Source organism: Cannabis sativa, chromosome 5, assembly GCF_029168945.1.
Source record: "Cannabis sativa cultivar Pink pepper isolate KNU-18-1 chromosome 5, ASM2916894v1, whole genome shotgun sequence".
Taxonomy (NCBI): domain Eukaryota; kingdom Viridiplantae; phylum Streptophyta; class Magnoliopsida; order Rosales; family Cannabaceae; genus Cannabis; species Cannabis sativa.
The window spans coordinates 60,086,768-60,158,856 of NC_083605.1; the positions used below are offsets into that span (position 1 = coordinate 60,086,768).

At 34.6% G+C, this 72,089-nt stretch overlaps 2 protein-coding genes across 2 annotated transcripts; one reads left to right on the forward strand and one right to left on the reverse strand.

Moving 5' to 3' along the window:
- The first annotated feature begins 25,117 nt into the window (after nucleotides 1-25,117).
- Nucleotides 25,118-26,957, forward strand: LOC115717764 (uncharacterized). The gene is made up of 4 exons (XM_061116570.1): nucleotides 25,118-25,425; nucleotides 25,528-25,799; nucleotides 25,903-26,279; nucleotides 26,391-26,957. Exons 1-4 carry the CDS (start codon nucleotides 25,118-25,120, stop codon nucleotides 26,955-26,957), a joined length of 1,524 nt encoding a protein of 507 aa, XP_060972553.1.
- A 23,881-nt stretch (nucleotides 26,958-50,838) lies between these two features.
- LOC115717396 (uncharacterized) lies at nucleotides 50,839-54,068 on the reverse strand. Its single transcript, XM_030646362.2, has 4 exons — nucleotides 53,844-54,068; nucleotides 53,135-53,523; nucleotides 51,685-52,805; nucleotides 50,839-51,283 (listed from the first exon to the last, which is right to left on the reverse strand). Exons 2-4 carry the CDS (start codon nucleotides 53,475-53,477, stop codon nucleotides 51,209-51,211), a joined length of 1,539 nt encoding a protein of 512 aa, XP_030502222.2. The 5' UTR covers nucleotides 53,478-53,523; nucleotides 53,844-54,068; the 3' UTR covers nucleotides 50,839-51,208.
- Between the last annotated feature and the right edge of the window lie 18,021 nt (nucleotides 54,069-72,089).

Below are 72,089 nucleotides of genomic sequence, written 5' to 3' on the forward strand. Positions count from 1 at the left end.
AGAGGAAATACCTAGGTCCAGAGTCAGTTCAGCGGACCAATGAGGCAATAGAAAAGATTAAAGCTAGAATGCTTGCCTCACAGAGCGGACGGAAGAGTTACGCGGTCCGAAACGTAGGGATGTTGAGTTCCGAGTAGGGGACCATGTGTTTTTGCGAGTATCTCCGATGAAGGGGATTAAACGTTTCGGGAAAAGAGGCAAATTATGCCCTAGGTTTACAGGACCTTTTGAGATTCTCGAGAAGATAGGTCAAGTGGCATATCGGTTAGCATTGCCTCCAGCTTTATCAGCAGTGCACAACGTATTTCATGTCTCAATGTTGAGAAAATACGTTTCAGACCCCTCTCATATACTCAGTTATGAGAGCCTTCAGCTTCAGTCAGATATGTCTTATGAGGAACAGCCAGTGCAGATCCTGGATAGAAAGGATAAAGTCCTTCGGAATAAGACCATAGCGTTGGTCAAGGTTCTCTGGAGAAACAGTAAGGTGGAAGAAGCCACCTGGGAGCTTGAGTCAGATATGCGAGCTCAATATCCAGAGTTATTCAGGTTAGATTTCGGGGACGAAATCCTTTTAAGGGGGGGATAGTTGTAAAGCCCGCTTAGTTAATTTGGAAATTAGCAGTTGTTTATGTTTAATCATGAAATTATTTATAGCCATTTAAATAATTTATTATGGATATTTATGGAATTCAGATATGCATGAGTATGTTATCAGTAGCTTTTATATTTCGCATTTCCGGTGTCCGGTATTTTGGAACTCGGCGTTTGGCTCAGTAGAAATCACAACTTAGTATGTTAGTATTTTGGGGACGGGTTTTAGACATTGGGAATGTCGGGAATGGCCGGGAATTTAGAATTTCCCAAAAATACCCCTTTAGTTTGGTTTTCATGATTTTATGGTGGAGGGGCAAAATGGTCTTTTTGCCCCATTAGTGTTTTGTATTATATGAGTTTATTAAATGAAATAAATGTTTAATTTATGCATGTTATTTGGCTGAAGGAAATTAATGTTTAAAGATTCCTTTTTACTCATTTTCTCATTCAACTTAGAAAAATAGAAAAATTTCAAAAAAGGCTCTCTCTTTTCCTCTCTTCCTCTCTCGGCTGGTAGGGTGATTCTAGGGCTGGAATTTCTGAATTTTCAAGCTATTTCTATTGCATTCTAAGTGTTCTTCATCCTAGGTAAAGTCTCTAAACTCTTCCTTTTGTAATTCATGAAAATGTGTGAAAATGTGATGATGCATGTTGGATTTTTATGTGATTCTTGCTGCTGTGATTTGAGGTTAGTTGCAGAGGTTGAAGCTTGTTAGATTAGGGTGCTTTAATGTTGTTTTGATGCATGATTTTTAGGTTGAGCAAGCCATAACTTTTTATATGCAAATATGTGATTTTGAAGATGAATTGTGTAATCTGTTGCTGGGTTATTGTTAATGTTTTTGATTGTTTTCAGAGGCTTAGTTAAGCTTGTTTAAGTAAGTTTAGATGAATTTTATTGCATGCTAGCTAGGTTTGCTCAAGTTTGAGTTTAGAACTCAAAGCTTGAGCTCTAATGGTGATTTTTGAATTCGTGCAATCTGAGTGGTTTTGTTGCCTTAGAAATGTTCTAGGGGAGGTATAGAACATGTGTCCGGAAGGTTTCATGTGATTTGGGGTTGATTTGTGCAAGTTATGATTTTTGAGGTTCTTTGCGAGGAACCGGAATTCGATTGAGCATCCGAATTCCGGATGGGGGTCTGATTTTCCCGAACCGGAATTCGGTTGGGCAACCGATCTTCGGATGGGGGATTTTTCAGAACCCTAGTTTTCCTCGTTTTTGGGTTTTTAGGGGTATTGCCATGCTTTTTATCGATAGGGAAACTTTTAGTTTCGAGTTTTAGTCCCCGGGAAGTGATTTAGCGTGTCACTTATAGCGTTGTGATTTTTATGGTTTAGGAGCCAGTAATCCGCCGCTCAGCTTCGATTCGTCGGGTTGACCGCACACCCGAAATCGGAATCCAGGTAAGATTAGTATAACAGTATGCATATGTAGATTACATGTTTAGCGAGCATGTAGGAAGCCGAGTAGATTACATTAGTTGTATGTTGGATTCGAACCATCCAACCCTGTCACGTCGGTACAGCCGGAGTATGACCAAGAAATGAGTATGACCGGTTTGACCGATCAGCCGACACTTGGTTGGTGGTTCCGTGCTATTGACGTATCCCGTCTGCAGACAGCCGGAGTATGACCGCAGCCTCGAGTATGACCGGCTCGACCGATCGTGTTGTTACGTGTCAATAGTACCGTCCCTATGAACGTTCGTAACTCGGTACCATGTTGGACATGGCAGTAGTGGCTCAGTACCATGTTGGACATGGCAGTAGCGGGACTCAGTATCGTGTTGGACACGGCAGTTAGTATCATGTATGAGTATTATTATGCTTTTCTTACTGAGTCTGTCGACTCACAGTTTATGTTCATGTGTAGGTAAAAGCAAGGCTATAGCTGATGGACCGTGAGCGAGCTTATGAGATTGTACATGTCGGGGCGGTTAGGCCTGGAGCGTACGATCCTCGGGACAGCAAGGCTGAATTTTTGTAACTGGTCGTTAGACGACTTTTATTTTTATGTAATGGTTAAACAGTTAAACTTTTTGTAAATGATTTTATAATCGGGATCCCGAGTCTTTTGTAATATGGTTTATAAGTTTAATGAAAAAGCAAAATTTTAATTAATCACGTTTTTCCATAAACCTCGTTGATTAGCAACGAGCTGCACAGTACGTTTAAAAATCACGTAATACGCCTAAGTTAGTTAGGGTGTTACATGGGCCTTCACAATTGGAGTAGTTCATGTGAGGGGGAGTTGGGTTCAGTATGTCGCATCCACTTCTATTGGCCCCCAACTCTCACACAAGGCCCAAAAGAGAGGAATTTAACCTTTAAATAAACAATTGTTATTCATTGAATAAGCCCAAATCTAATTGGGCCTAAATAAAATTACTCATGTCAAATTTTATTTTAGCAACCTAGTCCATTTACTTAGTAAAACTTAAATGGGCTTCCTATATGCATCTAAGCCCAATAGCAAACATATAGGCGCACACATGTCAAATGATTTGGATGGGCCCTATCATGTTACTAGGTTTACACAGATGAAAGAAGTACAAAATTTACTTGTTACAAATTATTTATAAGATCTATTGACAATTGGACTATGATTAAAATCAGATCATTGGATCTGTCAACAAGTTAATCATAGCAATTTAGATCAAATAAATAATTGGTTTGTTAAAATTTTTTTTTCAATAAACAATATAAATTAAACAAACATTGTTCATGTAACAAATGTGAAATAAGATATTAATATAATTAAATTATTATTCTTAAACTAACCAAATAATTTTTTTTTTTTTGAAATTTTAGGGTTGTTAAAACAAACCTTAAAATCTCAAAAAAGAAACTTATTTTAAAATATCTAGGTTTATTTGAATCAAATCAAATTAAATATCAAATAAGATCAATGATTTGAAAGAAAGAATCTTCAATATCACTTTCAAATTTTATAATTTAATAAAATAAACCAATTTTAAAATAGATTTGGTTAGATAATTATTATTTTAGGAATAAAATAACAAATGAATAATAATTACCATAATTATATGTCAAAATATCTAAACTAAGCAATATTCAAATTTCTACAAAAATATCTAAGTTATTTAAATATTTAAGATATGACTTATAAATTTCCAATAAGAAAAAAAATGATATATATAGAAAAATATCATTTTTAAACTTATAATTTATAAATAATTAAATATTTAACAAAATAACAAATTTCGAATTTGAAAATATTATGGTAAGTGTATCTATAAAAATATCTATGTTAATTTCAAATTTATTAATTATTTAATTTGTCATATAAGATAATTTTAATATAATATTTTAAATAAAAAGACAAAATTATCTTTTAATTTAACATATGTTAAATATCAAAATATCTAATCTTATAATTAAATAATATATAAATATTAAAGAAGTTAACAAATTTTTAAATCTGACCATAATAGGAAATATTTAAAATTGGAAATATTCCAAATTGGAAAAATTCCAAATTGAAAATATTTTAAAATTGGAAATATTTCAAATTGAAAATATTTAAAATTGGAAAAATTGAATTTTGGAAAACAATCACATAAAAAAATTGGATTTTGGGGAAAAAACCCAAAAAATTGCAATTTTTGGGTTGGTTGCACGTGCAGCCCAGGAAGGTTGCATGCAGCCTTGGGCGCGCGCAGAGCTGGAGAGGATGCCGAGTAAACTTGGCGCGTGCAGCATGCCTGACCGAGAAAACTCGATCACCTACAGGGTGCGTCTGGGCGTGAGGCTCGTTACACGCGCGCGCAAGGAGGGTTTGGTGACCGAGGGTCTGGTGCGCATGAGCACCAACCTCGACACCATTGTTTCTCGATATTTCAAAATTCATAACTTTTTCGTTTTTCATCGGCATTAAGTTCCGTAAAAAAAAAAATTGCTTAATTTTTCACAAGAAATCCAAATAAAATATTTTCAAAAATAGAAAAAATATTTTTCATGGAAAAAATTCGTACAACATATATATTCATCACATAAGCACATAAACCAACATGAAACCATCCAAATCAACACAAAACATATAAAACATCGTTTTAGTTCATATTACATGAAAGTAAATCATTACCATGGCTCTGGTGGCAGTTGTTGGAAATATTTTACCAGGATCAAAATTTACTACCAAGTATGTTTCATTAACATGCTAATATGAATTCTAAAACAATGAAATAAACACATAAGAGTTTAAGAAAACCTTACATTGGGTGCAGCGGAATATAATGACTCATTCCATTCAGATCTCTAGCCCTTGATTCCTTTCTATAGCAGAGCATTATCAAGATCTGAATCTGGATCTCTTTCTCTCCTTCTTTGATGCTGATTTTCCACAGTCTTACATACTATGATTGAGGTACCACTTGATGTGTGTGGGCACTACTCTATCACTCGAGGGAATTTCGAAATTATGAAGAGAAGAAAAGAGAGAGGAAAGTGGCAGCTTAGGAATTCTCTCTGAAAAGAATGAGATGCAATTGTGTGTTGTTTCCTGAAGCCATTACTTTTTATTTATAGAATGCCCTCTAGGTTTAGGTTAGAAATTGTGTGGCACTAAAATAATGGAAAGATAAAATGGTAAAAGCCTATGCATAGTGGGCGACCCATATAAGGAAATTGGGCCTCACTTTGCAACTTTCCCATTTTGTTATTTTTCATTCCCATTTTCTCAAAAATGCCAATTTTTCCAATTTAACCATTTAAATGCCAATTCTAATTATTTAATAACTTAAAAATAATTATTAAATAATATTTTTATTTAATATATTTATTAATTTAGACATATAAAGTATCCTAATTAATAAATAAACCTAGAATCTCTTTTCTTTACAATTTCGCCCTTGCTTAGTGAAAATTCATAAAGTAGACATAGTCTAACTTTTAGAATTATAATTGATTAATTAAAATCAATTAACTGAGTCTTACAAGCAGTATGGTCTCAACTAGTATGGGGACCGTGGGTCTATATAATCGAGCTTCCAATAAGTCGAACCGAATTTACCAAGTAAATTCCCTAACTTATTAATTCCTTATTGAATCCACTCTTAGAACTTGGAATTGCACTCTCATTCATATAGAACGCTTTATATGTTCCACGATATAGATACGTCATTAGTTATCCATTGTTATAATCCTAATTTGATCAATGATCCTCTATATAGATGATTTACACAGTAAAGGGATTAAATTACCGTAACACCCTACAATGTATTTTATCCTTAAAACACTTAACCATGTATAAATGATATTTCAGCTAAGTGAAATGAGTACTCCACCATTTATTTTTCGTTTGGTTAAGCTCGAAGGAAATCATCCTTTACTTTCTATTCGCCAGATAGAAGCTATAGATTCCATATGTATGTTAGCGCTCCCACTCAATTGCACTACCGTGTTCCCAAAATGTACGTATCACCCTGACCCAAAAGTAGGCTTAACTAACAAATCAAAGAACACGAATAACACTCTTGAGATTGAACCTAATCATATCAGGATTAAGATCATATGATTTAGGATCAACATGTGATATTGAATTGAATAGATATTACGGTAAATTCTAATATATCTAATCAAAGTTCAATATCGGTCCCTTCCGATGTATACTCCATACATTTGATACTGGTAAACTTTGCCAATGTCCTGGAAAGGACATAACACTTTTCCAAGGTGTAAGAATACCTATCGCTGATTATACCATGTCAGTCTAAATCCAGTGTTCTGACAAATCAGGGAATAAACTTTCGAACATATAATTAAGATTATATTCCACTATGCTGACAACACTATAATCATTAACAAATTCATATGTTCTGGACTTAAATGGAATTCATACATTATATATATAATCATGAAATAAATCATGTGAACCATGCAACATAAAATGTTATTTCTGATCTTTATTAATAAGTAAATCTGATTATATTGAAATGGGTTTTATTTAGGGCTCAAAACCCAACAAGACAATGGAGCCTCAACAAACATTCTGTTCAAAACACCATATGAAAAGATGACGCTCCAACTCAAAGATGCGATCCCTTGTACCCAACCGGTGTATGGTTTCTCCGGCCAAAGTGTTGAACCTTTTGCACAAATTTGTCTACCCCTCACTATTGGACAAGCTCCGAGGAGCATAACTATGATGGCACAATTTCTGATAATTGATTTTCCTTCAGCTTTTAATGTTATGTTAGGCCGACCATCCTTATATGACCTAAAAGTTGTTACATCAATTTTCCATTTGTGCATCAAGTTCCCAACAAAGAATGGGGTAGTGTGCCTAAAGGAAATCAACAAGTTGCGCGAAAATGTTATAACCAAAAATACCACAGGTAGGGGAGCCAGCGATAACATTCACTGAAGCAGATGCCAGCCACAACCACTTCCCACACAATGACCCCTTGGCTGTGGAAGTGCAAATCGCAAATAAGACAGTGGCACAGACTATGATAGAAATGGAGCTTCCTCAAACATTCTTGTTCAATACAACTTATGAGAAAATGGGACTCCAACATAAAGACTTGATCCCCTGCACCCAGCTTTTTATATGGTTTCTCCGGCTAGAGCGTTGCACCTCTAGGACAAATCCGCCTACATCTCACTCTTAGACAAGCTCTGAGGAGCATAACTATAATGGAACAATTCTTGATAATTGATGTCCCTTCAGCCTTTAATGTGATGTTAGGCCGATAGGCCCTATATGACTTAAGAGTTGTTACATCAGTTTTCCATCTGTGCGTCAAGTTTCCAACAAAAAGCGGACCAATCACAGCTGTATGATTTTCAAATAATAACCGCATTTATTTTACGTGGGACGTAATCAAATCCCACAATTTCAAGATATTATTGTTGTAAGATATCAGTGTGATTGTAATTAACTGCCCTCCTATGTAACTATAAATAGGAACATGTTACACTGAAAAAGGGATGAAAAATTCATTAGGAAAAAGGCCCTTGAATTGTATAAAAAATCTAACAAGATTGACTCGTGGACTATGCAAAATTTTAATTACAAAACCACGTAAAAAAGCTTTTGTTCTTATTTTTTCCTTACTGCTTCTATTTTTTGTGCAAATCCATCACGATTTAGGCTTTAATATAGTTAACGAAAATCTGCGTTAACAAATAATAATAATTATAATATAATATAATATAAAAATGATAACTCTAATGTGTAAGTTTTTGGCTTTTTTTTTTTTAAAAAAAAATATTAAGATATAATAATAATAATAATAATAATAATAATAATAATAATAATAATGATAATAATAATAATAATAATAATAATAATAATAATAATAATAATAATAATAATAAAAGAATCAGTTGTACGTGATAATTGAAATAATATATCAATTGCTTCTTACCACGTTTAAATTTTTTATTAAAAAGTATTAATTAATTTTAACAAAAGTCTACTTTACGTCTTTTTTTGAAATGATAACTTTAATGTCAAGTATCACATAATTATAACTAAAGAGTATTACTATTGGGTACCAGTGGTGTCCAACACCTTTCATAGGTGACACCCTACGATTGGTTAGCGATATTCCCTAAATCTTTTTTTTTTAAGTTATACAATAGTGGTACGATATGTTAGAATTTAGGAATAAGATGAATGGGATTCCATCTCAAAACTAATTGACTATGGGAGGAGTAGCCCGTTCCTCTTATATATTACATTATCTTTCCACACATTAGCAATGTAGGACTCTCTAACATGATACCAGCAAGGAGGGTTGCCTTTTAGCATTTCTCATAACTAAATATCACATTTTTTATTTTTTTTCTTCTGTTTTTTTTTAATTAAGATATTTAAAAAATAATAATCACTTTTTCAAAACATATTAATTAATAATAAAAGAACAAACTAATGAATTTTCTTTAATGTACATCTTAAAAATATAAAAAAATATTTAAAACTCGAGATGAAATTTAAGATTAAGATATAAATTTGGGAAATACAACAGTGACGACTACAAGTGAACTACGGTAATGACAAGGAATACGATACAGTGATGACAACGGCTGAGATACGGTGATGAAAAAGTGAGATACAATAAGACAACAAGTGAGATACAATAATAACAATAGTTTTGAATGATCAAGATATGAAAATAATACTTTATGGAAAATACCGAAATTTTTTCTATACCACTTTATTTATTTATTTTTATAAAAATAATTTCTTTCAACAAAGCAATTTAAAATACTACATATAATAAATTTTAAATTTCTTAATAAATAATTATAAATAATAATTAATAAAATTGTATATTTATTTTTTAATAAATAAATTATTTATAATAATATAAAATAAGATAATATATTTATAATTAACTATACATTAGAATCATACTAATCATATTTTTAAGTAATTATTTATTATAATACTAAAAAAAATTACATTAGTCACGCGAAGAGCAGCTATATTGTCTAGTTTATATATAAACAACCATACTCAAATCATAGCACGTTCCCTAGTTTAAATAGGTTAGGAAAAATTTCAAAGTGACACATCACCACCTCAATTTCGTTTATCTAATTGTTCTTCTGTACTTAAATTTTTCATAATTTAAAATTATTTCATGTTTAATTTTTAATTGTGTGAATATTTAATTTTTATTGTAGTATCCTCTGATACGTTTTTTTGTCTCTCTTTTTTGAGAGTTTGCTGTGTTTCTGTTTGTGAGTGTTTCTATGACATCAAATAGTAGTGTAGAGAGGGATATGGAGGTCAGAGGAGGACTCGTTAGGCTGGATGAAGAAGAGGAAGAAGTGTTAAGGGTACCGGTGAGCAGGGTAGAAGAGGTGGTGATTGAAACACGATGGTGTTTGGTGGGTAAACTTCTGACTGGGCGGGTCTCAGATTTTAACGTTTTTCAGAACATGATGGCATTTCTTTGGCAGCCGGGGATGGGAACGTATGTGAAGGAACTCAATCCGAATCTATTCCTTTTCCAATTTTATCATGAGATTGATATACAAAGAGTTATAGACGGGAGCCCTTGGACCTATGATCGCAAACCTTTTATTTTTACTAGATTGAAGAAGGGTGATAACCCACGGCTTGTCGAAATTAATCATATGGACATGTGGATTCAACTTCATGATCTACAATCGGGCAACATGACTCTTAGCGTAGTGACGGCTCTCGGGAATTTTATTGGTACGTTCATTGAATCGGATCCTAACAATTTTGTGGGTGTTTGGAGAGATTTCCTCCGAGTTTGAGTTCGGGTTAATGTCGACAAACCAATAAAACGAAGAATGAAAGTCAGCACAGATGATTCCTCTTGGTATCGGGTGAATTTCAAATACGAAAAACTTCCAACTTTCTGTTTTATCTGTGGAATAATAGGGCACTCAGAGAGGTTTTGCCCCAGGCTTTTCTTGAAGCCACTACATCTACAAGAGAAGCCTTATAGCCTGGAACTGCGGGCTTCAATGTATAGAAGACATTCGACGTTTGGGGCACAGTGGCTCCGGTCAGGAGCGGTGGCGCGGGACGAAACGAGGCAAGCCTCCCACGGTAGCAGCAGTGAGCAGGGAGCTATCTTGATTCCTATGAATCAGGAGCAATCAAGGGGATCGGCTGGCAAGAATCTTGGCTATGACATTAATAGTAATTTGTTGAATGAGAGGCATGCGTACAGGGAAAATGTCATGGGGGTCAATGAAGAAGATTTGACTCTAAATGTCAATAATAATGGGAATTTCTTTGATTCCACAATTACTATGATTGTTGACTCAAAAAGGAGAAGACCTGATTGTAGTGTGGGTGTTTCCATGGGCCCACATGATAAGGAGTTTTCTGGCATTTTAGATGAAATGGAGTAAGACATTGTGGGGTTTCTAAAAAATGGGCCTTTGGCGGGTTCTGGTTTCCAGAACCCCCCCAGATATATGAGTTGCTTAAGTTGGAATTGTCGTGGGCTTGGGAACCCGTGGGCCAAGCAATTCTTATCGGAGCTTGTGTTCCAAAAGAAGCCCAATTTTCTATTTCTTTATGAAACTTTATGTAATAAGATTAGTATGGAAAACATTAGAACCCACTTGGGTTTCGAAGGTTGTTTTGTAGTTGAAGCTCGTGGACACAGTGGCGGTTGGCCTTGTTATGGAAAGAAGAAAGAGAGGTGGTGATTCAGGGTTTCTCTTCCAACCATATTGATGCTACGGTCCAGAAGACGGGGTCTCCTCCCTGGCGATTCAGAGGATTCTACGGGGAGCCAAAACGCGAGCTGAGATTTCAAACTTGGAATCTCTTTCGTTCTCTTGAAGATGATAGTAACCTTCCTTGGTGCCTTATGGGAGATATGAACAACTTGGGATCGCAAACGGAAAAGAAGGGTGGGAGAAACTACCCTGATCGATTGATTGAAGGATTCAACAATGCTTTGAGGGATTGCAATTTGATAGATTTGCCTCTGGTTGGATACCCGTATACCTGGGAAAAAGGAAGGAATAGTAGCGGTTGGATTGAAGAATGGTTGGACAAAACGTTGGTGACTAATGGATGGCTGTCGTTATTTCCATAGTCGATTTTGTACAACCTGGAGCTTTCTACTTCAGACCATTGCCCTTTATTCTTAATCTTTAAAGTTAACTTTCCAACGGCTACTCATCATTCTTTCCGTTTTGAGAATGCTTGGATCCGTGAACCTTTATGTAAGCAGATTATTGAGGGTTGTTGGTTGGGTTTGGGTAGCACTAATATTCAAGATAAAATTACCAAATGTGGGGAGGTGCTTGGGAAGTGGGGGCAGGGATATCACTGGGAATTTCCGTCAACAAATTAACCAATGCAAAAGTGAAATTAGAAATTCAAATTGGGGCAGAGATCCTATTCAGTACAACAACACAAGGAAGGGAAGGAGAAGTTATTTGAAGTGTTGGCCCAACGAGAAACATTTTAGAAGCAAAGATAGAAACAATTTTGGCTTAATTCGGGTGACAGAAATAGTAAATACTTCCATTCTGTTGCAAGTTCAAGGAAGAGGAATAATAGTATCAGTCAGCTTATGGACAATAACGGTGTTTGGGTTGACTGGGAGACGGGTCTTCAAAATGTTATTACAGGCTATTTTCATGACTTGTTCCAAACCTCTAGTATCAATTTGGGTTCAATATTGAATGGAATTCGTCCCTCCATATCTTGTGATCTGAATAATGAGCTTTTGGTGCCTGTTTCGGAGGATGAAGTTAGGAGTGCACTCTTCCAAATGCATCCGGATAAGTCTCCTGGGCCCTACGGTATGACTTCGGCCTTTTAGCATAAGCATTGGAGTATTGTCGGGGTTGATGTAGTTCAATTTGTTCGGGATTTCTTTGACTCGGGTATGTTTCTGGATTCAATAAACGATACTCATATTATCTTAATTCCCAAGAAGAAAAATCCTACCCAAATGAGTGATATGAGGCCGATCTCTCTTTGCAATGTGCTTTATAAAATCGCCTCAAAGGTGGTGGCAAATAGAATGAAAGGTGTCTTGAACCAGACTATCTCTGAAACTCAGAGTGCGTTTGTGTTCGGTAGACTAATATCGGATAATGTTATGGTGGCTTTCGAAGCGATGCACTACTTGAAGCGGAAGACCAATGGAAAAAAGATTATATGCCACTCAAGCTTGATATGAGTAAAGCTTACGACCGTGTTGAGTGGGGCTTCTTAGAATCTATCCTTCGAGTGATGGGTTTCAGTGATCGGTGGATCGGTTTAACTCTAAGTTGTGTGAATTCTGTTCGCTACCATATTATCAACAATGGTCAGAAGCTGGGGCCAATTATTCTTACTAGAGGCATCCGCCAAGGCTATCCGTTATCACCATATTTATTCATTGTTTGTGCGAAAGGTTTCTTATCCTTGATTAGACATTATGAGGCTACAAGACTCATAACGGGTTGTAAAGTTGCTAGGAGTGCACCTACTATCTCCCACTTACTCTTCGCAGATGATAGCTATGTCTACTGTCAAGCTTTGGAAGAAGAAGCTAGCCATGTTCTTCTACTCCTCTAGACTTTTGAAGGCGCTTCGAGTCAAAAAGTCAATCTCCACTCGTCTGCTTTCTTCAGTTCTGTTGACCGAGATTTTCGGCAACTATTAAAATATGATTATAGTAGTGAGCTGTAAGAAAGCGAGATGAGGATTTTTACGTGGTTGGGGCGTTAATGAGCCTTAGTCCACGAGTCTTTGTTATTAATGGATGTATTTAATACAGATTACACACTTGAGGGAATGTAGTCCTCATAAATACAGAGAATGTTCTTGGTGAGTATTTACTCTTCTTGCTCATATGCAACCCAAGATTCTCGACCCCATTAAATGAGCTTTGAGGGGGTATTTATAGTGTTTTGGTGGGGTAATCCCTAGAATTGTTCTTACAAACGTATCTGTAAGTATCCATAAAGTTGGGTATTCCCAATGAATATACCATGGGTGATGCATGGTCAAATCCCTAGGTGCTGTAGGGTTTTTATGAGGAATGTCCTTTTTGCCTTGTGATTGACGCGACTCTTCGCAGAGTAGCCGTCGCTAGACTTAAATGATCATTACTGTGGCGCTGCTGTTTGGGGGTTGTGCCGTCAGACTTTATTGCGTGTTACAGTCCCAACACGCTTCCTCCCATGCGGCATTAAATGCGACTTGATTGCTCAGGAGAGGCCTGACACATCCCGGAGAGGCTTCATGCTATGCGAGCTTCCGGGAGTACCTTGTACTCCGGGTGCCTCCTCCGGGACCTATGCCCAGGGTGCTTCCTTGTGGCGTACAAAGACTTATCAAATATTTACAAGTTATCTGATCCACGTGTCCCTATTCGACTGGTCCACGTATTTTGAGCGAATTTAGGGGCAACATTTACCCCCCAAGCCTTGTTTACTTGGAAAAATAAACCAAGGCTTGCTTAGGTGCCTCCGGTTGACTCCTCGGTTCCCTGGCTCAAGCCCAGAGCGCGTGAGGGCACATTTAATGATGACATTTAATGCAGCGATTCGCTTTTTGCAGAGATGTCTCCGGCCGCCTCCTCGGTTTCTTGACACGAGCTTGGGGCGCGTGAGGGTGTGTCTAATGATGGCATTAAATGCAGCGATTCGCTTTCTAGCAGAGGTCGATTCGTTTCATGCCCTTTGATTGATGCGGCGCATTAATGGTGTCAGACGGATACTCAAACGTTTCCACCGCCTTTATGGCAGCTCGATCTGATCCGTTGATCTTTGGGTATTCGAATCGTGCATCTCCCCCACCGTACGATTGGTAGGTGGTGACGCCTGTTCCTCATGCACTTTTGCCTATAAAAGCCACCATCTTTCCTTCATTTTGGTTACTTTCCATTCCTTGCCATTTTTGCTCGAATTTCCCAGAGAGAAAATTCTTCAAAACAGCACGAACCGTCTTAACACTTCGCCATTTCTTCCATTTTTCCGTGTTTGCTATCATCAGTTCTCCTCAACTTTACTCGGCCACACTCAGGACCTCCAGTTCAACAATTTACTGTAAGTTTCTTGCATCCTTTGATAGTGGCATGCTTTTACTTGCTTTGTTTGTTTTTCTGGGTTTGTACTTTGAGATTTCTGGGCATGCAAGTGTTTAGGTTCTTCAGGTGTTCTGTTTTGTGTCTATTGCTTTAGTTGTAGGACCGCCATTATCATGCCTCTGTTATAATCGTGCATTTTTGTTGAAGAGAGCCATAGGTTCTTCGTTCGACGGTTGCTTAGGGCATAGAATGGGGTCTTTTCCCTTCTATTTCTTTTACTCTGTAAAACCATTTTCTGCGATTTTACTGCACCCGACACTTGTTCAGGGAATCTTTCTAGGGTTTTCCATGTGACACGTGTCCGGAGGGGGCCTCTTTCCAGCGGTTAGGGGACCCCCACTCCCTTTTTCTTGACTTAGGGTTTGGTATGGGACCTAACTGCTGGAATTTTCTCTTTCTCTCTTTTTTTTTTTTGTTTTTCACAGAATACAAAATGTCTGCTTCTGGTTTGAAATCTTCGAAGAAGAGCGGGAAAGGCATGGCCACTCTGGAGGAGGTTTCCCTGGGACTCGTTGCCCAGGAGGGGTACAAATCCCGAGCGACCGGGTGGGAAGCGGCTGAGCTTCGTTCCACCCTAACTTGTCCTCACCAGCTGGAGAATATTATAGACGTTGCTGGGATCAAACCTTCCACTTCAGGGACCTATCACCAGCCACCTCGCGACTCGGAGACGCCTAATCACAATTACGACGGCTTCGGGGCTTGGAGTCAGACTCATCTGATGGCCGGTGCCATGCTCCCGCTTCAAGATTATTTTGTTAATTTCCTTGTATTTGTCGGCCTTGTGCCATATCAACTCATTCCTCAAGCTTATCGCCTGCTTTCAGGCTTGTTTATTATTTTTTATACCGCCCGCGGATGGGGATCTCCCAGCCTGGCGGAAATTTTGTATTTTTATGAACTTGTATCCGTCCCCAAGAAAGGGGACAAACTTAAGGACGATTTCTATGGGTTTCGGATCCATCCCGCTAACGAGGGGGTGGTTCCGTACAATAGGCAGACTCACGTTAAGGAGTATCGCCATCGCTTTTTCTTTTCCTCCGGGTTCAGGGCCGTGGACCACCCGGAGCTCCTTACTGAGTGGGTGCGGATCCCACCCTATCAGCGGACGCCCCCTACTCAGACCTTCCTCCGGAGGGCCCAAGCCTTTGCCTCCTACGACCGCGCCGATCTCCATGTCGGGGGTTTGGCCACCACGGAGAATTGCAGGAAGGCCAAACTTATCCTTCCTCATCAGTCCGTGGAGGACTCCAACCTCTTACGGGTCATCTGTCCCAACGTAAGGGCGCCAGTCGCGGAGAAGGCCTTCCGGGATGAGCTTATTGCCACGGCGGAAAAAATACCAAGATTATCTCTACCGGAAGGCCCAGGAGAAGGCATACTCTCAGGCCCAGGCTGCCTCTGGGAGGGGACTTCGCGTGGGGAGCCCGGTGGTGCGGAGGAGTCAGGCGATTGCCGGGAAGTCCGAAGCTAAATTTTTTGACAAGATTCTTCAAGAAGAGATTGGGGATCGTCCTGCCAGGAGGCCCCTTCGTATTGAGGATTCTTCTGAGAAGCAAACTCCCCGGCCACAGCCTTCGGTCCCAGAGCCAAACTCGGGGGCTCCTGGTGCTAGCACCTCCGGTGCCGGCGGTAAGTCTCCTTTGATAATTCGTTATGTTCCTTCCGTTGGTGAATACGCCAGTCATAGGCCCGTAGGGTTCGACGAGCGTCTTCGTAGGTTTAGGATGCCATCGACCCGGTGGGGGATCGTTTGAAGGAATTTTATTTTTCGAACTTAGGAGATTACCTAGGTCGGTCCCGGATGGGCTCCGGCCCTCCGGAACCTATTCCCTTAGGTCCTTCAGCTTACATAACGTCCAGCTGGTTCCGGCCCTCGGACAGTTATCTCGGAGATGACGCTGCCAGCCTTAAAGTTCAGGACTTTGCTAGGGCCGAATTAGGAAGTTCGGGTAGGAGTAGCTTATTTGTTGTATCTTGTATAAGTGGTTCCTCACGGACATCTAACACTTGCTTATTTTGTGAAACAGGTGTCTCCATGGATGCCATTTTGGAACAGCTTGCCGGAGTTCATACTCCCGTGGCTCCTCCGGCCTTTACCTCTTCCCCCCCGGCCCCTTCCCTGAAGGTTTCTTCCAGCGCTCCCCCCGACACTATTGACTTAGTGGATGACGAGGAGGTGCTTCTGGGAGAAGGCCAAGGGAAGCAGTGGGACTTCTCGGAGGAAGTTGCTGATGGTACGGGAGAGCCCCGAGCCCTTCCGGAGGAAGCTGAGGAGGGCGAAGAGGAGCCTGAGGTGGCTCTGATTCGTAAGCGCAAGGGCAAAATGATTGCCCAGGATGAGCCCAAGAAGCCTCGGAGAGCCGACACTCCTGCTCATGGTCTTGACGGCGGGGTTTCCCCCATGGACGAAAATCCTGCTCCTCCCAACATCGTGCTTACCCCGGTTCCGGGGGACGAGGTGAGGCAAGAGCTTCGGATAGCCAAGCATAACTATGCTATGGACGAGTACTCCCGGGGGTACGCCGAAGTGGAAGCCCTTAGGAGGATTTTGCGGGCGGAGGTTGAGGCGAGCATCAACCACCCGGAGTACCAGGATCCGTGGGACCTTAATCTGGACCCCTTATCGGACTGGTTCCGTCGCTTCCTAGGGCCCACCTTGGCTCCTTTTGCCGCGGAGATGACCGGCGAGTTCGCTTCTCAGCTCACTCGATGCGCGCCTAAGCGGTTCGCCACTTGTGCTTCCCTGAACTCCATCTTCCAGGTCCAGGACCTCAGTCATTCTCTCACGGTGGTAAGTACTTCGCAATTTTTGCCTTTCCTTTTATTTTTTTCTCCTTGAGAAACTTCTCCTTCTTACCCTTGCATTATGGTTCAGCTTGCTGCTGAGGTTGGCCGCCTCTCCAAGAACATCATAAATCATGGCTTCGTTCTGTCCGACTTTGGGGACATGAACGATGTCAGGAAGGTCCTTCAGGACCTCACAGCGGAGAGGCAGATCTACCAGGAAGCTGCCGAGCGTCAGGAGGCGGCTGCCAAGGCCAAGGAAGAGGAGGCCAAACGAAGGGAGGCTCAGGCGGAAGCCATGATCCGGGACGAGGCCCAGCGGAGGGACAGGATGGAGGCCCAGCACCAGGAGGGACTGAGGGCTCAAAGCGAGGCTGCTGATAAGGCCAGGCGAGACCTCCGGGAGGCCAGGGAGGCTTTGGATGAAATGGTCGCCAAGGTGAGATCTTTAGAGGAAACTCACCAGGCGAACATAGAGTCCAAGGCCGCTCTAGCTGCGGAGCTGAAGGAGCTTAGGGACTTCAAAGAACAATCCATCAAGAAGGCCAAAAGAGCCGAGCTCCTCTCTCCTGTTTCCTGCGCCCGGTGTCCGAAGCGCTTTGACGATGGAGTCTACATGGCTTGGTCCACCAACGACCAAAATATCAAGCTTACTTTTTATCCCAAACCCGAGGAAATGATTGCCAAATTTCGGGAAAAGAAGAAGAAGCTTGATGCCGTGTTAGAGGCACGTATCGGACCTCGCCTTCCTCCGCGGGCTGACTGAGCTGCTGTACAACCGACCCAGTATAACCAAGATTCCACCCGGTTCTTTTATTATTCTCTTTTCTTCTTTTTTTTTTTTTGTACATACTTGCTGCTGCCTTAGAACAATATATATATAGGTAGCAGTTTTTATTCGAAGGGGAGACAATTATATTTTAAGGCCTGTCCCCGGGCCATTTATATGTATATGACCTGCCCTTTGGGCCAGGATATTTTTTATGTGATCTTTCTTTTGTCACACTTATGTTTTTTAACCTGTCCTTTGGATCAGGATTTTTATGCTTATGCTTTTTATTTTTGTGCATACTTTCTGACCTGCCCTTTGGGTCAGGATATTTTACTTAGTTTGTTTTTCTGTTTGTCCGTGTGGTATACCCTAGTACCCCCCTGAGTGGCATAGAAACTTTGTTTTTAAGGCACTCAGTTTTATTTAATATAGAGGAGGTACACATTTGGACGGTACAAACCCTTTGAACAAAGTCTAAGTTTTATTTCGCTACTGGTAATATTTTCTGAGGTGATCGGCATTCCAGGCTCTTGGGACGGTGGTTCCGTCCATTCTTTTTAGTTTGTAAGTGCCGGAACCGATCTCGTCCTGGATCTCATATGGTCCTTCCCAATTTGGTCCAAGTACCCCCACTCCGGGTTCTTGGGTGGCTGGGAAAACCCTTCTTAGGACCATATCCCCAATAGCGAATTTTCTGTTTTTAACTTTAGAGTTAAAATACTTGGTCACCTTCTTTTGATAAGCAGCCATCCGTATTTGAGACTCATCCCGGAGTTCTTCGACTTGATCCAAAGCTTCTTGGAGCAGTGCCTGATTAGTGGCAGGATCGTAAGTCGTCCTCCTGTGGGATGGGAATAATGTTCCTACCGGGACCATTGCTTCGCAACCGTACGCCATTGAGAAAGGCGAGTGGCCGGTTGTGGTTCTGGGGGTCGTCCGGTAGGCCCATAATACCCTTGGCAATTCTTCAGGCCAGTTATTTTTGCGGACGGCGGCTTCTTTTTCAAGGTGACCTTTAGGATTTTATTGACTGCTTCCGCCTGGCCGTTTGTTTGAGGCCTGGCTACCGCGGAGAAGCTTTTCACTCTCCGTGTTGGTTGCAGAAGTCAGTAAATTCCTCGCAATCAAATTGCTTTCCATTGTCTGAGACTATTTTGTGAGGCAAGCCGTATCGACACACTATGTTTTTGATAACAAAGTCCAATGCCTTCTTGGCAGTTATTGTCTTCATAGGCTCAGCCTCTGTCCATTTGGTGAAGTAGTCTACTGCTACTATTGCATACTTTACCCCTCCTTTCCCTGTAGGTAGAGACCCGATGAGATCTATTCCCCAGACCGCGAAGGGCCAGGGACTGGTCATCAGGGTGATCTCGTTTGGAGGAGCTCTCGGTATGTTCGCGTACCTTTGGCACGAGTCACACTTTTGGACATAGTCTATACAATCTTTTTTCATTGTTGGCCAGAAGTACCCTTGCCTCAATATTTTCTTTGAGAGGCTGGGTCCTCCCGTATGATCTCCACAGAACCCTTCATGGACCTCTAGCATGATTTGTCTAGCTTCAGGGTCTGATACACACCTTAAATAAGGCATGCTGAGTCCTCTCCGGTAGAGAATTTGGTCCATCATTACGTAACGATGAGCCTGATACTGAATCTTTCGAGACAGTGCCCTCTCTTGGGGCAACTCACCTGTGGTTATGTATTTTATGATGGGGACCATCCAGCTGGGTTCTTGCCCAACCGTTAGTGTGGTCTCTTTTATTTTGATGCTTGGCTCTGCCAAGCGTTCCACTGGTACTACCCCCAGCTCTTCGATTTCGCTATCCGAGGCTAACTTAGCCAGACAGTCCGCGTGAGCGTTCTTTTCTCGGGGGATCCTTTCTATTTTATAGTCCGCGAACTCGTGGAGCAGTTCTCGGACTATTGTTACGTACGCGGCCATCCGTTCGCCACGAGTTTGGTATTCTCCGGAAACCTGGTTTACGACCAGTTGAGAGTCACTGTAGACTTCTACTCTTTTGGCTCCTACAGCTTTTGCCAATTTCAGTCCTGCTATCAAGGCTTCATATTCGGCTTCATTGTTTGAAGCTGTAAAATCAAATCGGAGTGCTGCCTGGAGCCGCAGTCCAGTTGGTGATATCATAGCCACTCCGGCTCCTGAACCGTTCTCATTAGAAGCTCCGTCTACAAATACCCTCCAGGTGGGGATTGGTGGTGCCGGCGTATTTACTGTTGCCTCGGCTTCATTGCATTCGGTAATGAAGTCTGCCAAGGCTTGGCCTTTTATGGAAATCCGGGGGACGTAGTGTAAGTCGAATTGACTTAGCTCCATCGCCCACTTGAGGAGTCTTCCGGATGCTTCAGGCTTCTGGAGAACTTGTCGGAGCGGATGATTGGTTAGGATTTTGATTGGATGGGCTTGGAAGTATGGCCTCAGCTTCCTTGACGCCATCAGGAGGCAGAATACTAATTTTTCAATGACCGGGTACCTTGTCTCAGCCCCTATCATGCGCTTACTGACATAATACACGGGATGCTGAATTTTCTCTTCCTCCCGGACCAGGGCAGCGCTGACCGCGTGCTCGGAGACGGCCAAGTAAAGAAACAAGTCTTCTCCAAGGACGGGTTTCGATAGGATAGGGGGTTTGGCCATGTGGTCTTTTAACCTCTTGAATGCCTCCTCGCATTCATCCGACCATTCGCACTTCTGGCATTTCTTTAGCACGTTGAAGAAGGGTATGCATTTGTCCGTGGATCGTGAGATAAAGCGACTCAGTGCGGCTACCTTTCCGGTCAAGCTCTGCACGTCTTTATGCTTCTTGGGGGATGGCATGTCCAGGAGAGCTTGGATTTTCTCCGGGTTTGCCTCGATCCCCCTTTGGCTGACTATGAAGCCCAGAAATTTTCCTGACTTGACCCCAAAGGTGCACTTTTTTGGGTTGAGCTTCATACCGTATCTCCGGACGACTTCGAAGCATTCTTCTAAGTCGCTTGCATGGCTGTTGCATGCTTTGGATTTGACGAGCATGTCGTCCACATACACCTCCATGTTTCGCCCCAGGAGGCCTTTAAACATCCGGTTAACCATTCTTTGATAGGTTGCTCCGGCGTTTTTCAGTCCGAAAGGCATGACTAGATAGCAGTATACCCCCTTATCGGTCCTGAAGCTAGTGCACTCCTGGTCTGCCGTATGCATTTTTATTTGGTTGTAACCAGCATAGGCATCCATGAAAGACAACAGTTTAAATCCGGACGTGGCGTCTACCATCTGGTCGATCCTGGGTAGCGGGAAGCAGTCCTTTGGACAAGCTTTGTTTAGATCTGTGAAGTCTATACAAACTCGCCAAGTCCCGTTCGGCTTGGGCACCAGGACCGGATTGGCCAGCCATTCCGGATAGTATACGTCGCGGATCATGCCGCTGGACAAAAGTTTGTCCACCTCTTTCTCTAAGGCCTCGGCTTTCACCGAGTCGAGCGGGCGTCTCTTTTGCTGTACAGGGGGCATGTCCGGGTTGACATTGAGTACATATGTGATGATATGAGGGCCTATGCCGGTCATGTCTTCTTGGCGCCATGCAAAGATGTCGATGGCGCCCTTCAGTGTTTTTATTATTTTGTGCTTTTCCTCCGGATCCAGGCTCTTCCCTATCCGGAGTACTTTGGTGGAGTCGTCGTCGCACACTGGTATTTCTTCGACGTCCTCCATCGGTTCCACGATCCTTTCGGATCCTATGCGAGGATCCAACTCATCCTCTTTAGCCTTCTCTATCTCAGGGGACTCCCGGACCATGAGTACGGGTAGGTGGGTGGCAACATTGTAACATTGCCTGGCTTCTCCTTGATTTCCCCTTACAGTTCCGACCCCGGCTTCCTGGGTAGGGAATTTTAGGCACAAGTGTTGGATTGAAGTAATTGGACCAAAGTCCACTAGAGCTGGTTGGCCGAGGATCGCGTTGTAGGCTGTCGGACAGTCTACTACCACGAAGGTGCAATATTTGAATGTGCTCTGGGGGGTATCCAGGCACAGGGTAATCGGGAGCCTTATTTTTCCCATCGGCATAAGCGTCGTCCCGTTAAACCCTGTGAGCTGTGACCCACTAGGCGAGAGGTCCCGGTCGGTCAACCCTATCGCAGTGAAGGCTTCTTTGAAGAGCAGGTTCACGGAACTCCCATTGTCAATTAAGACCCTAGCCACCACTTTATTTGCGATGGGGGTCTCTATGACCAGTGGGTCGTGATGAGGAAAACGCACCGTCTTGGCGTCTTCTTCCGTGAACATGATGGGTTGGTCCATCAGCCGAGGCCTTTGAGCTGGGAGTTGAGTAACTTCCCATACCTCATTGTGCTTCGCGGCCTCGGCGTATCGTTTTCGCTCCTTGCGAGCGTTCCCTCCGATATGGGGACCTCCGGAGATCATAGCTACCCGCCCATTAGGCCGGGGCGGCAGCCCGGGAATATGCTGGGCGTCACCTGCGGGAGCAGCCGGAGCCAATACTCCTGCTGTACCCCCTGGTGTTCCCGGAGGCATACCCCCAGCCACCTGCCCCGGATTAAGGTGGGGCAACCTATTTTTGATCCACTCATAGAGGTGGCCCAAACGGATTAGGTTTTCAATCTCGTCTTTGAGATTTTTACACTCATTGGTGCTATGACCAATGTCGTTGTGGTACTCGCATCTTTTACTCGAATCTCTCCGGGAGCTGTCTTTGTACAATGGCTGTGGTCTCCGGTAGTGCGTATTTTGCCTAGTGGCAAAGTACACCCGTTCCTGGGAGTCCGATAGCTCCGTGTACTGAGTATATTGGGGTGTGTACCCCTTCTTCTGGCGCTTTTCTCCCGTTCGGGTGCTGCCTTTGGAGGACCTTTTGCTCCTCGACCCCTGGGTAGGGCCTGTTAAGCTAGCAGTCAGGGCAGCCTGTGAAGGAGCTTGTCCATTCACTCCGGACGGGTTGCCATAATGGGAAGATGCTGGCGCCAAAGCTTGGCCCTGGCTGTACCCGGGGGTAGCAGAGAACTGTATGCCACTCACCTGTGAAGTTGCGGCCGGGGTAGTACCCGAGGGCGATACTCCGGGCATGTACCCTGCTATCCCGGTGGGATAATAGCCTCCATACGCCACGATCTGGGCTTCCTCGAGGTTGATATACTTTTGGACTCTTTTCTGGAAGTCCTGGAGGCTAGCAGCCCCCTCTTGTTGCAATTCATTCCAGAAGGGAGTCCCAGTGCGGATTCCTGCCTGGAGAAGGGCAAGCTGTTGTCCGTCATCAACCTTCTTGGTCTTCGAGGCTTCCTCCCGGAACCTCTTGATGTAATTCTTCAAGGTCTCGGTGGGCAGTTGCTTGATATTGGTCAAGGCACTAACCTCCAAGTTAACCTTTCTGGCGGCGACAAACTGTCTCCGGAAGTTGGTCTGGAGCTTGTTCCAACAGCCCACGGATCCTGGTTCCAGCTTTTTGAACCATTCCTCCGCTGACCCGTTCAGAGTGAGGGGGAAGCACAGGCATTTGGCATCATTGCTGACCCGCATGACTGTCATGACACGGTTGAACCGCGACAGGTGGTCACTGGGATCGGAGTTCCCGGTATATGCCGCCATTTCGGGCATCTTGAAGTTTTTAGGGAGCTCCGCCTCCAGGATGTGCTTGGCACATGGCTCCCGATCCTCGCTGTCCGAGTCGGCGTCGTCTCCCTTCTGCCTCCGGGAGACTCGAGCAATGTCTTTTCGAAGTATGGCGAGTTCCGCCATAATCCCTTCGTTTAACGTACCCGAGGAAACCACAGGCCCGTATCTTTTTTGGTCAAGGTGATCCCGGAGGTAACCTTGATTCCCATTGATTTGATTTCTCAGATCAATGGGAGGACCTCTCTGTCCTCTTCTCCCTCTACCCCCTGGTTCCTGGTGCACAGAAACGCTTTTTCGGTCCCCTCGATCCTGAGGGCCAAGACTCCCTTTTTGGGGCTTGCCCCTCTGCGGACCTTTCCCTTTAGGGAAATCCGAGCGGACCCTTCGCGGATCCTGCACCTTTTTCTTTCGCCCAGGGGTAGAAGTAGGGTTTTTTGTTTGATTTTCCTCAGCAGGGTACCTTATAGGGCTAGGTTCCCTAGATTTTTGCTGCTGGGAATTAGGCAAAGACGTCGATGGCTCTCTGTTGAGCCCAGCGGTCATTGCCTTGGGGTGCACGTGAATACCAGCTGCCTCCATGGCTTTCTGCATGGCTAGCATCACTTCCTGCATTTTCTGGTTTTGCGCTTTCTGAGCTTCGATCTCAGCTTCATGATCGATAGCTTTTTGTCTGAGAAGCACCAGTTCTGAGTAACTTCCCTCGTCATAGGCATACTCGTCGAGGTTCCCCTCGTAGTCCTCGTCGGGGACTATTTCTTCTTCTTCCCCGGACTCCTCTGCCGCTCTTGAGGCCACATCTTCCTCATTTGGATCTTGAGCATCTTCCAGAGGGCGAGGCTGACGTGTACTTCTTGTCTCCACCATTCTTGTGAAGTCAAATGCTTGTTATGTAGCAGCTTTCCTCAGCTCTCAATGAAAGCACCAAAATGTTGACCGAGATTTTCGGCAACTATTAAAATATGATTATAGTAGTGAGCTGTAAGAAAGCGAGATGAGGATTTTTACGTGGTTGGGGCGTTAATGAGCCTTAGTCCACGAGTCTTTGTTATTAATGGATGTATTTAATACAGATTACACACTTGAGGGAATGTAGTCCTCATAAATACAGAGAATGTTCTTGGTGAGTATTTACTCTTCTTGCTCATATGCAACCCAAGATTCTCGACCCCATTAAATGAGCTTTGAGGGGGTATTTATAGTGTTTTGGTGGGGTAATCCCTAGAATTGTTCTTACAAACGTATCTGTAAGTATCCATAAAGTTGGGTATTCCCAATGAATATACCATGGGTGATGCATGGTCAAATCCCTAGGTGTTCTAGGGTTTTTATGAGGAATGTCCTTTTTGCCTTGTGATTGACGCGACTCTTCGCAGAGTAGCCGTCGCTAGACTTAAATGATCATTACTGTGGCGCTGCTGCTTGGGGGTTGTGCCGTCAGACTTTATTGCGTGTTACAGTCCCAACACGCTTCCTCCCATGCGGCATTAAATGCGACTTGATTGCTTAGGAGAGGCCTGACACATCCCGGAGAGGCTTCATGCTATGCGAGCTTCCGGGAGTACCTTGTACTCCGGGTGCCTCCTCCGGGACCTATGCCCAGGGTGCTTCCTTGTGGCGTACAAAGACTTATCAAATATTTACAAGTTATCTGATCCACGTGTCCCTATTCGACTGGTCCACGTATTTTGGGCGAATTTAGGGGCAACAAGTTCCAATACCATAGTGAACACCAGGAATCGTATTTGTAATTTGATGCACATTTAGGAAGCGGGGGAGGATAGCATGTATCTGAGGCTTCCAAGTATTGTTGGCCGCAAAAAGAACGCTGTTTTAGGATTCCTTAAAGAGAGAATGAGGAAGAGGATCAATGGATGGGAGGGTAGATTCTTATCTCGAGCTGGGAAAGAGATTCTCATTAAGACCGTGGTTCAATCTCTTCCTTCGTATGATATGAACGTCTTCCTTTTTCCAATTGGCACTTGCAATGAACTAGAGCGGATGATTGCAAGCTTTTGGTGGAAATCGAACAACTCTACAAGCAATGGCAGCGGTATCACTTGGATGAGTTGGGACAAAATGACAAAGTGCAAGTTTGATGGTGGTATGGGCTTTCGAAGTTTGAGGGACTTTAATCTAGCCATGCTTGGTAAACAAGGTTGAAGGCTCTTATTTAACATCGATTCCCTGGCTAGCAAAGTTTTCAAAGCCAGATACTATCCTCAAGGTGATTATCTTTCGACGGAGCTTGGGTGGAACCCAAGCTTTATATGGAGTAGTATCTTTGCTGCAAGAGATACAGTAAAACTTGGTCTGAGGAAAAGAATTGGCTCTGGTACTACAATGCAAATTACTACAGACCCTTGGCTTCCTGTTATTGATCACTCAGTACACGTTCCTAAGGTTCATGGTCTTGAGAATTTTACTGTCAACAGCCTCTTCCAAGTCAATAATCGTTGCTGGGATAGTGATGTTGTGAAAGACTTTTTCTCCCCCCGAAGATGCGACTATCATTCTCGGCATTCCCATAAATCAAAAAGGTGGAGTTGACTCTTGGTATTGGGTTGTAGAGAAGAGCGGGTTCTACTCAGTTCGAAGTGCATACAATTTGCTTCAAGACCTTAAACACCATTCGGACAACTCAGAGATAAATGTGTTTTGGAAGAATCTCTGGACCCTCAAAGTGCCTCCTAAGGCCAAGGATCTTGTATGGAGGGCGGCTTCAAATTGTCTTGCAACTAAAAGGAACTTGTGTATTAAGAAGGTATTGGTTGATAGTACTTGTCCTATGTGTGGCGTCTTTGCTGAAACAGAATGGCACATTCTGGTGTCTTGTGATTTCGCCTGGTCTTGCCTGGGATATGCTGGTTTAGCTGCTGTGGGGAGAGATTCTTTTACTTCTCTGCTGTCTTGGCTAGATGCTACTGCTAGGCGTGTGAGCAGTGAGGTTCTGGGCAGAGTAGTGATGTTATGCTGGGCTATTTGGGCAGCAAGAAATGATCTTGTTTGGAAGCAGCTGGTGAGAAGTGTGAATGATGTGGTAGCTTTTGCTAATTAGACTCTTGATCAATGGGTAAATGCTCAAGGAAAGGGTAACATTCCCTTGTTGTCTCCTCTCAAAGATGGAGATGGTGCTGAGCAGTGGATAAAACCGTCTTCAGGTATCAAACTCAATGTCGACGGTGCCATTTTTGCTTCTCTTCTCAAGCATGGCTTCGGGTGTGTGGTTAGGAACACAGATGGTGGACTGGTCTCTGCTTTTGCAGGGGTTAAAAATGGCTCTGTGACTCCCGAATTGGCTGAAATCATTAGCATTAGGGAAGCTTTAAGTTGGCTCAAAAATCATGCTTTCTCACGGGCTACTCTTGAGACGGATAGTCTTGTTTGTGTTAAGGCTATTCGGAGTGAAGAAACTTTTTCTTCTACATTCGGATTGGTGGTTGATGATTGCAAAAATATCCTTAAAAATTTGTTCAATGTTTCGATTTTGTTTGTTAAGCGTTCTGCGAATCGTGCTGTGCACTTTGTTGCCCAGCACTCTGTTTCTTTAGCTGAACGTATGTTTTCCATTAACAGTGTTTCTTTGAATCTTATGTCTATCCTTGCGAGTGATTGCTCAATCTAATGAAGAACACTTATTCAAAAAAAAAAAAGTATAACAAAGAATACAATTAAGGTAGTCTAACTGGTAATTTATATTTTAGATATTTAAGGGCTCGTTTGTAACGTTATATTAGGTCGTATTGTATTATATTGAATTTGATTATATATCATATTTTTATATAATACTATATTAAATTTTAATTTATACTAAAACTAAGGAATGATACCACGCTTCGCGCGATTTCTGTAACATTTGAGAATGGTAAATATTAAAATTATTTTATATTCTTATAGTAAGCTATATATAGTTTTTAAAATTTTTCTCAATCTCTCATTACTATTATTTAAACTGATTACTCTGTTTAAATTCATAGTTTTGATGTAATTTAAATTATTATAAAAATAAATAAGTATTTTTTTTCCTTGAATTATTACAATAAAAACAATAATAAAAAGTCATGCCTTTAAACTATTCTTGATTTTAAATATTCTAATAGATTATTCTCGAGTTGAGATTTTTTTTAGTTGTTTATAATATTAATTAAAAAGTAATTAGAATTTATTTATTTTATTCTCTCTTTTAATTACTCATAATAAATATTGAATAAAAAATTAGAAAAAAAATCAAATAATTAGATAATTACAACTCTTTCTAAATAGAATGTGCATTGTCACACCTTCTTTATATGAGACAACTGTATATTAATAGATTATTGAGTTGTCACCCTTCCTTTTTCCTTGTTTATAATATTTTTTAGTTACTAATACTAATATCAATATGAAGTAATTATAATCTATTTTGTTATTCTCTTTTAATTAATAATAATAAATATTAATTAACAAACCGCAAAATTAGAAAATTACAATTAATTCAATAATCATAATAATAAAATGGTGTGACAATAATATAAAATAAATTAAATAAATAATTGGATAAATAAATTTGTACGTATCTTCTCATCAATAAAAATCATGTCCACACTAATAAATTCATCATCCTTTTTACTTACTGTTAGTAGACTCCACATCCTACAAAGTCTAATCCTTAAGATCCAACTTTTATTGTCATTCTTTAAGTCTTCAAGAAAATAATACTCCATGATATAAACTTCAAAGAATGCTTAAGAAATAACACAATATAAGAAGAAAATGTTGAGTGAAAATAATGAAACAAAATATTCTTTAAATATACAAACTCATCTAGTGGTATTAAATTGCTAGTTCTAATATTAAATTAATTCTCCTAGAGGAAAAAAAAACTGATAAACACACATTAAATAAATGATAAAGTAAAGTTATTATTAATTGCATAAAGTAATACATTTATTTTCTTTATTTTAATAAATAATAATAATATTTATTTTCTTATTTTTTTTGTAACAAATAATATTTATTTTCTTAATGCAATTATTTTATTAGTTATTTTTTTTCCCGAAAGGCTTCCTAATCACCAAAGAAAAGAGACTCTCTCTCATATCAAAGTGATGCACTGGTCTTCCATGTCTTTTTCTCCTAACTGCACTTATACTCTTTCGACCAAAAATTGGACTACTCTTCTCATCTTATTATTATTTTATTTTTTAATTACTGAAAAAGTGAATTGTTATTAGTTTATTAACAGATAAAAAAAATACACATTAAAGTTTAAAACAATACTTTTTTCAAATTTGATTAAGAAAAAAAACAGTAAAATCTATTTTGCCGGTTGAAGTGAAAAGTGGGAAAATCCACTATAGTGTTGGGTTGGAGATGTTTTTAGTATAAAAATATATATTACACCAAATCTATTTTTATTAATTTTTAATATATAAATAATATATTAGAGATTTATATGGATTATAACAATCATACTAATATTAGTGAATCAGATTTGGGAATAGAAATTTATATAGATTATCAATTTTGTGCAAGATACAAAACTGAAGAAGATGAAAATGGGGAAAGAAGCAGAGACAATATTACGAAGTAAAATATACATAGCCTTGTCATCTTCTCACTCCCACACTCTCTTTCTATTCTATTTTGGCAATTGTCATCCATCCATGTGTCAGATTAGAAATTATCAAATCCAAAACAAAAAATCTATGATTTATGTTGCATGCTCAAAATCTAAAACTTGCTATTGAAAATAAATCTAAGAATAAATCAAAAAATTAATTAAGAGAAGAGAGATTAGGTTATACATTTTGATTTGAAAAATAGTAAAAATCTCCTTAAACTAAAATACACACACCACAGAAATCTCACCGAAGGATGTAATTTTTCCAAGAACAATTTCGTCAAAGTGTAGCAGAAGAGGCCATGAAAAATGGTGTTTTTTTTTTTTTTAAATTGAATGGAGAGGGATAAAACTCTAAAAGAAAATGATGGAAAAGAAAATACGGTATATTACTCTAAAATAAAATTGCAAAAACACATTTAAGATTATTAAATCTATTAATGAGTTTAAATAAATAACTTAGAAAAAAATAAGAATAAATCAAAAAATTAGAAGATGAGAGATTAGAAAAGAATCACAACACATCAACTCTTAAAAACACTCCTCTATATATATATTTATATATATATATATAGAGGGTAATACTATGGTAGGACCTAGAAAAAGTTCCCTACCGTAGGGAACTTTTTTTTTTAACCGTTGATTTTAGATCTTATGGCTATTATTGTAAGGTATATACTATTATTATAAGACTGCTTGTATATAATTAAAACTTTATACATATTATAATAATATATTTATTTAAAAAAATAAATAATATTAATAATTAAAAAATTTATTAATTTTAATTTTTTTTAATTATTATTATTATTTTCTAAAATTAATTTAAATTATTTTTATATAGATATTTATTTTCAAAAGTTCCTCTGATGTAGGCTCGCTTGAATGATTTTAGATACTCTTTAATTGGAATCGTACCAATTTGCTTCTCCTAAACTCAATTTTTTCGGTAGAAAAAATAATATCTAACTAAATTAATTATTTTTTTTTATAAGTGGCGTCTCAAAAGAGCAGCCAAACAACAAGATAAAAACTATTTAAAAAACAGTTAATAACACGCACAGCCTAAAAGCAAAACAAATAAAAAAACTTGGTGTAAACATAAAAAAAAAAAAAAAAAAAATAAAAAAAAACCAGCAGTAAATTATGAAAAGCCAAAAAATAAGAAGCAAAAAAAATGAGTTTAGAAAAAATAATTATTTTTTGAAAATAAATACCAATATAAAAATAATTCAAAATAACTTTAAAAAAAATAATTCAAAAAAAAAATTAATAAATTTTTAATTATTAATATTATTTTTTTTAAAAAAAAATGAATATCATTTAATATTATTATAATATGTATAAAGTTTTAATTGTATACAAGCAATCCTATTGTAAGAGTATACACCTTACATCATAATAACCACATGATCTAAAATCAATGGTTAAAAAAAGTTCCCTACCGGTAGGAAACTTTTGCTAGGTCCTACCATAGTCTTGCCCTATATATATATACTAGGTGAATGTACGTGCCGAGCCACATATTGCTAATTTCATTTAAGATTTTAGTCTTTTTAAGATTTTAAATATATTTTATTTTTAAAGATTACAAATTTTTTTCTTGAAAAAATTAAATATTTATACTTGAAATATTATTTAATAATGTATTAAAAATAATATTAGTATAATTATAAAATTGTAAATAAATTTATTATTGGAGTAGTAGATTATTCTATTTAGTTCTTTTTTTAACATAGCATTGTAATGTAAGTTTATATCTATAAATATTCTGTAAAGTGTTAATATTATATGAACATCTATATTTATAAAGCTAAAAAGTGGGTCAATGACAGAAGTGATATATCTGCAATCACACAAAGATAGAAGTGGTATTTCTGCTAAACCATGACACTTGAATCATCGGGGCGAATTAACACCAACCAATAAGAAAAAAAAAAAACAGAGAACGGTTTCAAGGTGGAGTATTGTGTTTAATATATGAGTTTGCACGATCAGATTTAGAACAATTACAAATAATGAGAAAGTAGATACAAAATTAAATATAATCAAATTTAAATTTAAATGGTATATGATTTAGATATTTTTAATTAATCTATTTAATATTTAATAATTATTTAGTCAAAAAAATATCTACAAACATCATAGTGAAAAAAATAATAACAATAAAAAAAATAGTTATCCTTATATGATAGAAAAATAGAAAAATTAAATTTTATCATCAATTAAAATTAATAATTATACCTGTATAATTAATAGGTTAAAAAAAAGAGTAATGACCTATATTATAGATGGATATATAGATTATGGAGTGCAAACACTTGGACTAATTTGATGACTCTCTGTTGCCAAAAATTTCTTCACATTAGAATAGAAAAGAAATTAATAAAACAATTAAAAAGAATAACATCACATTATGCATCGGAATCAAAAAAAAAAAGATTTTTTTAAAAAATAAATGAAAAAAAATTATTAATATTCTCCCAATATAAGTTTGTTAGAGAGATATGTGGCTAAGATGATTTTTTTAATTTAAAAAGAGATTATTAATATTTAAAAGATTGTTTAATTTTTTAGTTTAATTATTGAGTTTATTTGTTAACGGGAGATCAAACCTAATCGTTAAATTTAACAGAATATTCTTTTATTTTTAAGTATATTCTGTTAAACCAAAAAATGCCATTAGATAGGCACTTTTAATATATAAAGATATATATACTAGATTAAAGTTACGTACAATGTACGTATATTTAATTATAATTTAGTTAACTTTTAATTATTATACCATACAATATTATTATAGTTTAATTAAATAAATAATCTTATTTTAAAGTAATTATTTATCATAAAATAAAAAACATAATGATATATATATTGGAAAAAAAATAATGTGTAAAATTTCAAAACTAAACTCTTATTTCTTGTTCATAATTTAAGATAATTAATATATTAGCTTTGATAAATAAATCAACAATCACTAAGAGTATCTACAATAGAGATGCAAATAAGTGGTGAAAAACTAAAATGTAATTCATTTAACAAAAAGTATACTCTAAATCTAATGATGTGCTAAAAAGTATGTAAATTTAACACGTAAGACTATCTTCCATTAGTAATAAAATTGATAATAAAGTTATTAATTTTTATTTTATTCTTAATAAAAATATTAATTAGATATTAAATTTTATATTTTCGTAATTGTGCATTAGAGCATAATATTAAAATTTAATTTAAATCTACCACAAATTTATTTTTTGTGCCAATAAAATAATAATCAATAAATAATAGTAAATAGTCGATAAATTTCATTCAAAAGACGACACATGAATCTCCACATAGTCTTCTATAATGCAATAATGATGAGCCTATAACACATTTTGTACACATAAATGAACACAATCCTAAGGAATATTTGTTAGACATTTATATGTATAAACTGAAATATATATGTTTATGTATAAAATGCGGAATTAAATCAAACATATATGCACTATATAACTTAAGGATCGAAATACCTCCAGCCATTGAATCTTTGAGCTTTAATCCCACATAAGCTTGATCTGCAAAAGAAACCGATTGATGTGGGTAATCGGGCTTCCTCGCTCTCTCAACTCTCTTTAGATGGATTTTGTTGTTATGAACAGAATGAGTGAGGAGCTCGGGGACCGAGACCCTATATTTATAGGTGAGATACTCCATCAGTATCTGTGCCACATTAATTGTCAGAATATTTTGACAATTAATTCAGGAAATCAAATCAGGTAATGAATATAGAAATCTGACCATATATAGAATATTACATAATTGATTATGTCCAGTCTCAATGAATATAAAATATTCATTTATTAGAAAATCAATTATTTATTTATTTCCTTAAATAGAAATTTATTTCTTTAAATAGAAATATATTTCTTTAAATAAAAATATTCTTATATTCTCCCACTTGGTCAGCATTTAGACTAAAACATTCAAACCCAAACGTTCCTCATTATATAATAAACATACGAATCATAGCGACATGTCCTCATTATAAGTCGAGTATTATCTTCCATGTATTACGATATATTTATTATATAACAATGTACTTTATATGGCAATGTACTTAAGCGAATAAACCCTAACCCTTATATTTATTCAGGTCCTCTTACGATAATTTTCTCAGATGAAATTGAGGTGCACATAAATATGAGAAAATATCGAAATTAGAGTTTCATTAAATAATTTTTGGTTGTATAAATAAAAAACTGCATATGGGTTAACTGAATCCCATATTTACTTTATGATCCTTGAATTTGTGTTGCGGCATGCCTTTAGTCAAGGATCTATGCGATCACCCAATTCAGTTTGCGTGATTAATGACCACTTATCACGCCTTTTTATGGCTAAATACTTAATGTCGATATGCTAGCTTCGACCAGTACTCTTAGAGTTATTAGCCATAAATATTGTAGCTGAATTTATCGCAAAATTTTCTTAATGGCCTAATGAAACTGTAATTCTGAACTCTAGGCCTACTATGAAACTCTATAATACATCATACGAGATGTATCCTCAAAACAATAAATGAATCTGACTTTTATAGTGGAAATAACAATATGGTCAATTCATCTTAAAATATGTATAAATATAATTTTTAGTATCTTAAAGATACCTCATGTAACGCCCTAATGCTAAGGCACGCTACAGTGCTTTTTCAATTATTGTGCAATCTTTGCTAATCAAAGAAGTTTCTCGAAAAACGTATCAAATTAAAACTTTTGCATTAAATATTAAACTTTGTAATATAATAAAATATTTACAAGTGCCGGGATCCCGATTTTAAACTTTGTAAAATTAACTTTTCAAAATATACATTTATTACGAATTCGCACAGCGCTGCAAAATAAAAATCCCCGGATGTCCCGAGACCAAACACTCCGTGTCGCTGGCTTTGACATGTACAATCTCACCGAGCTCGGGTTCACTCGCTCGGCCTTCGCCTTTCCTTTACCTACACATGAAAGTAGAAGCGCGAGTCGACAGACTCAGTAAGAAATGCATATAATATATCACATAAATTCCGACCTGTAAATAGGCGCCCATACACCTATCTACGGGGCTTAACGAATGAGCAAGAACGTTCGCGCTTGTGCTACTGATCATGATATCACTCCTACTAACACTATAATCGTGCTGTAGGACCGGCACTATGTTCGTGCCGCTATGATAGCGTCAATAACATCCAAAAGTATGATTGGCCATGATATCACTCTTAACCAGTACGATGCCTGTACTGCTGAACCGACACGATGGTTGTGTCGCTATGATAGTACCAAAACATACTTTCCAGGGTGAATAACACTCTTAACCAGTACGATGCCTGTACTGCTGAACCGACACAATGGTTGTGTCGCTATGATATCACCCAAACACATACAAGGATACACATAGCATGCATATATATATCATACATATACATACACCCAGATATTTATATCACACGTTATATTAAGTTCTTACCTGTTTTCCGAATTCAAACGTGCTGGCCGACCTGAACGGAATTCTCGTGCTAGATGGATGCCCTAATCACATTTTGAAATCGGGTAAGTTACATGATTCAAAACCCTAATCCCGGGAAATCCAAAACCAAAACCCTAGGTTCTGCTATGCTCTTAATGGGTTATTCTAACTCTGGAAATGGGGAAACATCCAACCGAGGCACCGAAATGGCAAAAATTGAGAAAATGAAAGGCCGGAACCACCTGCCAAGCAGCTTGGCCAGGTTTTGTAACACTGGCAAAGCTAGCCGGTTTGCACCAGTATTCCCCAAACTCTTCATTTGTTGCTCAATTCTTCACCAATTGCCATGAAACCTTCCAGAGCTCCTATTCAATGCATAAACAATAAAACCCAGCCAGTATTTCGCAGAACAAACCATCCAAAATTAATTTGCCATTAATGAACAAAGCTTTGCATTCAAAACTTAAAGTTGCATAAAACCTATACCAATCATCAAAACCAGCTACAAGAAGCTAATACCAACTCAATTGAACCCTATAAATCGAACCCTAAGCCCACCTAAACCTAACAGCCACCAATTCTCAAATTCACTATTTCAAGCTAACTCAAAACTTGAAAATACACATACTCAAGGGTTTTAGGGTTTACCTTAGTTTGATTCTCCTTGAAATCTTGATAGAAACCACAAATTCAGCAAGAATTCCCCTGGTTCCTAGCTGGTTCGAAGAGAGAGAGGTGAAGAAAAGAGAGCTTCCTTTGAATTTTTGATATTTCCTTTTATTTTTTTCCTTTTTCTTCAAATGAGAGAAATGCATTTCCTATGCATTGATTCAGCCCACAAAGAGGGCAGCTGTCACACTCTCACACAGCCACATAAACCTCAAAAGAAAAAGACTAAAATGCCCATAATGCAAAATTCTAGGTTATTTTCAACTTAGGGGTAAAATTGTCAAATTTTATAACCCCGCTCAAACCCGATAATTTATTTTCTCTAAAATATTTCCCCCTATGAAATAAGGTTCTAAACTTACCCATGTGATCAATCTAGCCATCCATCGCATTTTCCATTGTCGCCGAGCAAAAATTACAAAAATATTATATTCTACATATAAATTAAATAATACCCCTAGAGTTTAATAAAATCTCCGGAATTGAGAAATTATAACTCTAATATTTATTTCTAAATATTGGGGTCCACAATTAAATAAATTCACAAATAATAATAAAATAATAAAAATTAGTGCTAATTGCCTTTACTAATCCAAATTAATAGAGCGGTCATTACAATTATCCCCCCGTTAATAGGATTTCGCCCTCGAAATCTAATCTGAATAGCTCTGGATGTTGAGTCCTCATATCCGACTCCAATTCCCAGGTGGCTTCTTCCACCTTGCGTTCCTCCGAGCACCTTAACCGAGTTCAATAGTCTTGTTTCGAAGAACTTTTTCCTTTTTATCCAAAATGCGTACGGAGTTGTTCCTCATGGAATAAATCGTTACGGTTGAGGGCCTCATAACTCGAAGACATGAGTCGGGTCGATACGTATTTCCTCAACATAGATATGTGAAATACGTCATGAACGACAATAACGTGTTGGAGCATGCTACTGCGAGCCTCGAGTATACGAAATGGCCCAATGAACCTAGGGTTTAACTTACCCTTCTTCCCGAAGCGCCTAATACCACTTCATTGGTGAAATCCGCAGGAGAACATGTTCCCCACGAAATGTAACATCTACGTAGCTTCGGATCGGCATAACTTTTACACTGCTTTGAAAGCGACAAGCATCCGAGCCTTGATCTTATCAATAGCTTCATTGGTCCTCTGCACTAACTCTGGACCCAAGTACTTCCTTTCTCCTGTCTCGTCCCAATGAATAGGAGAACAACATTTTCTACCATATAACATCCCATAGGGAGCCATCCCTATTATTTTTTGGTAGCTGTTATTGTAGGAGAATTCAATTAAAGGCAAGTACTTATTCCATGAACCCTCAAAGTCCATGACACAGGCTCGTAGTAAGTTTTCCAAAATCTGGATAGTTCTTCCTGACTGACCATCAGTCTGAGGGTGAAAGGTTGTACTAAACTTTAACTTGGTACCCATAGCCTTCTGAAGACTCACCCAAAATTTCCATGTGAACTTTGGATCCCTATCTGAAACAATAGATTTAGGGGCTCCATGGAGACGAACTATCTCCTTCACATACAATTCAGCATGCGATCCCTTTGAATAGGTGACTTTCCTTTGGTAGAAAGTGAGCGAGCTTTGTGAATGTTCACGATAACCCGAACGAATCATACATTCCGTAGTTACGGGCAAACCGGTTACAAAGTCCATTGCGATGTCCTCCCACTTCCATTCGGAAGGACTAAAGATTACAATAACCACTGGCCTCGATGTTCGGCCTTAATCAACATGTGGCGAGTTAAACACTTGGACACGTAGTCCACCACATCTCTTTTCATCCCATACCACCAGAAGTAGGGTTTTAAATCTTGATACATCTTGGTGGTTCCCGGATGTAACGAATAAGGCGTGGTGTGAGCTTCATCCAGTATCTCTTTCTTAAGCTCATCAACACTAGCAACACAAACTCGAGCTTTATATAACAACATTCCACTGCTCGAGGGCGAAAGCCTCTGGCGAGCCCGACCAACTTCGTCTCGAACTTTAACTAGCTCGGGATCTTCCAGTTGTGCCTTTCTGATTCTCTCCAACAGATCAGATTGGAGTGTTAAATTATGTAACTTCCCGACCACGAACTCAATTCCTGCACTAACCATTTCCGAGGCTAGTTGAGGGGCTATCATAACCATAGTACAAATTCACCGGGACCTTTTTCTGCTTAGAGCATCGGCTACAACATTGGCTTTCCCGGGGTGACACAAAATTTCACAATCGTAGTCCTTAACCAGTTCCAACCACCTTCTCTGCCTCATATTCAAATCTTTCTGGGTGAAAAAGTATTTGAGACTTTTATGATCAGTATAAATCTCACACTTTTCACCGTAAAGATAATGTCCCCATATCTTTAAAGCAAAAACCCCAGCAGCAAGCTTTAAGTCATGAATTGGATAGCGCTGCTCATAATCTTTCAGTTGACGAGAGGCATAGGCTATAACTCTGTCAGCTTGCATCAGAACACATCACAGACCCTGTCTGGATGCATCACAATAACCATGAATTTCTCTTGATCTGATGGCAAAGCTAACACCGGAGCTGTTATCAAACGTTGCTTCAACTCCTAAAAACTTGTTTCACACTTATCTGACCACACAAATCTCTGATTTTTCTTAGTCAATTCGGTTAGGGGAATAGAAAGTTTAGAAAATCCTTCGACGAAACATCGATAATACCCTGCTAACCCGAGAAAACTTCGAATTTCCATCACAGACTTGGGCCTCGGCCAATTCTTCACTGATTCCACCTTGTTTGGATCGACCATAATTCCATTCTTCCCAACAATATGTCCCAGAAAGGACACTTCAGACAACCAGAATTCGCACTTTTTGAACTTGGCATACAGCTTGTGATCCCTAAGTCGCTGCAACACCATTTGAAGATGATGCTCGTGCTCCTCTTCTGACTGAAAGTATACAAGAATGTCACTGATAAACACTATAACGCAGTTATCGAGGAAATCCTTGAACACCCTATTCATGAGATCCATAAAGGCCGCAGGAACATTAGTCAACCCGAATGACATTACCAGAAACTCATAGTGCCCATACCTGGTTCTAAAAGCAGTCTTCGATATGTCCTTCTCTCGAATTCTAATTTGTTGATAACCAGATCGTAAATCAATCCTTGAAAACTCTGTCTTTCCCTGAAGCTGATCAAACAGATCATCGATTCAGGGCAACGGGTACTTGTTCTTAATCGTCAGCTTGTTTAGTTCTCGATAATCAATACACATTCTGAGGGAACCATCTTTCTTTTTCACAAAAAGAACCGGAGCTCCCCAGGGCGACACACTGGGTCGAATAAACCCAATATCAAGCATCCCCTGAAGTTGTAACTTAAGCTCCTTGAGTTCCGCTGGAGCCATCCTATATGGAGCTTTAGAAACAAGTTCGACTCCAGGTGCCAAATCAATTACAAAGTCAATCTCTCGCTGTGGCGGCAATCCCGGCAACTCCTCGGGAAACACATCAAGAAAATCTTTCACTACCCGGACTACCTCAGGCCCAAATGTTTCAGGTCTGCTGGAGTCAAATACCACCGCTAGAAATCCTACACAACCATTGCATAGTAAATTCCTAGCTCTCAGCACAGAAATAACCGGGATCCGAGACCCCTGAACTGACCCAACATAAACAAATGGATCTTCACCTATTGGCTGAAAAATCACCATTTTACGCCTACAATCTATACTGGCCGAATACTTGGATAAGAAATCCATTCCCAGTATAATGTCAAACTCAATTAATTCCAGTTCTATACGATCAACGCTCAACTCCCTATCTTCGATCCTAATTGGCATAGACCTAATACGCCTATTAGAGACCACCAACTCCCCACTAGGCACTAGGGTTCCAAACCCTCTTTTTAAAATATCTCAAGGCCTACCCAAAAATGAATTATTCTCATAGCTACATATGAATGTGCAGCTCCCGAATCAAACAACACGATATAAAAGAAGTCATTTACAGGGAGCTAACACCTCCTACTACGGAGGGGCTTGCGCATCATCGGCAGGCATTAGCATTCACCGTGGTAGGAACAAATACCACTTTCTGCTATTGTTCTTCTTTCTCCACCTGTGGGCAATCTTTCTTAAAATGCCCAACCTTGCCACATTGAAAACATACTTTTCGGTTGCATTCTCCGGGATGGTGTTTCATGCAACGTGGGCATTCAGGGTAAGAATAACCCTGGCGTCCTCCCTTGCCTTGAAACCTTCGGAACCGCTTGTTCTGTCTTAAACCCACCACTGATGACGTAGGTTTCCTCTTTTGCTCCATCGTGGAGCTCCTGCCACTTCCACCATAATTTGAATTCAGGCAAGTAATATTCTGACCCTCTACCATAATCTCCTGAGGTCTCATAATAATTTCCTCAGGGCTTTCAGCCCAAGAAGCATTCTTCATATTTGAATCTCCCTGAAAGTCTGAAGGTTCTTGGATCCAAATCTTCCCATGTAATGGTTCCACTTGATTACCAGCCATTCCATGCTTTGCTGGTAATACCGAATCAAAAATGATTGGCATATGTGGTAAAGATACTACAGGAGACCTTTGCTGTTTCAACCTCTGAATCTCTTCTTCATGTCGTTGAATCACAGCTTCAATTTTTGCAAACCTTTGCTCCAAATCCAACGGAGCCTGTGACGGATAACCATCACTCCCGTCGGAAGCCCTCCAAGGGATTTCACCTTGGTTACGGGGACAACTTGAACTCCATTCTCTCCAACCGTTACTAGCTCTGGCCACTTTATTTTGACTCTCCCTAATGCACCAGGTGTCCATTCTATAAGACTAACCTGTCAGTTAGTAAGTCACCTTGGTCAGGCAACGGCCTATTTACATACTTACTATCGCACTTATGGATTTTAAGGCAATGCACTTAACATAAACAGTTATAATCTAATATGCATCCTAACATGCTTTCACATTCGTAATTTTTAAAAGAAAATACTAAACAAGTACGGGCTTACTGAACCGTGAACCGAGCTTTCTCTGATGAAGATTGTACATATCTTAGCAAGCTTCGGTAGACAAACTGACGCTACGATACCAAAATTGTAACGCCCTAATGCTAAGGCACGCTACAGTGCTTTTTCAATTATTGTGCAATCTTTGCTAATCAAAGAAGTTTCTCGAAAAACGTGTCAAATTAAAACTTTTGCATTAAATATTAAACTTTGTAATATAATAAAATATTTACAAGTGCCGGGATCCCGATTTTAAACTTTGTAAAATTAACTTTTCAAAATATACATTTATTACAGGTCGCACAGCGACTACCAAAATAAAAATCCCCAGATGTCCCGAGACCAAACACTCCAGGTCGCGCTGCTTTGACATGTACAATCTCACCCGAGCTCAGGTTCACTCCTGCTCAGCCTTCGCCTTTCCTTTACCTACACATGAAAGTAGAAGCGGAGTCGACGGACTCGGTAAGAAATGCATATAACATATCACATAAATTCCGAGCACAGTAAATAGGCGCCCATACACCTATCTACGGGGCTTAACGAATGAGCAAGAACGTTCTAGCGCATTGTGCTACGATCATGATATCACTCCTACTAACACTATAATCGTCTTTGTAGGGGCCAGCACTATGTTCGTGCCGCTATGATAGCATCAATAACATCCAAAAGTATGATTGGCCATGATATCACTCTTAACCAGTACGATGCCCGTATGCTGAGGCACACGATGGTTGTGTCGCTATGATAGTACGAAACATACTTTCCGGGGTGAATAACACTCTTAACCGATCTGATACTGTACCGCCGAACCGACACAATGGTTGTGTCGCTATGATATCACCCAAACACATACAAGGATACACATAGCATGCATATATATATCATACATATACATACACCCAGATATTTATATCACACGTTATATTCAGTTCTTACCTGTTTTTCCAATTCAAACGTGCTGGCCGACCTGAACGGAATTCTCGTGCTAGATGGATGCCCTAATCACATTTGAAATCGGGTAAGTTACATGATTCAAAACCCTAATCCCGGGAAATCCAAAACCAAAACCCTAGGTTCTGCTATGCTCTTAATGGGTTATTCTAACTCTGGAAATGGGGAAACATCCAACCGAGGCACCGAAATGGCAAAAATTGAGGAAATGAAAGGCAGGGAACCACCGCTTCAAACCGGCTAGCCGGTTTGTGGCACTGCAAACCGGCTAGCCGGTTTGCACCAGTATTCCCCAAACTCTTCATTTGTTGCTTAATTCTTCACCAATTGCCATGAAACCTTCCAGAGCTCCTATTCAATGCATAAACAATAAAACCCAGCCAGTATTTCGCAGAACAAACCATCCAAAATTAATTTGCCATTAATGAACAAAGCTTTGCATTCAAAACTTAAAGTTGCATAAAACCTATACCAATCATCAAAACCAACTACAAGAAGCTAATACCAACTCAATTGAACCCTATAAATCGAACCCTAAGCCCACCTAAACCTAACAGCCACCAATTCTCAAATTCACTATTTCAAGCTAACTCAAAACTTGAAAATACACATACTCAAGGGTTTTAGGGTTTACCTTAGTTTGATTCTCCTTGAAATCTTGATAGAAACCACAAATTCAGCAAGAATTCCCCTGGTTCCTAGCTGGTTCGAAGAGAGAGAGGTGAAGAAAAGAGAGCTTCCTTTGAATTTTTTGATATTTCCTTTTATTTTTTTTCCTTTTTCTTCAAATGAGAGAAATGCATTTCCTATGCATTGATTCAGCCCACAAAGAGGGCAGCTGTCACACTCTCACACAGCCACATAAACCTCAAAAGAAAAAGACTAAAATGCCCCTAATGCAAAATTCTAGGTTATTTTCAACTTAGGGGTAAAATTGTCAAATTTTATAACCCGCTCAAACAGATAATTTATTTTCTCTAAAATATTTCCCCCTATGAAATAAGGTTCTAAACTTACCCATGTGATCAATCTAGCCATCCATCGCATTTTCCATTGTCGCCGAGCAAAAATTACAAAAATATTATATTCTACATATAAATTAAATAATACCCCTAGAGTTTAATAAAATCTCCGGAATTGAGAAATTATAACTCTAATATTTATTTCTAAATATTGGGGTCCACAATTAAATAAATTCACAAATAATAATAAAATAATAAAAATTAGTGCTAATTGCCTTTACTAATCCAAATTAATAGAGCGGTCATTACACCTCATCACTTTGTATGAAAAATAAAGTGGTCTTAACTTTAGTTATTCTGATACTACTTAACGATCCTGAAACAAATGTAATGCAAAGTCTTATTCAGACTCTTAGGCATACATTAGGCTTCTAAAATAGAAGCAAATGAATGTTCTTAATTTATTCTCACTCCAGATCATTTTTCGAATCTTTGGTTCGAGTTGAATTTATCACACTTAAAGATAAAAGTTATATCAGATGAATAATACATAATTTTATTTAATCAGAGATGCTGTGGCTACTCTCTAATCAATTAAAATTATATATATTATTTATTTTCTTTATCTCAAAATAATAATTTGAGATATGAATTATTTCAACTTATATAGAAAACTTTTATCATCATTTGCAAGTAACATATTGTCTACGTATAAAACAAATATTACTCCCACTAACCTTCTGGTATATAATTATTTCCATAATTCTCTTTTCAAACCTAAAGGAAAAGATGATATAATACCAATTTGTGAGATGTTTGTTTTAATCTATAGGTAGACACTTTAAGCTTGCATATGTTCACCACTATTAGAGAAAAATCTTTATGGCAGTCTGTATACCTTCTCCTCTAGTTCACTATTTGGAATTGATTAATGAATTAAAACAAGCAACAAATGCCAAGGTCTATAATAGAATCTTTTATAAAAACCATTGAGAATGTAAATCTCCTTTGTTATTGATTCTTAGTTCAAAATGAACTTCTTAGCAATGAATATTCTTTTTATATCTTTATGTTTCTCAATGTTGCCTAATGAATATTATTGGTGAAAAAACCTATGCTTAATTAATGTTCTCCACCCCATTAGGCAACTTTACTAAAGATAAACTTTATTGCTATTTAAGATATTCATTTCTTCATTCATGGCATATTGTACTACAACTTCAATTCTTTATCATTCTATAATTTAATTTGTGTCTCAAATTAATATTGTAGTTGAACTCTTATTGTACAAAATGTGATCACTAGAATACATTGATCTTACTGTTCTAATAAGTCATCTTAAGGATGGACCAACAAACTCTTAAAAGAGCAAATGGTTCAATAGCATGTTATTTTAGAAATTGTAAGCAATTACTAAATAACATAACTTATTAGAATTTTACCAATGACTTGTATATTATTAATGATTAGTTATGAATTCTCAATAACCATTAATCTTAAGGGTTGTTGTGAATCATAATTAATCTAACACTTGAGGTGGAAGTTTGAGAAAATATGAATGATCTTTCTCGGAAACTAGGTTCCTAGATTGATCACTCCCACTGATCAAGTCAATTCTTAATTCCACAATTCTAGTGTTGTGAGATGGATGATAAAATATGTAACCCTTAAACCTTATAGCTTTTCAAATGAAATATGCTCATTTATGGTTTAGGGCTCAGATCTTTTCTTTGACAATTGTACTCTAACTATATATGGGTATTTATAAAATGTGTACATGTCATCAAGTCGGTTTTCAACCTTATCACAACTCAAAATATGTTTGAGAAACAATTTTGGTTAGAACACGATTCGATATGTACACCCCATTGAAGAGTATCAATAGACAAAGATTTAGGAAAGATTGGAGTTTGCTATGTAGGCTCCACCCCATGTCCAAAAAATGCTTAGTTTCTTAAATCTGTCACACACTATAATTTGGGTGTACCAAGCATATGTATTGGGTAATGGACCCATACTTTTAAAGAAACTTTGCAAATAGACTGGGAGTTTATCCATACTCACGAATTTTAATGTAGTATTCTCCATTTTATATTTGATCTCACTATCTTAATATGCAAAATGCACCATTTCTCTACTTAAGATTTAAATGTCTTTGAAACATATAAATCTATACTTTTGTAGAAAAATTATTTATGTGAGTAATCGTTAAAAAAGAGATGCAAAATTTGAGTCCATGTCTTAAAAATTAATTGACTTTTATGATTTCTAATATGATAGAATTCTAGTATGCACCGATTTTGACTTGTTGGAATACATATTCTTAATGAAATTCACACAAGTTCTAAATAAAGTTAGTAAAATCAAGTGTAATGAAGATCCCCACCATTTACTAATATTTATTCTATTTATGGAGATATGTTCCATAATTTTTGGTGCTATGTAATGTAGAAGAATTCTTATTAATAACACATTTCTTATTGTCAGATTGAACTTGCATATCTTTATGAGTGACATCATTTGTAGTAAAGACCTCTAAATGTGTCTAAATCAAGTTTCAATAGAATCTTAGAACATAAAGGTCTTTGCCAATTTTAAAACAAAGCCACTACTATATTGCTTGTTCCTTACACTTCTAAATGTGAGAACTTATCTTGTCTGTGGATAAGATTTGCTCACAGTTACTGACTTTCTTAGGTTTATTTTTAAACCTTGCAAGAAATTATGAATGTGGAATAACAATCTAAAATAATCCACTATGTATTAATAATCGCATTAACTATATTAGAATGAATTCATACACAATAAATTAAAATTTATTGGTGATAATAAAGTGTGATTTATTTTTCTTAATCTTACAGTAAAAACTGTACAATTTAGATTAAGTTATCAGAATAAATTTTTCGAAATTTCTACTAGTATGGAAGAAATTTATGAATAGTGATGTAATAAAATTACATATATAGTTTTGAGGTTTAAATGAATCATGTTTTTACCAATGAATAAACATGCTTAAATATGAAATCTTATTAGATAAAAATTGCCTGTGGGCTAAATTTTTAATTTGATAAGATTAGATTTAGATGTAGATTATGATAGATTTACACAATTTATGAAAAAACTTAAAGTTTAATATTTCTATCTTAATGAAAGGTATGAAACACTTAATTATTTATAAATGTTTCAAAATTTTATACTTTATGATAAAATTATTAAATTAAATCTACATAATTTCCTGTGGGATAAATTAAGAGAATTTAATTTAACATATTAATCATGTGAATATAATAAAATCCCTGTAGGGTAAGATTATTATGTTCACATAATTCATGTCCATTATGTGATCTTAATCCACTTAATACATATAATTTTATATAATTAAGGATGTTGTGGCTACTCCCTAATTATTTAAAATTATGTGGTTCACTAGACACCAAAGTATAAACTGAAGATTAAAATTTTACTAAATCCAAAATTGCCTGTGGGCTAAATTTTAAATTTAATAAAATTAGATGAACTTTATGATAGATTTAATTAAACAATTAGTTTTGGAAAATGAAGGTTTATTATCTATCTTTAATTAAATTTGTGATAACACTATTAAATTAAATCCCCATAACTCCCTGTGGGGTAAATTAAGAGAATTTAATTTAACATATTATCCTAATTAATTATACAAATATAATAAAATCCCTGTGGGGTAAAATTATTATACCTATATAATTAATTACAAGTTATGTCCATTAAGGTGAATTTTAATTAATGTATAATTTTATACAAATAAGGATGCTGTGGCTACTCCCTAATTATATAAAATTATATTTTCACTTTGACATTAGGTATTGGGCTCTACCTAAAAGTAATTTCGTTATTAACATAATAGATAATCACTGAGATTAGTGCTCCTAGTGTGGTCGTCCGAAGATCATTAAAAACCGTTCTAGATATGAGCATTTGTCCCAAGTTCATGTTTTCTTATGTCAAACCACAAAATTACTTACATTTTATTCATATTTTATTCATTTTAGGAAGTTTTATGAATATTTTATGAATAATTTTATGAAGTTTTATGAAACTTAATGTGCTAGATAAAATATTCAACCTATCTTAATGTTTGAACATTTCTAAATATATCTAGCACTATAAAAGGAATTTATGTATAGCATTTAAATCATACAAATCAAAATTAATTGTATTAAAAATAAATTTTCCAAATAAATACAAATTAAAACAATTATTGTATGATAATATATTAAATGCTTAATTCCATGATATGTAATTAATTATGCATTTATAACCATATAATATCTTAATTATTTGTACTAATAATTAATTTGTATAAATAAGGTAAATATACAAATTAGTACAATTAATTATATGAAATCAATTAAATGCAAAATTAAAGAATATACTTAATAGCAGATTATCAATTAATTTAATCAATAAATTACTTAATTGGTAAATAAATATAATAATTGTGCACTTAATTGTAGAATAATTAAATATTCACATTCTTAAAATATCACAATTATTGTAATTACATGTAAAAATAAAGCATGTAATTAATTTACCAAATTAAAAACTTTCCATAATAATTTATTACTAAATAACATATAATATATGAAGATATATGTTAAATAAGAATGAAAAGTTAAACAAATGTAATTTAATTGACTAAATCAACAAAAATAAGGAAATAAAATAAAATTCCAAAAATAAATCAAAGTAACAAAATTTCGGAATTTTCTTAAATTTTTCTTAATTTTCCTTTTTTTTTTTGAAAAACTGCCATGAAAAACAACACCGATGACCAAAATTCATGAAACCAATTCCAAAATGATCTAAATGAATAAATTAAGAGATCCATATTGATTTCAAGCATCGAAAACACGTAAAATGTAGACTTTAATTTCATAAAAAATTCTTTCGGGTCCGATCGTGTTCTTAAGAGAATTTTTTCAGTTTTCAGATGGGTTTTAAATCCTTTTCATTCATAAAATCGATCTAAAATATTATATGAATATAGTAATGAATAGAGGATTTAAAATAAATACCGAAAATGAAAACGGAAAAATTATAGACCGAAAAATAAAACTTTCATGTATATATATACTCGTATACAATGTATATATACTGCATAAAATCATCATTAATGTATGAAAGAGAGTATTACATACAATTTTTATGCAACAAAAATATGAAAGCATTGAGTATTATACATAAACATATATACATGAAAATTATATGTATACACACAGTATATGAATATAAATATGAATGTGCATATATATATATGAACATATAGATTATGAAATATTAATATAAAAGTATATATATAAATATGAATATATATACGTAAATGAAAAGAAAATGTATATAAAATATATATACAAATAAAAACCAATACTGGATATGTATATATATGTATACATATATACTTACATATACACACATCAAACCATATAAAATATCATAAAGATATATAAAAGAATATGATAATCAATTATATGGAAAGAAATCAATGAATATAATATGAAAGTGTATACTCAGAAATATATATATATATTATACGGTATAAATGAATGTATATAATATATATATATATGAACGTAAATATGAAGATGAATATATATATGTATATATAAAAAATTGAGTATATGAATATATATATAATCGGGAATTATATAATATGAAAGTATATATATAAAATATATATTATATTATAAATGAAGAACTCCGTAAATGTATGTATATATATATATGAAACTCAAAATAAATCAAGGCAGAGATATATAATCTGCTCTGATACCAACTGTTAGACATTTATATGTATAAACTGAAATATATATGTTTATGTATAAAATGCGGAATTAAATCAAACATATATGCACTATATAACTTAAGGATCGAAATACCTCCAGCCATTGAATCTTTGAGCTTTAATCCCACATAAGCTTGATCTGCAAAAGAAACCGATTGATGTGGGTAATCGGGCTTCCTCGCTCTCTCAACTCTCTTTAGATGGATTTTGCTGTTATGAACAGAATGAGTGAGGAGCTCGGGGACCGAGACCCTATATTTATAGGTGAGATACTCCATCAGTATCTGTGCCACATTAATTGTCAGAATATTTTGACAATTAATTCAGGAAATCAAATCAGGTAATGAATATAGAAATCTGACCATATATAGAATATTACATAATTGATTATGTCCAGTCTCAATGAATATAAAATATTCATTTATTAGAAAATCAATTATTTATTTATTTCCTTAAATAGAAATTTATTTCTTTAAATAGAAATATATTTCTTTAAATAAAAATATTCTTATAATATTATGTAGAAAAAAAATATTCCACGTAGATTTGGATATTACATTCTTAATGCTTCGAAATATACTCACATTTCAAAGATTTTACACAAATAATAATATAATTGAACATGATCTACAAATAATTGAGTACAGAGAGTCAATATTTAAGCAACATAAATTTAGAATTTCTAATATGGGTGTAATGAAAAAAATGAATAATATTAAAGCGTATAGATAATTTATGGAGTAATAAATATCTGTGCATGTGAATCTATATTATGCATAAGCATGTGATTCAAACAATACCATTCAAACAAATATAGTATATACAGTAAAATATATGTATATCAAATGATTCATTGTTGGAGGGACCGAGAATTCTATACGGAGCTAGATTTAAAGAATTGAATATAAATTTGTTTAGAAGATGTTTGGAGCAGTTCAAAAATATTTACGTGATGATATTTGTGAACTTTCTGAGATGAAGATTTTTCATTATATTTATCATCGCAAGTGGATGCGATTCTCCACCTAATCTTTAGCTTTTTTTTTTTGTTAAAATAACAAATATTTACTTTTATTAATATTATTTGATTAAAAGAATAATATTTACATAAAAATAAAGAAGGAAAGAGGGTTGTGACTCTCGAATAATTAGCATCAAATATCAGTTCAAATATTAATGAGATTTATTTTATTTTTATTTTATTATTTTATTATATATAAATAATATTTTATTATTTTATTAAATATAAATAAAAAGTCACCCATAAATTTATCATAAACCAAGAATTTAGTTATATAGGCACACTTTATATCTATTCTATATAAAGTGTGCCTATATAACTAAAATTCTTGGTTTATGAGAAATTCATGGGTGACTTTTTATTTTTATTTAATAAAATAATAAAATATTATTTATATATAATAAAATAATAATAAAACAAATCCCATTAATATTTGAACTGATATTAAATATTCGAGAATCACAACCCATTTAAAAAGAAAACAACCGCATATCTCTCTAACAAACTGTATATCCCCAAATTTTGATTAAAGTTTTCTATTAAAAAATAACAATTTTTTTAGCTGAGGTTAACGGGGTTAAATCCCCAATTTATTTTTATCTATAATTTTCTTTTTTCAAATCTCAAACACAGTTTATAACATGCCAACTCATAGAATCCCCAATTTATATCACATGAAGCCACTGTATATCGCATGAAGTTCAAAATGACGAGGAAGAAGGTGAGAGATGAAAATCAAAATCATCTTCAACCATATCTGCTTTGGCGAGCAAAGTGGGACTCTATAGGTAATAATATGTTTGTTATCTTTTGAATTTCATGTTTTTGTACAAGAGTAGGGATTGAAAATCTGATTGATGGTTACACTTGGCAGCCATCTATATGCAAGAGTTCTTGTTGTTAGTAAGATATCTCTACCAAACTATAGATTTGATTTGGATGATAAGCGTCCACAGAGGGAGGTATTTTTCATAATTTTTTTTTTCTTTATTATGATGCTTGATTAAAGATTCAACAAAATTAAAGATTAAAGATTATTTGGAGTGGTGGTGTTACATTGTACATTCCTCTTTGGTGTTCCACCATTCTGGGAGGTATATTTTTTTTATTTTATTTTTTTTTATTTTTTTTTCCAGAACTGAAGTTTGTTTTTGTTCAACTTGTTCTTGTTCTAGGATATAAGAAGTTTGGAGTTACATATTTTCAGCTGTGTTAAGAATTAAGATTAGTCTGCCCAAATTAATGAATTATATTGCAGAGGTGTAGTTTTAAATTAATAAAATAATTTTACCTACCTTTCATATATAAGTAGATTTTTTAATTAAATTAATTATTTACACCATGTCTTATAACTATTTGCAAGAATACTGCCATTTTGTCGACACTATCATATACAATTTATTCACAGAAAAATAGACAATCCAATTATATGCGGACTCAGCTAGAATGAAAAGTACAAAACACAAACATTACACTATTGTCTCTGTCGAAGCAAAGGAAGATTAAAATCCACCCATTAAGAGTATCTTTATTTTTCTTATCTACAACTTTTAGGCATATGTTATCTTCAATTATCAACAATTTAGAGAATAATTTTTAATTTTCTTTTTTATTTTACACACATTTAAGCTGTGTTTACTTTAGTATTTGAACATTAATTTTTAGTTTATTTTTGAATTATCTTAAGAACATATTACAGTTAAATTATCAAGCATTCTTAAATACTAATATATTACATTCAGTATTTACTTTTAATTGTCAACATTATAAATTATATTATTTAGATTTACATAATAATAATCACTTAATAACTAATAATATTTTTTTTTCAATTATTAATTGTATCACTTCTAAATAAAGTAGATTATACCGAACATAAAATTTAGTATACGTGCCTCGCACGTAATTTTTTACTAGTAGAATAGATATATACATATATATATATTGATACTATATATTTAGGTGTCCATAAACATTAATACCACATATGGTTTTACATAAAAATATTACACAAAATATAATTTAATATAATACTATACAATACAATACGATGTAATATAACGTACCAAACGAATCTAAGTGTAACAAATAATACAGTTAGGGCAGAGTAGCCGCTAGAATAAAGTTCGAGTATTTAAGCGTACCAAATTATAAAATTTGGGTAATTTTGTCACAATTAACCCTGTTAGATAAAATTAGACTTTGTATTACAAATTACAATAAAGGTTGTGCAGGGTTCCACCTTTTAATTCTTGAAACAAGCAAATCAGCAAGAAATAGCACCAGGCTTCAAAAGAATGTGAGGTCTAAGTACAGCAGGAATAGAATACATCTAAAAACTCCATTGTCGAATCAATCCACTCAACCCACTTTTACCAAAATCCACCTCATCCATGTTGACAAACAATGCTGAGAAAGATGTTCTGGTAGATCGACCTACCACAAGACAAGGAACAATATTTAGATACTCAAAAAGTAAAATGAGCTTTTCTGGCATTTTGGTTGGGATAAAATAAAACAATATTAAACCAGAAGAGAAATATCTTAACCTAATAACAATAAATGAAAAATGCAGAGCATATGAAGGCCTAGGAAAGAGATTGTGAAGAAAAAGATCACTCTAATCTGTGCATTGTCAAATGTTAAGAGAATAATGAATATCATTAACAAATTAGACAACTCATAATAAAAATGAACGCTGCAGATTAAAACTTGAAAACTATATTAAGCCAAGCTACTTTACTATGACTTTGCCTTTGATAGAAGAGTCGAAATATTTGCAATAATCTAAACAGTAGTTCTAAGAGTAAAGAGAACTAAAATTATGCTTAACTTACAATGCTCCATGATGTAGAGTACTCATCAGTCGAAAGAAAAAAAGTTTCACTGTTAGATTGTAGATCCAACCCATCATTCGTAGTATTGAAATCAAGAAACTCATTATCATATTTATTGTCACGGTCAAGTTTCCTCCTCTTTTTCTTACTACTTTTTCTCCTGTGCTTGGATTTTTTTGACACTCCATGGTCCAAGTCAGAGGCACATTCTTCAGATACTCCATCATCATTTAGTAAAGTATATGAATTAGATCTGCGAAAACTTATTGCATTTTTCGTGAAGAATGACTCCCAAGACTCAACCGTCTGGCGTCCCTCTAAAAGCCTGCAATAAAAGGCCCATGACTGAAGCACCAGCCATTTAAATGCTTCTACTGTCTTCAGTTTGAAGCACCCTTTTATGATTGTTGCCAAGCTATTTTCTTGATCAGGGATAGCAAAAATTTGGGACACTATATCTTTGGTTTCTGCTTCTGCTTCCTCATCACTTAAAAGGCGTAGAAGCTCACGTCTTTTAGTCAGCAGCGCATTTAATAATAATATCTGATCAAAAGACCCAAAATCACTGCACTTGGAAAGAATTATCTCAAACATACACGACGAGTTACCTAAATCCTTATGCTCCATACTAGGTTGAAGATATCTTTGAAGCAATTTCAGAAATTCATACAAGTCCTGCTCTTCAAGAGTAATAAGAAGGTGCTGACACAGGTAAGAGAAAGATTCCTCTGTTAGGAACTCGGTGATGGCATTCCATACATCTCTTGACTTTTCCTTATACATCATATCAATAAAATAATCTCGAAAGAAGTTTCTATCAATGAACAAAATCTCACCATCTTTTAGTGACTCAGCAAACTCACTGGATGACCAGAATTCAGGAACATTTTGAAGAAAATTCTCCACAGTTCTTTGAACATCCAAATCAAGAAAGTAATGGGGCTTTGTCGCAACCACTGCTGGTGATTGCCCATGTTTTCCCTTCCACTCAAGTTCCTCCCAACATATATCTCGATTTATGAAAGCAAACTTGGATAATGCCTTAGCACCTTTTCCATGCTCTATTCCGCCACCAGTTGCACCAAAATTAGAGAACCACTTAAATATTCGTGTTGGGTGGCCTGTAACCAAATATTATACCATGATCAGAATTCTACAGGATCCACAAGAACTGGAGCAGTCTGCAAAAATCCTATATATGAGCCATGTATTCACTATTCATTAATAGGAAAATGAAATTAAGAACCACAATGATCATTCAAAGTTATGCAAGCATCAAACACATAAAACATTGAATTGCTCGCAGAAGACATATAAGTATCAGAGATTACTTGAGTGCAGGATAAAATTAAACTAAAGGACTTAAAGTTAAACTCAGAATTGAAAACCATCAGGAAGGAAAGACTATTTCAACACAGCATAACCCAAATCTAATTAGAACTTCACTTGCCTTCAAAGAATTTCTCTAGTATGTAACTTTTCTTGGATATGAGATACCCTGCTTTTTGTGGCATCTTGTCGAATATCATTTCAAGGAGCTGAGATGCTAAACTATACTTTATTGGCTTAGACCTCAGTAAGTCCATAAACATCTCACATTGATGGCGGCAGGCAATGGTACTTATGCCAGAAATCGTCTTACAAAGCCATAGCCGAGCTTCCGATCGACCTTTAGATATCAAGAAGGACTGAACCACAGACTCCAACTTACTTAAGAGAGATATTCTAAGCTTGGTAGAGTCATAAGCTCCAACATCATTCCAATTGGGTTCCGTCAAGAACAAATGAACCATTGTAAGTCTGGAATATGAAGAGTTTTCTCAAAACCTTAACAAGATCCTGGACAATAAAGCCATGCCCAATTTGATTAAACAGACACTATATATAAGACAATGAATATCAGAATTTAAAATTTTGGGATTTAAAGAAGAGCCGTTGACATCATAGACAAGCAAGCTTCGAGCTTTAGAAAACCAACAAATGTAAAGTACTAAGGCAAGCGTTTTCATCGTCACATTGCTAAAGCTATGAAGGGTCCATTGGACACAGCACGTTTTCTCTTAATTGTTTTAATAAACATGTTTGGAGAAGAAACGAATAATCATCAATCCTCCAGGATTACTCAAAAAATATGAACAATAAACAGTAATATAGAATACCTGGCAGCGATGAAGGGTAGAGAACAGCCCTAGAGAGTTGGCTGGAGAGAGAGAGAAGTTAGGGGTTTCAAGGGTTTGTCAGTGAATTTGATAAAGAAGCAAAATGAAGAGATTCAAGAGAAAGCAGTGTGTGCTAGTAATCAAGGCTGAAGAATGAAGAAGAGGAAAGGATGGAGAATTAGCAGCTAAAGTATTAGTCAATATTTTCGCATTCAATAAAATAAACAAACAAAAAAAAGAAAAAAAAACAGGGCTGTTGTTAGATGTACACGGGTCGCTGAAATATTTTTCAAATATACCCGGTACAAAAATTTATTCTATTTATACAGTTAAATGATATTTTATTTGTAAATATAAGACACTTTCTTAAAAAAAACTTGCTATTTTAGAAAAAAATCTGCTATTCCAAAATACCTGCTATTCTAAAGCTTCACAATTCACACGACATCATCTCTTTGGCTCCGGCAAGATTTTAATATTTATTGCCGGAGCTACTGAATTTAAAATAGGCTATCTTTCTCTCTCGACAAATCCAAAGAATCAAATGTTCAACCTTCTAATTTTTCTTCGATTAGATTAAAGTTGGCAAGAATTTAAACAATTTGGGGAAAAGTTAGATCTATTGGAAAAAAAACTTTCTATCCCTTCAAATAATATCAGTAGAGGTCATTAAATTTAAGTTGAAGGATTATTACAGCCATACTAAATTCTAATTGAGGTAATTGAAAGCTTAAAATTCTCTTTTATTAACATTATGAGTAAATATGAATTTGGGTGTTAAACTTTGTTCATTTTTCATCTTGTTCTTAACTTTGAATATGGTTCACACGGTTCAATTTGATTGTTTCACTTAATGAATTGTTTTTGTTATATTTTGTGCATATGAGTTGATGTTAAAGTTGTAAATATATAGTTGCTATAGTGTTTCTGCACATGTTGCTATAAGGTTTGCTGTAATCAATTATTAGAAAGTTGCTATAAGTAATACTGCAAGAGTTGCTAAATTGATTACTGTATTTTATAATTATTTCTATTTACATAGGGTTGTTGGAAGTGTTTCTGTAGGTGTTGTCAAAATAGTTGTTGTATTCAATCTTTTGTTTTTTTTTTAAAAAAAAAAAATACTGTTGTTGGAAGTATTGGTATCAAGGTTGCTGAATTTCTTTCTTTGTTCTTTGTACATATAGTTGCTGTAATTATTGTGAAAAGGGTTTCTGCATTTAATTTTTTTTTTTTTACAAATGGTTGTTAGTCAGGGTTGCTAAAGCAGTTGCTGTAAGTGTTGTGAAAAGGCTTTCTGCAATTTTTTTACATATGTTGTTAGTCAGGGTTGCTAAAGTAATTGCTGTAAGTGTTGTGAAAAGGGTTGCTGCATTTGTTTTTTTTTTTTACAAAGGCTAATTAGTAATTTTTCCTCCCGAACTTTGACATATACCAAATCATGCCCCCTAAACTTTTTTGACAGTTAAAAATTCCCCCTGAACTATTGAGATTGTTAGATTTAAGGACTTTTGTCTAATTTCATTCAATTTTACTGTTTTAGTGATTGTTTATGTACTAAACCATGCTCCCCAGACTTTGATATTTACCAAATCACACCCCTCAAACTTTGATATGTACTAAATCATGCCCCCTGAACTTTCATCCATGTTAGAATTTTTTTACTAAAATTAGACAAAAGTCCTTAAATCTAACAATCTTAATAGTTTAGGGAGAATTTTTAACGGCAAAAAAGAGTTCAGGGGGCATGATTTAGTACATGTCAAAGTTCGGGGGAAAAATTGCTAATTAGCCTTTTACAAATTGTTGTTAGTTAGGGTTGCTAAAGCATTTGCTATAAGTGTTGTGAAAAGGGTTTCTGCATTTGTTTTTTTTTTTTTTTACAAATGGTTGTTAGTTAGGGTTGCTAAAGCAGTTGCTGTAAGTGTTGTGAAAAGAATTTGCATTTGATTTTTTTTTTTTTTACAAATGGTTGTTAGTCAGGGTTGCTAAAGCAGTTGTTGTAAGTGTTGTGAAAAGGGTTTCTGAAATTGTTTTTTTTTACATATGGTTGTTAGTCAGGGTTGCTAAACAGTTGCTGTCTTTGTTTCTTTGTTATTTTATGAGCATGGTTTATGTTAGTGTTGTTGTTGTGGTTGCCAATAGGGTTGTTATAATCTTAAATCTTTGTTATTTTTCAAATATAGTCATAATAACTGTTGCTATGAATATTTTTGATTGGGTTGCTGATAATTTTTTTTATTTTTTTTTAGTTTATGGTCATGGATGCTTGTAATGTTGTTTTTAGCATTGCCAAACAAAGTTACTCTATTTAACGTTTAAGTATTTTTGCATAGAGTTGTTGAGAAAATGTATAGTTAGAGAAAAGTTGTTAACTTTATTTGTTTGTAAGCTTAATATTGAGTTGTTGTAATTGGTTTTGTAAATTTAAAAGAAATAATACTTGCTGATTTAATTTTATTTCAGAACAGGAGATGGAAAGTATTGTTGTACTTCAACATGGAGGACAATGGGATCAAAATGGAAACTACATCAACTTTGAAGGTTGTGCATTGCTCATTCCAAATAATTGCAACCATAGCCACTTGGTTGGAATGATTTGTAATGAGTTGAAGTTACCAATAGAATCAACTATTTTGAAGATTCAGTATCAAGTAATGATGTAGTGATGGCTTCAGGAAAAAGATGATGCATCTCATTCCTTCAGAGAAAATCTTCTAGCCGCTACCTTCTCTCTTCTTTTCTTCTTCAATTTCGAAATCCTTGAGTGATAGAGTAGTGCCCACACACATCAAGTGGTATCTAAATCGTAGTGTGTAAGACTGTAGGAGATTCCAAACAACAAGAAGGAGAATCAGCAACAAAGGAAGGAGAGAAAGAGATCCAGGTTCAGATCTTGGTGATGCTCTGCTACAGAAAGGAATCAAGGGCTAGAGATCTAAACGGAAGGAGTCATTATATTCCGCTGCACCCAATGTAAGGTTTTCTTAAACTCTTATGTGTTTATTTCATTGTTTTAGAATTCATATTAGGTTGTTAATAAAACATACATGGTAGTAAATCTAGATCCTGGTAAAATATTTCCAAAAACTGGTATCAGAGCCATGGTAATGATTTAATTTCATGAAATATGAATTAAAACGATGTTATGTGTTGATTTGGATGGTTTCATGTGGTTTATGTGCTTATTTGATGATAGTTTAAAAATTGCAATATATGTTACTGAAATTTTTTTATTTCGATCTGGAACTATTTTTTCTGGAAAGTAGACAAAAAAATAATAAATTTAGGCTTTTACAAAACCTAATTTAGATTTTTTATGAATTAGATATGATTTTTTGAAGTTGAACGAAAATATCTGAAATCAGGTTGCACACACGCGCGCGCACGAAGGGAATCCTCGACATTTCCACGCGGTTTCAGACAGCTTGACCGGGGAAACTCGGACACAGGCTGTCTGAAGACGCGTCCCGCCCGTGTCCCTCTGTCAGATAGGCTGCATCCAGCCTTGATGCTCGGTCAGACACCCTAATCCGCGCGCGCAGGGGTATGCAATGCATACCCCTGTGCCTCAAACTTGTTTTCGTCATAACTTTTGATTCAAAAATCGTTTTTCATTGAAACAAAAGCTAATTTTTGGTAGAATTTTGTGTAGAATCTAAATTTTCAATTAAAAATCTAATTGTCAGAATAAAATTAATTTTTATTAATTTTTTAATTAATTAAAATTAGTTTCTGATATTAGTAAACTTTGATTTTTGAAAATTTGATTTCTCACAAAGAAGTCTTATGGTTAATTTTGAAATTTTAGATTATTTTATTATATTATCTTATTAGAAATTTTAAATAAATTTAAATTTTGAATAAACTTGATATTTGAAAAATTGGTTAGATATTTTTAATTTTTTGTTAAAATTTAGGAAATTTAGAAGTTCGTTGAATTTTGAATTTTTTCAAATATTCTCTAACAACCTAAATTTGAATTCTAGTTAAGATATTTATTTTAAAATTTAATTTTATTTTAAATTTTACAATTGAGATATTTTAGCTTACTTTCCAGATATTCCAAATCAGTTATTTGTTTGTATTGTTTGTTTATATATTAATATACAAATTTTTTTTACAAACCTATTATTTATTTGATCTAAATTTCTATGATTAACTTGTTGACAAATCCAATGATCTGATTTTAATTATAGTCCAATTGTCAATAGATCTTATAAATAATTTGTAACAGGTAATTTTTGCTATTTCTTTCATCTGTGTAAACCTAGTAACATGATAGGGCCCATCTAAATCATTTGACCTGTGTGAGCCTATATGTTTGCTATTGGGCTGAGATACATATAGGAAGCCCATTTAAGTTTTTACTAAGTAAATGGACTAGGTTGCTAAAACAAAATTTTGACATAAGTAAATTTATTTAGGCCCAACTAGATTTGGGTTTATTCAATGAATAACAATTGTTTATTTAAAGGTTAAATTCCTCTCTTTTGGGCCTTGTGTGAGAGTTGGGGGCCAATAGAAGTGGGTACGACACACTGAACCCAGCTCCCACTCACATGAACTACCCCAATTGTGAAGGCCTATTTGTCTTATTTAAATAATTGTATCAGGTTAATTATATTAGTCTAACCTAATTAAAATTGAATTAGCTACATAATTAACTTTTAAAATATATGAAATTTATTTTTCATTTAATATTTTAAAGTTAATTTTAGAAAAATACTTAGTTAATGATATATATTCTAGATAGTTATTTCTAGTACTAATTATATTTCTAATATTTAATTAGGAAAATATCATAGATTGTGAAATTAATTATTTAATAATTAATTTTGGTACAATCTAAGTTAAGTATATTTTTCCTAGTATTAAACTAGAATTAATAATTAAGTCTCCTCTATACTTAATTATTTATTTCTTGAACTTAATACATTTAATTAAATTGAAAATTAAAATATCTAAGTTGATTTTCATCATGATACTTAAATATTATTATTTTCATGTTATTTAATTTAAATTGAAAATTATTTTAAGTTTAAAATCTTATTTCAGAATAACTTAAATTTGAGTAATTTTCAAAATATATTTTATTTTATTTTATTAGTCTTTTTCCAACAATTTTGAAATTGCATTTCTTAAATGCAGAAATTTCGAATTTATTGAAAAATAGATTAAAGTTGAAAATTACTTATTTTAATTTTGGACCAACTTAAATCAATGATTTTTTTTTCATTTTATGATTAATTAAAAATAAATGAACTAAAATATATTATAATTAGAAATTGAATTAATTAGTCAATGAAAGTCTAGATATATATTATTTGTTTTGCTTGAAATATTTTTCTAGTGATATTTAATTAAATAGAAAATTAATATTTAAGTTGATTCGATACTTAAATATTTTAATTTTTTTTAAATATTTAATTAAATAGGAAAATTATATTTTTTTGTTGTAAATTAATTTTATTAATTAATTTTGGGCCAACATAAAATTAGAATAATTTTTTCCAGGATTTATTTTTATTTTATTTTAACAAGCAATTTCGAAAATTGTATTCTTAAATACTTGAATTTTTCGAAATGCAATATATATTTATAGAAAATTAAATTTGAGTTGTAAATTAATTTAAATTTATTTTGAAACAACTTAAATTGAATATTTTTCTAAATATTTATTGGAAATTATTACTAAGATGAAAATAATTCATGTTATTTTCATATCCATCTAAGTAAAATTTATAAATATTAAATTCAAATTTATATTTAGAATTTTTCATTCCAAATTGGAAATTTTAATTAAATAAATATATATTTAAAATAAATTGATTAAAATAAATATTAGAAGAAAATACAACTCTTAAAAATAATGAGCTTTTAGTTATAAGGATATTCGATCTCCATTGTTGGTCTTACAATAGTTAAATGTTTTCAATATAACCTCGAGACGCTAGACTTCGTCCCCCTTATGGATGGTTATTCGTTGAACGCATTTAACACCGTAAGATCTCATTTGATAAGTGTTTTGTAAGTTTTCGTCTCTATTAGACTCTCCCCTACGGTGACTACTTAGAGATAAACTTATAAAACATGAAACAATGGTGGAAGCTCATAAAATGAGAATAACCTTGACTCTCGCCTACTGGGACAACGTTGGATTCTTATTTTGATCGAATTAAGGTTGCTAGAATGGTTTGCATTTTAGATGAGCTAACAATTCTATTCAATGAATGATACTTTGACTCTCGCCTACCGGGACACTGTATCAGTTTGTTGGAAACCTTAGAAATTATTTAAGATATGCTTGTTTTGTATTTTCACATGTCTTTGTTATTTGCTATATGTTTGATAATTTCTGAATTGTGTATGAATTTATATTGAACCATGTTATTTTCTGTTATTAAATTGTAGTTTAATTTCGTATCTTCATTGTTGGTCTAACTTGGTTTGTTGTTCTAATGGGACAAATTCTTAATGGATTGTCAACCATTAGACAAATATAATAGTGTTAGATCTCGATAGATAAATATTGTAAATGCAACATCTAGCTGTTCATCAATTGATGACACCTTAGACTAGTATTTACAATATGAAACAAGAAGATTGTATAAATAAGATTACTTTGACTCTTGCTAATCGAGGCATCGTTGGATTCTTATTTAAAAACGAAATTATCCTAATTCATCTTAGCTTGTTCATTTCGAATTAGCTCTATAACGTATCATTGGATGAATGGTCTATAAATCATTTCATGTCATTTTATATTTTCTCTTAAGATATTAAATGACGCATATGATTATATTCCCGAAATTCTATCCCAAAATGAAATAAATCCTCAATCTTAGAAATCTCTTACTTGTATGGGCAAATCAAACTTAGAGTTAGATTAGTAGTGGTGGTCCAAGAAAGAATTACTCATTATACAGTTACACTTTCACAAGTGTTTAATAACTATTTTCTATCAATGGATTCAAACTGTATGTTAGTAAGGAATATGAGTTTAGTATTCTGTGACCAGAATCCACTTGCACTATTCTAAGAACTCTTTGATGTAACTAAACTTAAGTCATCAAAAGATACAACCACATATTTTATAAGTCTAAGGCATTTGTATCTTGTTCATAGTGGTTTTGACAAGATCATTCTCTGCAAAGAGTTAATATGTCTATATCCACTAAAAGTATAATCATCTCATTCGTAGATGGATGTACATTCAGGGGTGGATATGAGTTTTTGTTGTATTCTTAAAACGATCACTCTAGATTTTACCTTAAGCAAAAGAAATTTGAAATGTTTGAAAAATTTCATGAATTTCTAGCAATGGTGAAAAACCATTAAGGTAAGTGGTTAAAGATCTTGCGAACTGATAGGGGTGGAGAAATAGTTAGTAGATATGCAGTTCAAAGATCATTAAATTGATTTTAAATTATATCCAAACTTACCTCCCCAGAAATTCGATTTGCATATTGATGATTAGTTACTAGTCGTTGCCTAAATCCTTCTATGGTAATACAATTTCAGAATGATGCAATGGTTGTATACTTAATGTAAATCATTACTAGATTCATGGATGACCTAATCGAAATCTTAAGAAAAGCTAGAACTGTTAACCTTAGTTTGCATGTTTGTTAGCTATTCTAAGTGATTAGGGGTGGAACATCCCATAGTCAATAGATAAGAAAATGTTTGTTTAAACAAATACTAATTTTCTAAGAAAATGACTAAGTCTGAAAATAAAGTAGCGATTAAAGGAGATAATTTTTCCTTGATTCCAAAAGTGTTCTATCATCTTATTTGACATATGATGATCCCACTGCCTCTGTTGTCTTAACACAACCGAAGAGGTCAATACCATTTAGTTTTCTTAGACACAATTCACGGTACCTTGTCGTAGTGGGAGGGTTTCTAGAAACTCACCTTCTTATGACTTGGAAGACACTAGTGATTAAAATCCATTGTGAGTTTAAACAAGTAATGGATTGTCAAGATAAGAAACTAAGAAGAAAAGCCAAGAGAACTATTGTTTGATCCATTCACATGGAGTAACCTAAAGTTTTCTATACAAGGACATAAAAGGAAATTTTCATTAATAAGTCTATTCAATGGACTTAACAAAACTTCCTGTTCCGAGTATTATAGATTTGAGTTTATCTAAACGTATGGCTTGTGGTATACCTGGTAATTACTTACTCTAGTGCAAGCAACTTACTTTAGTAAGATGTTGAAGCATTTTCTTTCTAATGGCAATCTATAGAAGCTTCTCGACTTCTAGGCATAGATATTATTTATCCAAGGAAAAGTCTCAACTATTACAGAAAAGATAAAGCCATGAAAGAATTTCTTAAATCAACAGTGAGAGGTCTTAGATATGCTTTAGTATGCCTTAGACCAGACACCTGCTGTTCAGTGGGAGTAATGAGTAGGTATCAGATTAATCCAGGAGAGGAACATTGGAAGACAATCAAGTAAATCTTAAGATTAAGAAGAGGAACTATATGTTAGTCGATAAGGGTGTGTTTAAAACTCTTAGACTACACCAAATCAGATTTCTAGACTTGCCTTAGTGCTAGAAAGTCTGTTGATGAGATGGTGATTACTCTGGGGGTGGAGTAGTGATTTTGGAGAAGTGTAAAAACCTATCTGAAGTCTCTAGGTCTACCAGAGAGAGACTGAATGTTAAAGAAGCAGGAAAGGTACTTATTCAGTCTAAGGAAAGTTCTATACATTTGTGGCACCGTTCCAACTTGTCTTAACTACTAGTGTTATTTCGTGATTAACCAAAAGTAGTTGCCAAAAGTATAGAATCCAGTATCCGAAGAGAGTAGACATATAGAGAGGAATTTCACAATATCAAGGATTCTGTGATTAAGGAAGAGTAATGGTTGAGAAAATGTTGGGTTTTATGCCCAAAATAAAACTCTTTACAATCTGATTAGTTATCAATATAAGAAATTTGAAGTGATTGATGTTTGCATGAAATTTACATGCTAATGGTTTAAATATGTTCATTACATTTACACACAAAATCAGTTAAATCCAGATCATATGTTTATTCACAATTACAGTATCGTCAACACAATGGAATGTGATTGTGATCATATGAATCAAAAGACTTGGTCCCTGTTTCATCAGTGTTATTGGATTTACACTAATGTGATAATCAGCGATGATGTGTACTTACACTTAGAGTAAGTGTTATGTTCTTTCCATGACATTAGTAAAGTATACTAGTTTTGAATGTATGGAGTATACATTGGACTGGACCGATATTGCAACTAAGTTAAGATATTACAAACTTACCGTTATACATATCTTTCCAACTCAATATCAGTAGTTGATCTTAAGATTAAAAGAATCTAAATCCTGATATGCTTGGGCTCAACTCAGGAGTGCTATTCATGTTCTTTGATTTATTAGTTAAGCCTACTTTCGGGTCAGGGTGATACGTATATTTTGGGAACATGATAGTATGATTGAGTGGGAGTACTGAACATAAATATGGAATCTATAGCTTCTACTGGTGTATAGAAGTCAAGTGATGATTCCCTTCGAGCTTAGCAAATAGAAGTAAATGGATGAGCTCTTGTTTAACTTACTAATTATTAGATCACTAAACACCATTTACAGGTAGCTAAGTGTTTTAAGGGGCAAAATACATTGAGGGGTGAGAACGGTAAAGAAATCCCATCTCGATGTAGATCATCTATATAGAGGATCTTTAAATCACAATAAGATTATAACAATGGTTAAATGAGATAGTATATTGATATCGTGGAACATACAATATGCTCTATATAAGTCTGAGAGTGCAATTCTAAGTTCTAAGAGTGGATTCAACGAAGAATTAATAAGTAGGAATTTACTTGGTAAATTTGGTTCACTTATTAGAAGCTCGGCATATAGATCCATGGTCCCCATTCTAGTTGAGAACATTCTGCTTGTAAGACTCATTAATTGATTCGTGATTGATCAATTATAATTCTAAAGTTAGACTATGTCTAATTTTATGAATTTTCACTAAGCAGGGGTGAAATTGTAAAGAAAAGAGTTTCTAGGTTTATTTATTGATTAATGGACTTTATATGTCTAATTAATAATTAAATTAAATGACAATATTATTTAATAATATTTTAGTTATTAAATAATTAGTTTTGGCATTTAAAAGGTTAGAATTGGAAAATTGGCGTTTTTGAGAAAATAGAGATAAAATTTGATAAAACTGCAAAATCAAGTGAGGCCCAATAAACACCATGGCCGGCCACTTAGATTAGCTTTTTCAAATTAATATTTTCATTATTTTAATGCCAAATAAATCCTAACCTAAACCTAGTAGTTGCCTATAAATAGAAAGTGATGGCTCAGTCAAATCACAAGTTTTCACAAGCTTTTCTGACAGAAATTTCTCTCTTCAGAAAAACTGAGCCTTCCCCACTTTCTATACCTGGCCAAAATCCCTCTCTCTTTTCCCTTCATCTTTTTCGTGACGCTAGTGAAAGAGTAAGTGCCCACACACAGCAAGCAGTAACTCAATCATAGATTGGAAGACTGTGAAGGATCAATCTTGAAGAAGAAGGACATTCGGGCTCAGATCTTGATTATACTCTGCTACAAAAAGGATTCAAGGGTTAGAGATCTGAGTGGAAGGAGACATTAATTCCGCTGCATCAATGTAAGGTTTTCTTAACTTTATATGTGTTTATTTTATCGTTTTAGAAAGTTCATATTTAGGGTGTTTAAACAACATACTTGTGAGTAGATCTAAGATCCTGGTAAAATAATTTCCAACAACTGGCCTCAGAGCCATGGTAATTGATTTACTTGCAAGAAATTTGGACTTTAAAACGATTGTTTGTTTGTTTTTGGATGGTATCATGTTGTATTGAGTGTTATTTGATGATTGATTGATGTTTGTAAATTTTCGTGAAAAATAATTGCGATTTTGTTTCTGGAATTATTTTTATTGGATAGTATGGAAAAAATTAAGCAAGTTAGCCTTTTACAGAACTCAATTTCGATTTTATTTGAATTAGTTATGAATTTTTGAAGATTTGAAATTTTCCTGCGATCGCAAAACTGTCCGTACAGTTCACAATTTTTTCGTTTTTCTTCGATTTTTCATGCTTTTTCATGGAATTAACTTCCGATTTTTTGTATAGTTTTGTATATATACTAATTACTATTCCTAATTCAATTCTAATTATCATTTTGAATTAATTTAATATTTTTTAAATTTAATTCAAGATATTAGTGTAATTTGAATTTGAATAGAATTAGTATCTATCTTCTTGCTTAAAAATCTATCTTATTTTTAAATTTGATTATATCTTATCTTATTTTTAAATTTAAGGTGAGATTTTATATATATTTTTTTAAAATTAAATCTTTTTTAGATATTTTGACCTTATTTAAATTTAAAATAAGATATTTATAATCATGTAATTTTAAATAGATGTAAGATATTTTGCTAACTTTTAAATTTTGTTATTTTATTTATTTAAATTAAATTTAAAATCTGAAAAGATATTTCATTTATCTTTTCTAATTTTTATTTAATTTTTATTTTTAAAATAACATTTAATTGTTAAAAGTAGTTAGCAAATTTTGAAATGATATTTAGGTTGGTTGAAACCTAATTTTTCAAAAAGTAGGTTTAATTTTAAATATTTATTTTTTAAATAATTTCGAAATTTAAATTTTATTTATTTTATTTTCGAAATTAAAAAAAATATTTTTTTAAAAATTTTATTTTTCGAAAATTAAATTTTTTTTTATTTATTTAATTATTTATTTTTCGAAATTATTTATTTAAAATTAAATAAATCCTACTTCCAACTATCCAGCTAACCTTGTTGCAGGAGTATGTGGTTTTAGCTTGTGTGTAAGTTTTCAAAACCTATTATTACTTGATTGCAAATAGCCATGGTTACTTTTTTGCCAGATCTAATGATCTGAGGGCTCCCTTGGTCAAGTTAATAATTTGTAACAGGTAAATTTTACAATCTTCTTTCATCTTTGTATGACCTAGCAACATGATAGGATCCATCCAAAGTGTGCCTGTGTGAGCCTATATGTCTATTTTAATATAGATGCATATAGGTTGTTGCTAAATAAAATGTCACACCATGATAGATTTTATTTAGGTCCATCTAGTTATTGGACCTATTCAATTAATAACAGTTATTTATTTTAAGGTTAAATTCCTCTCTTTTGGGCCTTGTGTGAGAGTTGGGAGCCATAGAAGTGGGTACGACATACTGAACCCAGCACCCCCTCACATGAACTACCCCAATTGTGAAGACCCATTTGCTTGATTTGAATAACTGTACTAGGTTAATTATATTAGTTTGACCTAATAAAATTGAATTAGCAACATAATTAACTTTTAAAATATATGAAAATTTATTTTCATTTTAATATTTTAAAGTTAATTTTAAGAAAAACACTTTTAGTTTAGATATTATTTCTAGACAAACTATTTGTATTTTTCTTGTATTTAATTAAATATAGAATTTTAACTAACTAATGTGGCGTTTGGTAACACTTTTTTAATCAGTTTTTTGTTTTTAAAATTAGAAAAGTGAAAATATTTTTCAAAATCATGTTCTATAAAACTGTTTTTGTTTTTTAATTTTTTAATTGAGAATCAAAATTTTAAAAACAAAAAAAAATCACTTTCAATATTTTTTTAAACAGTTTTTTTTCTTAATCAATATTTTGGACTCCAACAAGACCCGGACCCAAATCCTCTCTCACGGCCCTTGTGCTGAACCCGACCTCTGACCCGAATCCGAATTCGACCCCGGACCTAGACCCGACTTAAATAAAATAAAAAAATCAAAATAAAAATGAATTTTACAGAACACACTTTGTTTTCTGTTTTTAAAATTGAAAAACAAAAGTGGTTACAGAACGCATTTTTGTTTTTCAAAAATAAAATTTTTAAAAACAAAAATTTTACTTTCATTTTGTATTTAAAAAATTAGAAAACAAAAGTGTTACTAAACGGTAAATAAGATTCTTTCTGGAGCTTGTTTAATTAAATATTCATATTTAAGTTATAAATTAGTTGTAACAACTGATTTTTCTTATCTAACTTAAATTTGAATATTTGATTTAATTTTTAAATCAAGTTGAGGAATCCTAGGCATTAGTTATTAAAGATTCTTAAGATATTTTTTAAGTTAATATCTTTTCAAATATTAACTTAAAATGGAATATTTTAGATATTTTTTGGTTAATATCTTTTCAAATATTAACTTTAAAAGGATATCTTCAAATTAAGTGGTTACAACTTAATTTTGATATTTAATTAAATCTAAATTTGAAATTATTTAAGTTTTAAATTTTTTTTATATAACTTAAATTAGATATTTTTCAAATTTTTTTTTGAAAAGATACTTAGTCAAATAAGATATTTTCTAGATAGTAATTTCTAGACTACTTATTATTTCTAATATTTAAATAGGAAAATTATACTTTGTGAAATTAATTATTTAAATAATTAATTTTGGTACAATTTTATTAAGTATATTTTTCCTAGTATTAAATAGAAATTAATAGTTAAGCCTTCTCTACACTTAATTATTATTTCTTGAATTTAATACATTTAATTAACTTGAAGAATCTAAATATCTAAGTTGATTTTCATCATGATACTTAAATATTTATTGATTTTTCATGACACTTAATTAAATAGAAAATTATTTTTAGGTTGAAATTTAATTTTTCAACTTAAATTTAAATAATTTTCAAAATATATATATTTTTTATTTTATTAATCAATTTCGAAATTTGCATTTTATTTATGCAATATTTTCGAAAATTTTATTTTGAAAAATAGATTGAGTTGTAAATTAATTATTTATTTTAATTAATTCTTGGACCAACTACAATCAATGATTTTTTTTCATTTAATTGATTAATTTAAAATAAATGAATTTAAAATATATATATATTATTAGAAATTGAATTAACTAGTCAAAAGAATATCTAGAAAGGTGATATTATTGCTTGAAGTATTTCTTTTCTATTTTTATTATTTTCGAAAATTGTATTTTTATATACTTTAAATTTTCAAACCCAATAAATATATTCTCAAAGGAAATTTTTAAGTTGCTAATTATTTATTTAATTCAACTTAAATTAATTTCCTTAATATTTATATTTAAGATTATTACTAAGATGGAAATAATTTATTTTATTTCAATCACCATCTAAGTATAATTTTATAAATATTATATTAAATTTTTATTTTTGAATTTTAATTCTTAATTTAGAATTTAATGAGATTTATTTATTAGAATAATAAAGAAAATACATTTTAAATAATGAGCTTTATTATTATTAAGATATTCGATCTCCATTGTGGGTTTTACACCGCGTTTGTTTTAGTGAGTAATCCTCCCTAATGGAGGAACGTTCATTAGCAATTTCGCACCGTTTAATCTCGAATGATAAGTGGTTTGTAAGTGTTTTATATGGTATAGATCACCCTAATGGTGGCGACCATATTTGACTTGCAAATTGCGAAACAATGGTAGAAGCTCATGAGATAGAATAGCCTTGACTCTCGCCTAAACGGGACAACGCTGGATTCCAATCTCGATCGAATAAAAGGTTGCTAGAATGTTTAACATTTTAGATGAGCTGACAACTCCATTCAATGGATGGTAGCTTTGACTCTCGCCTAAATGGGACACTGATATCAGTTTGTTGAAAACCTTGGAAATTATTTAGGATTGAATTTTTAAGTATTTTCTCATATCATTCCTACTTGCTATGTGCTTATAATTTCTGAATTGATTTTGTGTGTTAAACCATTATTTATTTCTATTTGTTGATTTCTATTATTTTGTAGTATCCTGTTTTGTCAAAATGAATCCCATGTTATCACTGTTGACTGAAAACAAGCTGAATGGATCTAACTTTAATAAATGGAATGAGAACATTAATATTGCTCTCATAGGAGAAAGTGCCTTGTTTGTTTTAACTGAGCCGTCACACCGAAGTGCACAGGGACAATGCATCCAAAGCTGTGAAAGAAAAGTATGAGCGTTGGCAGAAAGCAAATGACAAAGCTCTATACTTTATGCTTTCTAGCATGGTTGACACCCTCAAAACTCGGTTTTCTAAAACTGAGAAGGCTGCTGAAGTTATGACGAAGTTAAATGAGCTATTCAGTAAGGCATCACTTCAGTCACGCTTTGACGCGACTAAGAAGTACATTAATGCACGGATGGAACCTCATCAAAACGTGTGTGACCATGTTCTCCTCATGTCTAGTTATTTCCAAGAAGCCCAGGATCATGGTGCTGAAATGGACAGTGCTACTCAAGTTAGTCTTATCTTGAATAGCCTGACTCCAGCATTTCTACCATATACATTAAATTATGTCATGAATAAGAAAGAAATTGACTTTCATGAATTAGTCAATGACCTTCAAACTTATGAAAATTTGATTGGAGGACCCAAGAAGAAAGGGAGTAAACCTCATAATCCTGGTAATGGTAATGGGACGATGAAACCTGAAGCAAATGTTGCCTTTGCTTCAAAACCCAAATTGAAGAAGAAGTGGAAGAACACCAAGAAGCGAACAAAAGCCATGAAAAAGGCTGCTCCTTCTGGTGATGCTACACTTAAAGGAAAGTGTTTTTACTGCAATGAGAAAGGTCATTGGAAACCCCAGTGTCCTAAACTTCTTGCAAAGAAACAAGGTATTTCTATTTATAAACTTTAAGAGTTTTAGTGAATTATTATCCAATTGGATTTATGATTCTGGACTAAACTTTGTTTATTTGTTTTCTTCTTCTTATAGGCCAAGCTACTTGAACTCAATAGAGTTGGATCAGAAAGCTGGACCAAGGGTGAAATCGTCCAGATAAAGATGAAGCTCTTCAATTTTTTTGAATTAATTGTTTTAGTTTAAAGACAATTTGGATTTCAAATTTTAGTTAGGGATATTTATCCCTGTTTCTCTCATATTGTTGCAATACATTTTTTATATTAATAAAGTTTTTTTTTTTCGAAATCAATATTGCAATTTATGATAATGAGCTTCATTTATTTTATCTTCATCAACTATTACTACATTATATTTATATGTTTTATGTGTAAGTGTTTTTATTATTGATGCAAATTCTACAATATTTACAGCTCTTCATCGAGTTATATTATATAAACACTATAAATTATTTCTATGATTATCAATAATTGTTAATTCTCATACAATTATTAAGAATTTGTTTAATAAAAGGATCTTATGATCTGATAGGGGTGGAGAAAAGTTAAGAAAACTATGCAGTTCAACGATCTTTTATATCTAATGAACTCTGGATAGTATTCAACTCCACATAAACTCTATCACACTATGAGAATCATGATCTTTACAACCTTCAAAGGTGGATCATAATCTCTATATACTTAGGGGTGGAGGTTATCCATAGTACCCTATATGTATATTCTTAGGGGTGGAGTCCATTCCACAATTCCCTATGAAACACATATCTTGTTTAAACATGGAAGTAATATAATGAGTCAGCTATTGTCAATATAAATTCTTGATCTTGATTGTATGTTCTATTTCGTTTTTACTGTTGTAAGTAAAAGTTTGATACCTTTGAAAGTTCTTTGTTAAAGTTTCACACTACCTTAATTGAGTGGGAGAATTTTAAAGTTCTATACCCATCTTCATTAGGTTGATACTTGTGATAGGTACTTAAGAACAATACTGAAAAGCAAATCTAACCATTCACATGGATAGGTATAGCTTATCAGAATTATGAGAATAAGATAAAGAACTCTAGTTCAGTCCATTCGAATGACTTGAACTTAGAATTCTTAATCCTCATAAAATTTTATGGTATCTTAATTTTGATTACTTTATCTCTGGCATGTATTTTTCACTTCAAAATACTAGTCTGCTATGTTGATGACTTAGTCTTAACTTAAAGTTTCAGACTAATACAAAAGTCACAACTAGGTAACTCCCTAAACAATCAGAGGTTAAAAGTATTATTTAACCAGACATCTGCTATTGAGTGGGAGCTATCTGAGATGTAATCAAATAGGAAACATTAGAAGATATTCAAGAAGGATTTATGAAAGTGATCTATATGATAGATATTAAGGAACTGTGTATCAGTTGTCTTTGTATCTCACCATCTAATTTCGATTTCTATAAGATGGTGCTTACTTTGGGGGTGGAGGAATTATTGTATAATAATTCAAGCTCTACCAGAGAAGAATTGTAACTTGGTCTATTCGAAAATACCAGAAAGTTATATCACTGAAGAAAAGTCTACACTGTATTATCTCAATTACATATTTTAAAATATGAGAGATATGTCTTCTGTTTATCCAGATGTACTTTTAAAACAGTAAAGATTTCAGTAACCCTTGATGAGTAAAGCATATAGTAAAGGATGTTTCATAAGTGTATTTATGAACTAATTTCCAGAAGTTTGGGTGGATTCAAATATACTACACTTGATCTGAAGATCAAGACATCAGATTGACCTATTTGCACAGTTTGATTTATATTAGTGCAAGTGGGAGTTTGTTGGCTTTTATGCCCTAAATAAAACTCTTTACAATCTGATTAGTTATCAATATAAGAAATTTGAAGTGATTGATGTTTGCATGAAATTTACATGCTAATGGTTTAAATATGTTTATTACATTTACACACAAAATCAGTTAAATCCAGATCATATGTTTATTCACAATTACAGTATCGTCAACACAGTGGAATGTGATTGTGATCATATGAATCAAAAGACTTGGTCCCTGTTTCATCAGTGTTATTGGATTTACACTAATGTGATAATCAACGATGATGTGTACTTACACTTGGAGTAAGTGTTATGTTCTTTCCAGGACATTAGTAAAGTATACTAGTTTCGAATGTATGGAGTATACATTGGACTGGACCGATATTGAAACTAAGTTAAGATATTACAAACTTACCGTTATACATATCTTTCCAAGTCAATATCAGTAGTTGATCTTAAGATTAAAAGAATCTAAATCTTGATATGCTTGGGCTCAACTCAGGAGTGCTATTCATGTTCTTTGATTTATTAGTTAAGCCTACTTTCGGGTCAGGGTGATACGTATATTTTGGGAACATAATAGTATGATTGAGTGGGAGTGCTGAACATAAATATGGAATCTATAGCTTCTACTGGTGTATAGAAGTCAAGTGATGATTCCCTTCGAGCTTAGCAAATAGAAGTAAATGGATGA

Bases quoted from the DNA above. Each gene is read 5' to 3' on its own strand.
- LOC115717764 (XM_061116570.1), top strand. From the start codon at position 25,118: ATGTATCTGAGGCTTCCAAGTATTGTTGGCCGCAAAAAGAACGCTGTT. The intron at 25,426-25,527 runs GTTTGATGGTGG...TTCCCTGGCTAG, and splicing joins GACAAAATGACAAAGTGCAA to CAAAGTTTTCAAAGCCAGAT. The intron at 25,800-25,902 runs GTGATGTTGTGA...ATTGGGTTGTAG, and splicing joins CAATAATCGTTGCTGGGATA to AGAAGAGCGGGTTCTACTCA.
- LOC115717396 (XM_030646362.2), bottom strand. From the start codon at position 53,477: ATGGTTCATTTGTTCTTGACGGAACCCAATTGGAATGATGTTGGAGCT. The intron at 52,806-53,134 runs GCAAGTGAAGTT...ATTTGGTTACAG, and splicing joins ACTAGAGAAATTCTTTGAAG to GCCACCCAACACGAATATTT. The intron at 51,284-51,684 runs GTAAGTTAAGCA...GTCTTGTGGTAG, and splicing joins ACTCTACATCATGGAGCATT to GTCGATCTACCAGAACATCT.